General features: G+C 34.6%; 7 protein-coding genes and 3 pseudogenes across 7 annotated transcripts; 8 read left to right on the plus strand and 2 right to left on the minus strand.

The window, feature by feature from the left end:
- The first annotated feature begins 13566 nt into the window (after nucleotides 1-13566).
- LOC120216451 lies at nucleotides 13567-18319 on the plus strand (annotated as a pseudogene).
- A 2263-nt stretch (nucleotides 18320-20582) lies between these two features.
- Nucleotides 20583-22130, plus strand: LOC120216340 (phosphoglycerate mutase-like protein 1). The gene is made up of 9 exons (XM_039213792.1): nucleotides 20583-20715; nucleotides 20826-20933; nucleotides 21039-21118; nucleotides 21216-21318; nucleotides 21402-21476; nucleotides 21571-21659; nucleotides 21739-21856; nucleotides 21923-21967; nucleotides 22044-22130. Exons 1-8 carry the CDS (start codon nucleotides 20656-20658, stop codon nucleotides 21926-21928), a joined length of 639 nt encoding a protein of 212 aa, XP_039069723.1. The 5' UTR covers nucleotides 20583-20655; the 3' UTR covers nucleotides 21929-21967; nucleotides 22044-22130.
- A 368-nt stretch (nucleotides 22131-22498) lies between these two features.
- On the minus strand, nucleotides 22499-24729 carry LOC120216454. The gene is made up of 6 exons (XM_039213877.1): nucleotides 24668-24729; nucleotides 24205-24325; nucleotides 23977-24061; nucleotides 23771-23880; nucleotides 23502-23653; nucleotides 22499-22734 (listed from the first exon to the last, which is right to left on the minus strand). Exons 2-6 carry the CDS (start codon nucleotides 24220-24222, stop codon nucleotides 22728-22730), a joined length of 372 nt encoding a protein of 123 aa, XP_039069808.1. The 5' UTR covers nucleotides 24223-24325; nucleotides 24668-24729; the 3' UTR covers nucleotides 22499-22727.
- A 3603-nt stretch (nucleotides 24730-28332) lies between these two features.
- Nucleotides 28333-30197, minus strand: LOC120216453. Its single transcript, XM_039213876.1, has 5 exons — nucleotides 30012-30197; nucleotides 29700-29918; nucleotides 29518-29613; nucleotides 29292-29396; nucleotides 28333-29183 (listed from the first exon to the last, which is right to left on the minus strand). The coding sequence occupies exons 1-5, from the start codon at nucleotides 30090-30092 to the stop codon at nucleotides 28413-28415; spliced, it is 1272 nt and encodes a 423-aa protein (XP_039069807.1). The 5' UTR covers nucleotides 30093-30197; the 3' UTR covers nucleotides 28333-28412.
- Nucleotides 30198-38834: 8637 nt separating this feature from the next.
- Nucleotides 38835-39248, plus strand: LOC120216315. The gene has a single exon (XM_039213777.1). The coding sequence runs from the start codon at nucleotides 38835-38837 to the stop codon at nucleotides 39246-39248; it is 414 nt and encodes a 137-aa protein (XP_039069708.1).
- Nucleotides 39249-39733: 485 nt separating this feature from the next.
- Nucleotides 39734-40852, plus strand: LOC120216456. Its single transcript, XM_039213879.1, has 2 exons — nucleotides 39734-40525; nucleotides 40560-40852. Exons 1-2 carry the CDS (start codon nucleotides 39887-39889, stop codon nucleotides 40836-40838), a joined length of 918 nt encoding a protein of 305 aa, XP_039069810.1. The 5' UTR covers nucleotides 39734-39886; the 3' UTR covers nucleotides 40839-40852.
- Nucleotides 40852-41291, plus strand: LOC120216455. The gene is made up of 2 exons (XM_039213878.1): nucleotides 40852-41027; nucleotides 41058-41291. Exons 1-2 carry the CDS (start codon nucleotides 40859-40861, stop codon nucleotides 41258-41260), a joined length of 372 nt encoding a protein of 123 aa, XP_039069809.1. The 5' UTR covers nucleotides 40852-40858; the 3' UTR covers nucleotides 41261-41291.
- Nucleotides 41292-43762: 2471 nt separating this feature from the next.
- LOC120216457 (oligopeptide transporter 4-like) lies at nucleotides 43763-46520 on the plus strand. Its single transcript, XM_039213880.1, has 5 exons — nucleotides 43763-44464; nucleotides 44565-45143; nucleotides 45234-45486; nucleotides 45580-45762; nucleotides 45856-46520. Exons 1-5 carry the CDS (start codon nucleotides 43842-43844, stop codon nucleotides 46480-46482), a joined length of 2265 nt encoding a protein of 754 aa, XP_039069811.1. The 5' UTR covers nucleotides 43763-43841; the 3' UTR covers nucleotides 46483-46520.
- Nucleotides 46521-46945: 425 nt separating this feature from the next.
- Nucleotides 46946-54673, plus strand: LOC120216316 (annotated as a pseudogene).
- A 6906-nt stretch (nucleotides 54674-61579) lies between these two features.
- On the plus strand, nucleotides 61580-63433 carry LOC120216323 (annotated as a pseudogene).
- The last annotated feature ends 8256 nt before the right edge of the window (nucleotides 63434-71689 follow it).

The following is a 71689-nucleotide window of genomic DNA, read 5'->3' on the forward strand; positions in this document are numbered from 1 at the left end:
AAAATATATTTTATACATATTTTCTTAAAACTAAAGATGAACAAATAGATATTAAATAATGAAAATAAAATCTAATTATTAAAAAAATATTATATAAATTGAACATGTGAGTTATGTAAATATAAAACAATAGAGTTTATAAAAAAATTATAACATGAAAATTATTTAAATTTATAATAAGAATATAATGTTCTTGTATATTGAAGATCAATTAAACTAAAAATATATATAAAAATTATTCTAAACAAGAGCATACAAAAATGTTGTTAAAATAAAAAAAAATATTTAGTAGTATTTAAAGCCTCAAACCAATGGAATTTGGTTCAAGTGGTAAGCAACTTGATATCTCTTAAACAATGTCTCAGATTCGAGTCCTTGTGTATGTAGAAAATCTCCGCTAGGAGACTCACCCACCAAAATCAGGTGTGTGACATGGGTCGATTCAGATTAGTAAAGGCAAAACCTTGAAACTAGAGGAAAAAAAAAGAAAGAAAATGCCTCAAACTTGGGAGAGGAACTAGTGTACCCCCTGAATTTTTTTACACTAAACGTGACTGTTAATACGAGGAAAAACTAATGTAATCTTTTTACCAACAGAATCAAATATTGATCGTTACAACTCATACATTACAATTTATAAAGCTTACTTGATAATCTAAAATGTTGATGTGGTAGTTCACGATGGACGATGATATAATAGATGAACTTAATTAATTTTTTGGCTAAGTTCGAGGGCCTAATTAATTTTTTTATAAAGTTTGAGGACTTATTTAATTTTTTTATAAAAAATAAGAAATTATTTAAATTTAAAATATAAAATATAAACAATTATTAAGATATTCAATACATTAAATATTAAATTACAATAAAACTAAATTAGTTAAAAAAATAGTTTAAGGATCACATTGAGTATAAAAAAGTTTAGAGAAAATAACTTAAGTGACCGAAAATGCCTTATAATATACGATTTTAACCAACTTTTTTGGATTTGCGAAAAATGACCAACAAATTCGCAACGCGAACTCCAATTTTGCAACGCGAATTTCCCAATTTCGCAACTCAGTCTCTGCAATCGCAACGCGATTTTTAGAATTTGTAACGCGAATATGTAAATCGTAACGCGAATTTGTAATTTGCAACACATAAATCAAATTCGCAAAGCGCGTTTATTTCCGCAACGTGAATTTTATTTTCGAATTTGAAACATAATATTAATTTCGCAACACAAATGTAAACAGTATAATCGCAACTCATAACCTAAAACCCTAAATCACAACTCAATCCCATCTTTATCTCTCACTCTCTATGGCGACATTCGTCCTCATCTCCGGTGACATCCGTCCCCATATCTTGCGACATCCGTCCCTATATCCGACGACCCCCCTTTATCTCCATCTCTTAGAGCCACCCTCTCATAACCATTCATGGCCACAAATGGAAAATCAACCACCGAGGGTTAGTTTTTTTAATTATTTTTATTTTGAAAATTTTATATTATTATTAGATTTTTCATATTTAAATTGATGATAAATTTACTGGTAATTTCAATATATAGATTAACCATTTCACTTAGATTTCTTAGTAAATTCATTTGGTTGCTGCCAATACTACTAAATTGTTTATTCTTTAACCATGTGAAGTTAGTATTTTGGTTGAAGTAATGCAATTCATTCAAGTTTCAATTTGCAGAAGAATAGTTTTTGAAACTTAAATTCGCAACACGAAAATCGCAACGCGAAAATGAAAATCGCAACGCGATTTTAGTTTCGGGTTGCGAATTTAAGTTTCAAAAACTACTCTTCTTCTGCAAATTGAAACTTGAATGGATTGCATTACTTCAACCAAAAAAACAAAGACAAATACTAACTTCACAGTGTTGCGAATTTAAGTTTCAAGAATAAACTACTACTCTTTATGTTATCCTTGAACTTGCACTAAACCTATATGTTGTCCTTTTAAATGTTTATATAAGTGCTTACTTCTGGAATGTTTTCTGATGCATTTTGTGAACTATGATAGAATAATGACTTGGGTGAATACCGTGCTAGTTTGAAACATATTTGGCTATATTTTCCCTGTTTAATATCATGTCTGTTTATAGTGTATTATTTGTAGTTTTTGGTATATCTAACTTGGTATGTTTATTGTTTTTGTTAGGAATTTTTTCGGCTTCATTGACTTTAAGGAATAAATTAAGCCTAGCCACTACAATTGCGTCGACACGTACACCTGTACAAAGAAATTTGTTTGAGAATACTTGTTTCGGGTCATGGCTGAAAGTACAACATCCAGGTGGAGATGCTATGTTGACCCATTTGTTTCTTCAAACCATTACTAACGATCTACCTGAGAGGATACAACGTGGTGATGAAGAGATATGGTTTCATTTTCCACCGGCGTATACTCGTTTTGGGCGGGAGGAGTTTTGCTTAATCACTGGTCTACGTTTCAGATGACACGATGAAGTAGGTCCGTACACTAGTCATATCGCCTGCCCATCATGGTTATTTCAGGTTTTTCCTGAGCTGGCAAAGGCGAAGCCCAGTTTACACGTCGACGATTTGAAAAGATTACTTCTTAAAGATGGTTTTACTCTGATGGATAACCTTGATGTTGTCCGAGTATGCCTTTTATTACTTTTGACCGGTTTTTTAGCCAAAGAGGGTAAACAACCTATTTCTCAGGATTTAATATTATTGGTAGATGACCTAGATGCATGGAACATGTTTCTGTGGGGTTCATATCTATGGAAAGCTACCTAGAAAAAGTTGTCGTATGCCTTTGAGGACCGTCGTAGTTTGTGTGGCCATGGTTTCAAATACACTTTGGTAGGCTTTATTTGGGCCTTTAAGGTAAGAATTTCTATATAATGTTTCCAAAATTATAATTAATTATTTAACAATTACTAAAATTAATGTTTGTGTATTATATTGTTTGTAGATTTGGATATTTGAGGCTTTTCCCAGCATGCAGACATATGCCATCAAAAATTCAAATGATATTCCTAGGGTTATTACCTGGAGGAGGATCTGGCTATTGGATTGGGAAGATTTACTACCATATAAGACAATGAATGATGTAAGTTAACACAAATACTACCATATATAAACAAGTTATTACTAGTAGACGTTTGACTTTGTTTGAGTTTTATATTGTTAGGAGGCAAACTATCTATTACAGAGGCTGAGCTTGCTACTGATTGGTGGCAAGATAGTAGGAGTTTTTTTATGGTACGGATGATGAGCACCCCCCACTTCGAGAGCCATCACCTGATCGAGTCGATTCTACAGCTCGACACCGAGAGCCATCACCTGATCGAGCCGATTATACACCTCCACACCGAGAGCCATCACCTATTTCATCATATCATCGAGCCTCTTCTCCACCATCACCTCATGATAGGCGACCGGCAAAGATGTCACGACATTTATCTCCCCGTCCTTCACCTCCACAGGATGAGTTAGGGAAGTTACATGATGAGGTCAGTACTTTGTGTGATGAGGTCGGTACTTTACGTGACGACAACTGTGCATGGCGTGATGAGGTACGGTCTATACGTGGTGAGGTAGCTATTTTACGTGATGACAATGGTGCTTTATGTGGTGAGGTATCTACTTTACGTGGAGAGGTATCTACTTTACGTTATGAGGTAGCCGCTCTACGTGAGATTGTTAATCGTTGCAGAATGAGGTTCATACTCTACGCAATGAGGTAAGTTTGTTTAATAATATACTAAAAATGCAAATAACCTTTTTCGACATTATTTTTTTATTTATTTACTGATTTATGTATTAATTTATTTTTAGTGGCTCGATAAGGTAGATGCTTTACGTCGGGTTTTTCTTGCACGATGGGGTTCACGCATCAGATATCGTAGACGTGTCATTACGTCTCCTTTCACCCCAATAGTTCTAAGACTACGTAAGAAGAAGCCCGATTCACCTGTCATCGTTCAAGAGGCCCCTTCCATCGTTCAAGAGGCATCTCCCATCGTTCAATAGGCCCCTCCCACCATTCAAGAGCCCGATTCACATGGTATACTATGTCGACATATTGATAAACCCCCTCTCGTGCCCGATATGATGGATCAGAGTTGGCTTTCGTATCAGTTACCGGCCAATACCATTCCTCAGTATGAGATGAGCACACTACCATACACAATTATTGATAATACCCTTTGGGCTAAGACCGTAGTTGATTTTTATCTACATGAGTGGAGCCAGGGGTGCTACACTGACATATGCAAAATCGACAATATACATTTGTTTCTTGAGCGGTCTTGGTGGGGTGTTTTATTAGGGGTTGAAGAGAATGTCTATTTCGAACGGAGGGTAAGTCTTATATTCTTCTTATATTGATTTTGATTATTTTTTTAAAATTTATTAAATTCACTAATATATGTATTTTTTTATAAAACAACATATTGATGCATGGGTGTCACATCTTCTGATTATAAGGAAATTGAAGAAAATAAAAAAGACGTGATGGACTATTATGCCTTCGTCTTTTCACGCAACTCATTTGAAGGATTTTTTAGCTTTAAATTGTGACAATGAGCCGGCAGTTGGGCAAACGATACTTCTGGCGACCCCCTCAACAATTCCAAGACATAACATTTGGCTCTTCAAGCTTGAGAATATGAGATACTAATCTTGAACCGAGAATTCATGTCAGTCATAATTTCATGTCCCCGATATACCATGTCATTCAAAAACATTAACTCAGCCAGAAAACCACCCAACACCTTTTTGTTTGCCTGTCTATAGTGAAGAAAAACTTGGGTTCTTGAACATGTATATTTATCAATAAAAGTCCTAATTTGAAACATTTCGCAATCTTTTATCCTCTTTGCAATCATACGCCACGTATAGTTTTTATCAATCATACACTTTGTTTCGAAATGATCTTTGCTTGATTTGTTAACTTTTAGTTGATAGTCATCTTCTACACATTTCGTATACAAAGCTATCTTCAAGTCTTCCTTTGTATCAAAACAATCATCTTTCTTGATACAAATAACTTTTGTGTAACAATCAACTGCTATCTTTACCAACTCTTCTTCCGGTATCTGAAGTAATTCTGGCATATTCCAGTTATACTACCGTGACATTTTCTTCTTTTTCTTTTCTTTCGGGACTTCTTCTTCTTCTTCTTTTTCTTCTTCAGGGTTATATGAATTACAGAATGAATGATCAACATGTTCATTCATAGTCGTAACTTCCTCCTCATTATCATCAACAACATCTTCCTCGGCAGCGGCTGTTTCATCATCAAAATTTGGGTATTGAACAATATCAAAATCATTAAACGCAGGGTATGTTTCTTCTTCTGAAACATCATCAAAATCTGAGTATTGACCAAGATCAAAGTCCGGGTATTGACCAAGATCAAATTTCGAATACTGAATAGTACTCACAACTTTTTCTGTTGGCTCATCATCGTCTAACTGGTCAATACGAAACCAGAATTTGGTGCTGAAAGTTGATTGGGATTTGGATTAGGGAAAGGTTGTGGGTTTTGAGATTGTGTTTGATATTGTGTTTGGTATAGGAAATATGGTGAAACAAAATTTTCTTGGTGATGAAATTGTGGTTGAACCATTAAATTTTGAGGTTGATAACAAAGTTGTACATTGTGAGCACCATAAACTGGGGTTGAAGCACTTAGTTGATTACTACCCGCTACTGACCCAACTTCACTACTTCTAGGTTCAACAACATACAATGTAACATCATCTTGCGAAACACTAATGTAAGTAATAAATCGTTCAACATCTTCATTGTCGGTTAGCAAATAAACTTTACATTTTCTCTTATAAGATAACTTAAATCCACTTAGAGGCTCTAAATTCAATTTCTTTGCAATACGTAACATTAGAGTTTCATAAGTTAACTTTTTAATGACAATTTTAGTTGAAGATTCATGGGTAAAGGCATATATTGTAAAACACCATTAACATTCTCCAAAACACAAATCTATCCAAACATGATCAACATTAAATGATTTCATTCTACAAATTGTAAATTAATTTACTAAACAAACGAGCTATAAACTAGATATCATCACTAACTTAGAGAAAAACATACATTTATTAAGTTGATAGTTGATAATTGATAATTTAGGAGAGAAATCATTAAAAAATTATATAGAAATAAAATTATGTAAAAATATTAGAGATGGGGAAGGATGTCGTTGGATATAGGAATAGATGTCGCCGGAGAGAGTGAGAGGTGGAGATGGAATGAGTTACGATTTAGGGATTTAGGTTATGAGTTGTTGTTGCTGCGTAGTTTATATACCTAAAACATTTGTGTTGCGAAAATAAAAGCTGTTGTGAAATTAAAATCCGTGTTGCGAATTCGAAAATCGAGTTGCGAAAACAAAATTCATGTTGCGATTTAGAAAATCTTGTTGCGAAAAGGAAACTTGTGTTGCGAAAAAGAAATTCGCTTTGCGAATTCAGAAATTGAGTTGCGAATTTGAAATTCCATGTTGCGAATTTGGAAATAGCGTTGCGAATTTGAAAATCGCGTTGCGAGAAAGAAATTTGCGTTGCGATTGCAGAAACTGAGTTGCGAATTTGGAAACTATGTTGCGAAATTAAAGTTTGCGTTGCGAATTTGTTGGTCATTTTCGCAAATCAAAAAAAGTTGGTTAAAATCGTATATTATAAGGCATTTTCGGTCACTGAAATTATTTTTTCAAAAGTTTAGGGACCGTATTGATTTTTTTAAAAGTTTGAAAGTTTCAAGGACCATTAAGTCGAAAAAAAATATTCTTAAAAAGATATGAGTCCATGTAAATTAAGTTAAAAACGAATATCTCATGTTTTCTCATTTTTTCAAAATTTTAAAATAATTTTAATAAAAATACTAAAAAAATAATTTTTTTATATTTTCACTTATTTTTATTTTCATTTTCTAATTTTACAACCAAACAAAAAAATTCAATATATTTTTTATTTTTTAAGCAAATAAAAATAAAAATAACATATAATTCCTATAACCAAACAGAAACTTAATATATCATAAATTGCTGTACGTAATACTATTTTATTTTTTTTCTTTTATAAAATTTGTACATATTAGAACTTGAAGACAATTTACATGTGATCGAATGGAGGCGGAATTAAATGGGAACATGTGGGGGCCACGCCCTCACCCCAAATATTTTTAAAAATTATAATTTTATCCCCTAACAATTTTTAAAAATTTAATTTGCCCCCACAAAACTTTTATAAATTTAGATTAAACTTTAAATTTGTTTAATTAAACACGTCCCATAATTTTTAAAAAATCTCATTAAGCCTCTTAAATTAAAAAAATTTTTGATTAGACCCAAATTTTTCAAAAAATATAAACTGAACCTTCAAAATTTAAAAAAAAATAATTTAAACATCTAAACTTTTTTAAAGTTTTAAATTAGCCCCCAAATTCTATCACCAAATTTTGCCACTAGATCGAATTATTCTTATAACAACTATTGTCTACCTTAGTTTTTAAAAAATAATTTTATTCTTTTATTATCACAATAGGTAATGATGAAAAAAAAATTATATTTGATAAAAAGAACATTCAAGAAATTAAGAGAACAATTTAAAAAGCGAGAGAAAAAAAGGAATAAACTTTTAAATTATATTTTATTAAGTGATTTTAATATTATTTATTTATTTATATAAGAAAGAATATTTGACTAGTTGGTTAAATTGTTTATTTTCATTTTTATTTTTTTGTCATGAATTTTAAACATACTAGGAGCACTTTACCTTTTTTTTAGAATTATTTCTTTCTACCGCTCTAGATAAAATTAGAATTAGAGTTAAAATTTATTAAAAATATATACCGGATAAAATTAATATTTGTTACTAGCAAAATAACCGTCAGTATGTAAGTAGTTGATAGTTTGAAGTAACAACCAATCCGGCTCAACTGATGTAAATAACCCTTAACATTTCCTTTTCGTTACATTAAATTATTTACATGCATCCAATCAGCCATTAATGAAGTATACCACAACTTTGTTCCTGAAATATGAGGACCCAATAGTCAAAGCTTGGTCATGATATATACTATTTGCTCTCATAAAAAAAAATTAGTTGACCCTATTCCCATATGTAATAGGATAAGGGGAGGTAGGATAGTAGGTTGCCCCTAACGCCAGGTTGAGAGTAGTTTCCGTGAGAGACCTCCAATTATGAATTATCTACCGTGAGACTCGATCCCACGACCACAAAATTAAGAGCCTTGCGCTCTACCAACTGAGTTGGACGAGCAATTATACTATTTGCTCTCATGTGGGCACATAATTAACCTCTAATATATAAGCTCCCATACAAAATGCAGTTGTAGCTCAACATGCTACGACCTAGCATATAATTATAGCATAAAATTATCGCAATTGATGTCAGCGGAGAAACTTAGTGATAGAGTTTTGGGGGAAATTTTTTCTTAAAAAGTTAGAGATTTAAATTAAAAAAATTTCAAAAATTTTGAAGGATTCAATCCACATTTTTTCAATCCCCATTAGCACACTATAATGCTCGTTTGGCCTCCACAGGTCTGGAGCTCTCCAAATATCGGTGACAAAGACTGGTGGGAGTGCAGTTCAAAGGAGACATCAAAAGGCGAGGGGAACAATTGAAGAGATAGATAGTGTTATATGAAGTGATGTTGAAGGAAGCGTTTGGTTCAACCATATGCCCTCACTCACACCCATATCTCAGTCTCGCATTGACCGTGCAACCACGGCGATGGTTGAACCACCATGCGGTAAAACGAAGCCATGATTCGAGTAACAATTTAAGAACTCCTATTCAAGGCATTAAAGTAAAGCTTACGAGACCGAATCACAACGAAAAGAGCAGCTAGGGTCACTACAGCCAGGGTGAGTGCTTAGTCCTTAGAGGATAAGGGACCTCCATTCAACAATAATGGTCCATGGAGCAAAAGAAAACATAGATGAAAATAAAGACTGGGTTTCCATTGAACTCAATGAAGCCTGGGTTTGGGTTTGGGTTTGAGTTTGGGAGTTGAAGCAATGGTTTATAAAGATGAGATTGTCCCGGCGACCAAAAATTTGTAGGTGAGCTGGCGGCCACAAGCGGTGGAGGCAGGGAAAAGCCGGCACAAGTGTGGGATAGAGTTCTTGTAAATATGAAATATTAAGTTTTTTTAATCAGTGACCAATCTTGCAGTTTACCCAATATATTATTATGTCAAAAAAAGATACTGTTTAAAAAACGATTTTATATTGATTAATGCAATAATTAATCACATATAATGATTATGTTCAAAGATGGAATTAGACATTTTATTTGAAGGACATCCTAAAAGCAAGGGGATAATACACTAAGCCCGATAAGGTTAAGTACATCCTATTATTTTAAGAAAATGATTAAATTTAACTTAATATATTAAATAAAAAAGAAAGAATAAAAATTTTGCATACTCATTATTTTTTAAAAAAATTTAAAATTTAAAATTTAAAACTCTATTTTTAAATTTCTAGATCTACCAATACTAAAAACTAAATACACGGATGCTTACGAAGAATCACACGCTTTAATTGTTTAATGCATGCATGTCATAAGAACATTGTACATAGGAATAAAGTGGGAGGCGCGTGTAAAATTGACTATTTGAATCCTGTAAACATTCGTGTGAAATTGCGCATATAGTCCTAGTCAAAGATATGTGTTGTTTAGGCTTTTGGTTGAATATATCCATACAAAATAATAAACAATGAATGAATTAATATAATTCACCGACCACCGAAAAAACTAACATATTGAAAATTATATATACAAAATAAATATATTAAACTAATAATAATAAGTTAGTTATATTTAAGAATGAGAAGTGAAATTCAATTTTAGTTTTATTTTGACCAAGAGAGGTCATAATCAGAGCCTAAACCACCGCCCTCCAAGTCTCCGATGATAGATACTAGGTCATTGATTTATGCTTAAATAATTTTTTAATTATTAAAAATAGTTATTATATTTGTTAAAATAATATATTTTTAAAAAATTTAATATTTATTCATAATTTTTTTTAATAATTCACAATGAACACTCTCTCTACAAACATAATTGTTTAAACTTGAAATATTAAAGAACAACCGTATAACACTCACTTTAACCAACACAATCACACAATAAATTTGATTAAAATAATCAAATAAATATATTTTAATAACCTCTAATATATTTTACTCTTAGTGTTTTTAGTACAATAATTCTCAAATTTAAATTCAAAAATATTTAAATATAATTTAGTAACCTCTAATATAACTTTTTTTCTTTTTTGGGAAATAAAAAACTGGTAACATTTTGATTAAAATATTGAACTTTTAAGGTTTAATACAAAAATGAGTGTCTAAATTATATTTCGAAAAACGTTTTAGTACATAAAAAATTTTCGTTAAAAATATATGTCTAATGTTTCTAACGTTATATTTTTATGTGTCTAGATGTTAACCGCCGTTAAATATATTTGTTAAGTGACACATGTCATCTTCCGTAATTTTAAAATTTTATTTAAAATATTTTAAAAAATAATTTCTTATTCAGAAACAAATATATTGTTTTAAAAAAAATTAAGAAAAATCTCTCCTCCCCGTCCCTCTTCTCCGGCGCCACCATCACCACTATCCCTCTCCTCTCCCTTCTCCTTCCTCTGTTCCCCCTCTTTCTCACCTGTGCAAAATAAACCTGGTCCAAAAATATATGAGATTTTATTCTATAAGAAGCTCCAAAACCAAATGACCAAAATCAAAACCTTGTTTTAATGCAATCTGTATTCAATAAAAACCAATCTCCAAAGTAAACAATAATTTTTTTGATGCGATTTGTATTCAATAAAAAACAAATCCCAAGCTAGAATATTTTAAGTTTATTTTTTTGCGGAAGGGCTTGCGGAGGGGGTGAGAGAGAAGAAGGAGAATATTTTAAGTTTATTTTTTTTGTTTAAAGAAAATATTTTTTAATAAAATAAAAATAACATTTTTATTTTTAATTTAAAAAAAAACTGTAATTACCTAAAAGTATAACCGAGAAAACGTTAATTATTCATCTTTAACAAAAAAAAAATTAAATACTAAAATATTTGATGAGACATAATTTGTACATTTACTTTTATATTAAGCGAACTTTTAAATGTATTAATTGATCAAACGAGGGAGGTTCATGACTTGCCCAATTTGGGTCCCAGGCCTTTCAAAGTTAGCTTATATTATATGATAAGTAATTATGATATGTGATAAGTGAAGACTAATAAGAATGATTCTACTAAATGATTTTTTAAGGTTGGAAAAATGCCTAAAGAATGCATCTAGAAAAAAATTTGTCCATTTAATACAATTAGAATTTTATTTTCTCAAATAAGATGACATTTATATTGTTCAAGGGAAGTCAACCGTGTTGTTAGACAACTTCTTTAAATACGTTCAAATTATGGGCAATTTTCTCATACAGGCGATATAGGAGCAGAGGCGGAACACCCTTAATTAATGAGGCGGAACAACCTTAAGATTAATGGGGCTATGGCCCGTAATATATATATATATATAATATATATATATATATATATTATATATATATATATAATATATATATATATTAAATATTAATTTGGCCCCTAATATATATATAATATATAATAAATTATTAAATTTATTTGCTTTATTGATCTATTAATTGATTGAATGATCAAGAATATTCATATTTTATTATTTTGTATAAGTTTGAATTTCAATATTTATATTATAAATGTAATATCTATCTACTTAATGAAAAAATAGATTGCCCCAAAAATATATATATTACTTTAGAATTTGGAAACCATTTAAATATTATTTATTAAAAATAGCTAACATCCATTTCCTTTGTTATTGTTTATTTGAAAATATAAAAGTTTATGTGTTTTTTTTCGTCTTTGGCTATTCATTTCTTTGAGTTGATAATTTTAATCAAATTATAAAATATTTATCTAAATTGAAGATAATTCATTTTAAAATATTTTCAATTCAATTTATATTATGAGTTTATTATTATATATAATGTGAGTTCATGAATTTTATCTCCAAAAAATTCTAGACACAGTTATATATAATTATATATATATGATTATAAATATAAATATATTTTAAATGCTTGATTAAATTTGCATATATGTGAATTTATTATAAAATTAAATTAATATATTTGTATGGTTATATGTTATAGGGTGTAAATTTATGAGTAAACAAAAAATTATATTTTTTAGGAAAAAGATATTGATAATATAGAATAAGTATGTCATCGAAAATACCAAGGCTTGAGCATAAAAGTTGTAATCAATCTCCTTCCATGTATTCAGTTATTAAGGTTGAAAATGTTAATATTTTGTTTATAGAATACGATCTCTGGTTACATAAGTCAATATAAGACTATCTAATTAATCAACAAGATGAAACTTGACAAATGTATTTAAACAAGTCTGTATCGAATTCGTCTCTCTAGTTATCTAATTTTTTTCTCCCTCCAACGGGATAAACACTAGATTGTAGTGACTGGGGTACAGTTTTGAGTAATGCAATAAGTTAACTGCTAGTTATCGACTGTGCAGAATTTACACTCGATCTTATATAGTATCTTTGTTTCATTATAGCAATTATTTGTTTTCTTACGTAATAATATTTTTATGATTATTTAAATAAATTTTTCTCATTCCATTATTAAAATAAAATTGTCAAAAATATTTTGATACTTATAGATGTAAAAGTTAATATATTAGAAAATTTTATACTTTTATTTTAAATCTTTTAAAACTATTATATTATCATGATTTAAATAATTTCGTATTTCAATACTTATAAATATTATCATTGCCATTTCTTAAACTAAATAAATCTCGATATCTATTTGTGTCTGAATATAGTTTTTCAATACACTAATTTATCATATGCGTGTGTTAGATGTATTGCCGTGAATAAAACCTAATATTTTTATAAATAATATTTGAGACTCAAATTTTTAATTAATAAAATTTAAAACTCAATATTCGAGAAAAATCCTGAAACAATGAACCTACGTGGAATCTGCGAATTTCGACAACTACTGTCCTTTTTCCCGGAAGTACAAAAAGTCAAAAGTACAAAACGAGTTCCTCACGTCTCAGCATCATATCAAAAGTATATACTTCTTTTATTCTATTAATTTTTGTTCATTATTTTAATTTTGACACGTAATTATTTAAAATTTATTATTGAAAAATATATAAAAATATATTTTATAAAATTTAATTATTTAAAATATTTAAAATAATCAACTTTAAAATCTAAAATTTTAATTTTTCAAAAGTCAATAATAATCACAATTACTTGGAAGGAGAGTGAAAAGTAGCAAAATTTAATAAAGAAGCAAAGCGGGAGATGCCAGTTGGCCATGTGGGGGTGGCTAATGTATACTGGAATATCTGGTCCAGATCAACGGCTTATAAAGGCGGGCACTTACGTTTTCGCCATAGATACATCGGCAATAAAAAATTATAAATAAAGTGCCTTAAAAACCAACAAAATTTAACATTTCCCTTGTCAGTTTTTCTCCATTTTATAAAAGCTTTGGTTTACCGTCATCATCATTATTATTCTTATTCCCGCACCGTGCTGCGTGCGTAGCCCCACTTTTTTCTTTTTAAATCCATAAGAAAACCAATTCCCGGGCTTCTGTTTCTCTCTGTCTCGGGTACGTTTTTTGGGTGGCAAATCTGAGATCTTGTTGCATTTGAGTGATATGTAAAACTTGTTTCTTTTTTTTTCTTCTTTTGGGTGATTGCAGATATGGATTCAACAATCACTCCTGGATATATCCTTTGCATCGTTGTAAAACTCTCCACCTGGTTTGTGTTCTTGCTTTCTTATATTTTCTCTATTTTTTATGTTGAGAGGGTTTTGGAAAGAACGTTGATACGCCAATCTGGTTTTAACGAAGGGCTCTTTTTACAGGTGAGACATGCTCAGGGGGTTCATATGTAGCGGGGGAAAAGAATCATGCTTCTTATTCATCCGAAGAATATTTTGATGCCCATCTCACACTCTTGGTGGCAACAGGTTTATAATGGGAATCATTTGTTAAATTATTGTGTGTGTTTTTCCTGCAAAAGGAAAAAAAAGAAATGAAAAATATAACGATTGGGTTTGTTTGGAATCTGTGTTTCTTTTCTCGATTGTTGAAATCTGGTGTATCAAAGTTGGTTTTACCGTTTTAGGGAGTTTATTCTTTAAATATTGCGCGTTAGCATAATTGTATTTGTGACCCTTGTTATAATTTATAACAGGTTGATAATCTGCGCAAGCATGTTTATGAAACTGGGCTTTCTAAGAAAGTGGATTTGGTCATGTTTCTCCTTTGCTCAGGTATTATAACTTTTCAGCTTCTTGTTTGTTTCTCGAGAGTCTGTACTTGAATCTTGGGTTACTTTTTTTTTCATTTTCCTTTCTTTTACTAGTATAGTAGTATTGCTTTTAGAAAAGACGAAAACCTTTTGGCATCATTTTTCAATCCTTATTTTAATCAGTGAACCCTTTTTATTCCTAATGTAGTGTTTCGTTTGTCAAATATGCCTAATTTTGCTAGCTTATCCGTCTCCCAGTTAGCACTTCTCTGGATGTGCCTTAAATTTTTTTTTAATAGAAGTAGGAGGCCTTATTAAAAACCTCTTATAGTAGTCCCATTCCCTAAAGAAAGAACTACTAGCGGAAGGAAGAAAAGAGTACCTCAGTATATTAAAAATAAACAAGTTACATAAGACTTAAAAATACACCAAATACACCTGTTCACAAAAAAACACAAAGAACAACTAAAAAAAACCTTACAATCACTCAATCCCTTCCTTTGCTAACTTATCAGCCTCACAATTACAACCCCTTGGGATCAACCTAACTATAAACGCCTTAGCTGATGCAATAGACAGAATGTCCTTAACTAGGTTACTAAAGAAAATAGGAGCTGAAGAAAGGATATTTAATCCACTCCACTGTAGACTTGCAATCGCTTGAACGAGGCGGGACAAGAGCCAAGATTTTTTAACCATTCCAAGGAATTAGTACAATCACTTTCCAAAATCAATCTCCCCTTAGAACCCCATTCAGATTCCACGAAGAATAGCAAACCGGTTTTAACTGCCTTCAATTCAGACAGGGCAGGAGGACCAGGCCCAACCGATTCTGAAAAGGTCCCTAGCAGGGTGCTGTCAGAGTCCCGGAGTATGCCTCCAAATACCACCATTTTTCCAATCCCTGTCCACCGCACCGTCAATATTAATTTAAAAAAAAAACGGGGGAGGAGGAGTCCAAGAGGGGGCGGACGGAACTGTTTTCTTACACCTCATACAAGAGTCAGCTATGGATGGATCCCCAATAAGACAATCTAACAGGATAGGAAGATTGGGAAACTTTGCCGAGAACCACTCTGCCAGTCTTATATCTTTATATGAAAAAGCTGAGTTGGATTTAATTTCCCCTTCTCAAAAATTAAATGATTTCTGCATTTCCATAACGACCATAAAACTGCCGCAGGGATAAAGTTGCATATTATTGAATGTGGCACCAAGTTCAACCAGACTGCTAGGAATACTGAAGGATTATCGGGAAGGGCAGAAGACACATTCCGAAAAAGCATGAACCGAAACCATAAACCCCACGCAACTCTGCAGGAAACAAATAAATGAGAAACAGTCTCCGGTTCTTGACCAACAAGGGCAAAGATTGTCCTCAACCCCAAGAACACCTTTTACTGCCAGCCTTGGATGAATTACCTGCCATACAAAAGACTCCACTCTAGGGGAGCTATCCCAAGTCAAACGTGTTTAGACCAAAATAGGCTCAGCTTCAGACAGTCCGGCACTAACTCTGATGCGAGATTAACCGAGTAGGAGCCTTCCCCATTACCATTCCACACAGATAAAAAGTTTAGGATGGCAATAAAAGTTTATTCCCCTCTTGCCTAGGTATATTTGCACATATTCATTTCATGAGACAACGGTATGATTCACCTAAAGTCAGTGCAGAATTTATATTAATTTAATAGTGAATATCCATTGCCCGGAAAATGAAACTATTCATGACATTTCTATTACTGTATGCCCAGTCCGAGTTTTTTTACTTAGATTTGTTATACTCTAGCTTTATCTTTTGGTATTATAGGACTATGCAAACTGCAGTGGGAGTCTTTGGCGGTGAAGAAAGGATGGGATAGATGTTCTTCCACTAATGGTGGCAAATGCAGGGAAAGTGACCGCCTGAGATTACGAGCCTGAATTGCCCGCCATTTGTAGCTGTTGAACTTTGTCGAGAACATTGGTACGTCCTTCAACTTGATATGTTTGCTTGACAACAATGCACCCTGGAAAGATTTACTGCAATTTACTGTGTTTTTGCTTACAGTTTGTGTGCTGCTGCATACAACAAATATGGAAGCCAATTTCGTGCATTCATTGCAATAGTAATGGACAGTGTTTTCTCCTCTGAGACTAAAGGATCTAATTTTACTTCAATTCTTTGTTGAACCCCTGTACATATCTGTCACGGGTATTCAATATCCATCAGTATACTTGTATGTTTGATCGGATTCCTATACTTTGCTGTTGGAGTCATCAATATATTTAGCCATCTATTATGGTGTTCTTGCTTTCTGCAATTTGAATTCCCAGTTTTCTGCTTTAAGTACCAGTTCCCGGAATGCATAACATGGTGCTCGAAATGCATTTGAAGATGCTTAGTTATTAGTCAGACTCAACATGGATATAAAGATTGGAAGAATTCTCTAGGTTATGATGGAGCATAATTTTAATGGTTCTGGCATATCATTATAAAAAGCTCGAAATCTAATGTTTTTGACACCTAAAGCTCAATCCCCATCATATGTGGGAAACATGTAACATAACCCCTACTGTTTTCAGTTCATTGGTAAATGTAGGTCATCTCTTTTATTGCTTACTTTAAGAAGCTCTGTGCTTAAAAGAATAATGGATCATACTGATTCTAGTGTAGTTAATCAAAAGCCAACCGTAAGCTGATAAAGATATGTATACTCAAAAAAGTTCATGTTGTGGAATTTGCAATTAGTATCAATTGCCTAAGATTTTCCTCTTTATTTTTGTTTGAACTTTGGGTATTGTGCCTTTGTCATCTCAGTTCCATTGTTTCCTCCTTGAACCATTGAACCACAGGGAGTCCATCCATGTGATAGAAGAAGAAGCATCACGGAGTATCGATCTCTCTTTCCTGCAATTGATTTTTCTCTGGCAAGTGCCTTGTCTCAATTCTCAATTTCTCACTATCAGCAATTTTTACATAGTTTCAAATTCTTGTTTTATTTTTTTCCTTTCAGATCGGAAGGGACGATGATGTTTTATGGGTAGCTGACACCCGAGAAAGGAACGAAGATGTTGCAGCCAGAGGAAGGAAGTTTCTGAATTGGTGAGTGGTCTCTGTCACCCTGATGTGCAGATTTTCCCTTTATGTTGGATCAACATAACAAAGAAATGGAAGTGTATGCCAAAACTAAACTGCCCCACGACTAATTTAACATTTGTTGCAGGCTGTGGACACGGAAGGAGAAGGAAATCGCAATCGTTACGCACAGCGGATTTTTGTACCATACCTTAAGTGAGTTTGGGCGTGATTGTCATCCATCAGTGAAAACCGAAATATGCAAACAGTGAGTTCTGCAAAATTATTGATTGTAATTAACCACCACAAAGAAGGGCGTATAGGCAATTGCATGTTATTAGTATATCTGTGGATTTAACTGATTAATAAGAACTTTCGATCCGTCTTTTGCAGCTTTGCGAACTGTGAGCTCCGGTCTGTAGTTCTTGTTGATAGAAGGTAAGCATGACAGTTTAAAAACTTGAAATTGAACTAAATTTGTCGCTACGTTACTATTGTCGAAAACTTCTCTTTGAATTGCCTTCTTGTTTTCCATTGCAGTATGATGGGATCCGATCCTGCAACAACTAACTATCCCGGAAAAATCCCTAGCGGCCTTGATCTTCCAAGTGATGTTGCTACTGAGAAGCTTTCAGAAGAAGGAAATGGCAATTAGTTTTATTCCTGTTTCGAGGGGCAACCGGGCATCAACATTCAGTTTGATATTCACAACGTGATTCGTTACAAATTTACTGAGATTATTTGTTAAGCTCTCAAGTTACATACGTTAGCAATCTTGAAATCATTTCAATAATGTTAGCTAGATCAAAATGCTTTAAGCAGTTGATGCTGTCAATTCTTCATTCAATTCACACATTACAAGAAGGGAATATTATGCATTATTAAACAATATAATATTATATTATGTATTAATGGAGAAGAATATTATGCATTAATGAAAAAGTATAATATTATATATTAATGGTGGATATTTACTGTTCCGTTATTAAAACTTTTCAATAATATTTCAGTGTAAATGTATTGTTTAAATCGTGTAAGTATATAAAAATGTTTTCTCTACTTTAAGGAGTTTCGGTTATAGAAAAAGTAGAGGTTATTGTTTGTTAATCATTGTAGTTGTAATATTGTTGTGTTCATATCATTGTTGCATGTTGGGAGATAATCTATCAATGTTCTTCTGCACCATAAGAACATACGAATCTATTTTAAAAAAATTGTATAATTAACGTCTCTATCCATCGATTTAATGATTATTAACGAGTAAATAATTGTTTATTATTTTCATTTTTGTTTGGTTTTATTATAATCTATTTTAGTTATTATTACTGTTTTATTTTTCTTGGCATTTTAACTTTTTGTCTAATAAAATCTAAGGGCATGAAATAACTAACCAGGGAATTTCTTGAGAAAAATAGTAACGCAGATATAACGAGTGTGTGTGACAATTTCCCTATATGTATGGCTTTGACGGTGTAAATAGCAATGTTTTTAAAATCGGATTAGATCTTAAATCGGTGAAGATACTGATTTATTGGTTCAACCGTGGTTGAACCGGGTTGAATCGGTTTATATAAAATAATATTTTTTTAAAATTTTACATAATATTAAAAGCAATATTAATATATATATATATATATATATATATATATACACTCTTTTTAAGTTCACAATATTAAAAGGTATAAAAATGTCACAAGTCATAACATATATAAGTTAAATACCATAAAATCAAGTGAAAACAAATGATTCAAATCAAGTAAAATCCGACCCGACCCGATTTAATTTTTTTATTTATTAAAACCCACACTTGGTTGGAGCATTAAAGTTGCAGGAGCACCATTTTTTAATCAAACACATCCCTTGCCCATACCTTTTAATCATAATATATAAGAACAAGAGTAAACACACAGATAATAGAAAAGCCTTGGAATGGTGTCATTTTTTATGATTTGCATAGGAATTGCCATTGGCATATGATATGATATTATTATTATTATTATTATCATATATTATATAATTAAGAATTGAATCGAGTTCAACAAGAAGCTTTGCAGATCCAAATAATGCTAAAGGACATATCACATTACTAATTGTAAATTGCTTGTCATTAGTTTTAATCAAGTCCCATCATGTGCCCATTCCAAGCATGCTCCACTCCTAGGACAAAAACCAAGAAATAAAATAGAATTCTTTCTCTGTAATGGGTTTAAAACCCGAAAGAAAAGCAATGTAAACTGTAAAGGGGGTCTTCTCTTCGGGGTAAAGGAAAATCCAAAGATATTGTACTCCGGTTCAAATCAGAAAACTAAATAAAAATATATATATAATTGATACAAGTTAATAAAAAAGTATATAATTGATACAAGTATCAATAATCATAATCAAAAAATAAATTTAGGGCTGAAAAAACATAACAAACGACGTCGTTTGATTTATTATTTTAAAAAAAAAAACAGAACCATTGAACCGGCCGATTCGTTGCAAAACTGGTTTTGTAAGGTGACCGGACCGGACAGACAACCGGTTCCCGGTTCAACCAGTCAAACCGGCCGATTCGATCCGGTTTTAATAACCATGGTAAATAGTCAATCGCGTTTTCAAGGAAAAACAAGAGGAAAAAGAAAACATAGTTTCTCCATGCACACACATTTTCCTTGAAGAAAAAGGAAACCGAGTAGTCCGTGTTTACGTTGCATGGATCGACTATTGTTCAATTTATAAACCGCCTAAATCAAAAGTAAATTAGTAGAAGCTCATTATACTTTTCCTGGGAGTTGATTAAACCAAGTTTTCAAATTTTCCACAGCTCTTTCCTTCGATTCATTCATTTACCTGGGAATTTTCTGGTAAGCAAGGCCAAGACTTGCAGTTTTGCATATCAACTGTATTATTTCTTCTACGAAATGTTTAAGCATTTCAATGGTATTATAATATAGTATTTCTTTGAATAGGTAGGTTAATATAAACTATATACATCAAGGGAAATCACATTATATGTTATATACATATTTGAAAGTTGCTAGGAGGTCAAATCGACATTTTTCAAAGTCCCTTCACAATTTTCCTTCTCAAGTTCCATCAATTTTCATTCTTTACTACAAAATATGGTCTCGTAATTCTACCACCATTATATACTCGCTTGACATTCTGTTTCTGCTCCAGTAATTATTTCCCAATCACAACCCTTTTGCGTTGCTTAATTCACTTGCCATTTGCAGAGAAGTTATGAATACTGCATCAGCTCAATTTCCATACCCATGGCAGCTTTGCAAAATTATTCACTTGGTATATGTTATTGTTTTATTTTAACAAAGTGATGATTATGTAAACCAATTAAGCTAACCCCTCGTATTAGAAAATGCTGTTTATGAAACCATAGCCGTGATCAATTTCAGGTGAGTCATGGACAAGCTATGCATAATGTAGAAGGGGACAAGGACCGTGAAGCACTCTTGTCTGATCACCTATTTGATGCACAACTCTCCCCTTTGGGATTGCAGCAGGTAATTAATAATAACCAATGGATTCTTATGGGTCGCAAAAACCTCAAGTAATTTTAATGTATATATATATATAATCAAGCTTAATCTTTCCATTTGTTTTTCCAGGTTTGTAAACTTGGCAAGGATGTTCATGCCAGTGGGCTTCTTAAGAAGATTGACTTAGTCATCACCTCCCCTCTGTACTGGTTGAAAGAAAATAATTTTGCTTAATTTCCAAACTCCCTTGTTAAAGATTCATAAGTTGTTGTCAAATTCAATCCCAAGCTAATGATTCACTAACAGGACCGTGCAAACTGCTATGGAAGTTTTCGGTAGTGAAAGCCAGGCAGATGGAGGGAACAGTTGTCCCCAAATTATGGCTGTTGAGCTTTGTCGAGATCGCATGGTAGGGCCCGAAACCTATCAACCAACCATATTTGAAAATGCATATCATTCATGCATTTAATTGACTGCACTGCATGCATGCAGGGTCAGCGACCTTGTGATATGAGGCGGAGGGTCAGCGAGTGTCAAGCACTTTTCCCCTCTATTGATTTTTCAATGGCGAGTTCTTTAATATTATATATATCCAGTGACAATCTGTATTGAAGTAGGTCCGTATGTTTTGATATTTGTTGGTAATGCATCAATGGATCAGATGGATGGAGAAGAAGACAGCATGTGGAATCCGGACGTCCGAGAGTCTGAAGAGGAAATGGCTGCACGTATGGTCCTTTTCATGGAATGGTAACCATTTTCTTCAAAACAATCGTAGACACAGTCAAGGGTTGTGTTGATTAATTCTACTTATAAGATTTGATCACAGGTTGTGGACAAGGCCAGAGCAGCAGATGGTGATAGTGAGCCATGGCATAATCCTTCAGAAGATTTTATATGTACTTGGAAATGACTGCCATCCAACCACGACATCTGCCTTGCAAACGGTAACATTTAATTAATTGTGCAACCTTAACTGATCGTATGTGAATGATCTGATTTCTTTTTTTCAGCCTTAACAATTGTGAGCTTCGTTCGGTGGTCATTGTGGATAAAAGGTAATTAAGCATTTCCGACGTCGTATTGTATGCTTAATTTTGAAAAGCTTAACTCACAGTTGTCAACAAATTGCAGCCTAAGGGAGGCTGATTCACCGCTTTGCTCACCAGCAGATGTCGCAAACCTGAATGTTTCAAGAGGGGAAGTTTCCAACTAATTGGAGACGACAGATTCACCATTAAACTATCCAAGGATTCTTTAATCTGTTCATCAAATTTACATTCTTTAGCATTTTTTTATATTGTTCTTTTTAATTTTAAAAGCAATTTGACCCAAATAAGTATATTTCATATAAAATAATTAGTACGATCAATATTGTTTTAAGAATCATCAAATATACCTTGTTCATGTCATGTTGTAGCATGTTACACTAAATGCAAAATGGAGGTTAAAATAGGCATCAGCTAAACTTGAGTAACAACATTCTATTATATTCTATTCTTAGAGTGCTCCATATTACTAGCAAATGTTCACACAGTGCCCTACGATTTTCTAACAAAAATGTAACCTACTAAGACTGAGAGGAGTATGAGGATAGCAGCAACGAAGTTGACATTGGGTGACTTGATGGTTTTCTGACTAGTTTCTTTACCGGTAATTTCTCTGCCTTTTACATGGGAAGAGTTCGGTGTCGAAGAGTAAGGGAGGACTACATCCCAAAAAGATCTAGTGGTCACTTAAGGGATTCTTCTTCTGGTTCCAAGAATTTTGGGGCATCGTTTGTGGCTTCCATGGATATCAATGCAACAAAATGCTCTTTTAAAACCTACCAGATCAAGAAAACACCAAATTAGAACATTTTCTAAACAAATAAAACAGTACAAAGACCGGTAGAATACTCATTTATCAAAGATTGCACACGTAAAAATGTTATCCCACAATTAAACAAAGAAGAAGAACCTAGAGTGTTTCTGATGGTTGAAGATAATCACAAATAAATGTACCCGCCAACCACGGTACAAAGACCCTCCTAGGTTATGAAAGATTGGAATTTTTCCTGAATATATCAACTTCCGTTATTCCAACTTGCGAATAGTACAAGAATAATGAAAATTTGCTTGGATATGGAAGAAAGAAAACACGTATATAGAAATTGAAAATATTGATTAAGAACGAGTACACTAGTACATGCTATTTTGCTAGTCGCTTGTGTAAGAAGTTGGTAAAAACCTACATTTATGCTTCTGTAATCAATAATGCAACCACAACATAGTCGAACAATAAATTGGAACTTCTAATTTATTTAGCATGAAGCCATCATGATAATAATGTACAATTTCTCTTATGTAATCAATAATGCAGACACAACATAGTCAAATCTCAAATTTTTTGCATGAAGTCATGACAATAATAATGTACAGTAATTCAGTGGAAGAAAGCCTAAAGCAAAGATCTAAGGAACAGAAAGCATCACTCCTCAAATTGATTGATAGAGAAAAGAGAAAATTAGAGATTGAATGACAGTAAATAAGTCTTCCAATTAGAGTTAGTTTCTTTTGATAGAATAAAGACTTATCAACTATGCTAACCCACTTCAAGGAGTGTAAAACAAGTTGGGAAACTGGCTTTTCAGAAGATGAGTCATTTCTTGTTTCCTTAATTACATCGTCATTTGGCCCTACATCTTCACCCGCTTCATCACAAATGATATCCGGCCTGCTTAGCAAACTCCTGATGACATCATCCTGATCACAGCCATGAACAATTTGAATTTCATAAGACAAGAATAACAAGCACATGCCACTCAAGTGAATAAGACCGTTCATTCTTCTAGAAACAGTAAAAGCAACAAAATGGGGTACCTTTATATTTGCAACAGCCTGTGAAATCGGTTCCTTTGAATTCAAGAATGAAAAGGAACATACAGAGCTAGTAAAATTGACAATACCTACAACATCTTTCTGGCTGCATGCTTCGCAAAATTTGAACAAATTATTAAATGTTAGGTTTAACAGTATAACAAACATGAAAAGATAATTAAGTTAAAGAACTGAATAGGCCAGGAAACCTTCAATGTACATATCCTTCATTAGCAGTAGAAACAACTCAACTTCATGCAAACCATCTGTTGTGCAAGTTTCATAATTGACAACCTAAATATAAAAAGAAGACCAGGAATTATCAGTAAAAAGGTAAATTGACTTATTTAAAAAGGAATGAATACTATTCCATAATTATAGAAGATTAATGAATAAGATGCTCTAAGATTCAACTGGTTGATTAGAGTGATTCTCACCATGTTCCCATCGATCATGGCTTTTGCATCTCGCAACTCTTTAACATAATTCAAAATTCCATTACGAAGAACACCACCAACTGTCTCAGATTTTAATGCTTTCTCTTGATATATAGGCAGCCTGGGTAACTTATACCTCTGTTGATAAAAAAATTATTAAAGATATTCTTTTGAATCTAAAACAGTCGGCTGGAAAATGTCAACGTGTGTATATAGAGAACCAACAATGTAGAACGAGAAACTAGGTTGCAAATTAAGACTTTTCATATGATAGCCTAATGCTTTAGCCAAAAGGACCACAGAAGCTATGATGAATCAGGAAAAGAACAGATGCTAAGAAAGTGGACTGGACTCCACTTGTATCCAAGGACAAATTAAACGGGTATTTTCAAACCAATTAATAGAGCTCTGTGATGGGAAAGATTTGATTAAGATAAAAAGAGGAATAGGTAATACAGGTTACCAAAGATCAAAGTTGTAGAAGCACTTAAAAGTTTGAAGGGAAGTTAATGAGAATATTATGAAAAACCACCACACTTGTTAGTGGTGAGAAATTGCATATATATATTCAATTACATAGTGTATAACTTAATTACAATAAAGATATGATTACAAAATAAATAGAAAGAAAAAGCTAAACAAGCTCCTATAATTGAGGGTCAATGGTTATATATGGAATGCCGTAGATTATGGTAGAGGATCCTCAACACCCCCCGCAAGCTAAGCGTCGGATTGGAACAGACGTGTAGCTTAGATCTGAAAAATTGAAAAAGAGGCCTAGATACACTTTTGGTGAAGATATCAGCAATCTGCAAGTGTGAGGGTACGTATTGTGTCCGAAGTTTGCCAGCAAGAACAAGTTCGCGAAGAAAGTGGTAGTCTAATTCAACATGCTTGGCCCGCTTATGAGAAATAGGATTGGAGCTCAAAAAAATGGCACTTTTATTGTCGCATAGTAGGAGAGGCCGTTGTGGAAGAGAAACTTTGAGATCACGAAGGAGATGCGTAAGCCAAAGAAGTTCTGCGGCGGTGAGAGAAAGAGGACGGTATTCAGACTCACAGCTGGAACGAGAAACGATAGGTTGCTTCTTGGCACTCCAGGAAACCAAATTGTCACCAAGGTAAATGGAATAACCAGAGGTAGAGCGACGAGTGTCAGGACATCCTACCCAGTCAGCATCGGAGTAAGCAACTAAAGTATCGGAAGCAGCAGATGGACGAAAAGAGAGGCCAAAATGCAGTGTGCCCTTGACATAGAGAAGAATGCGTTTGACAGCAAGAAAATGGTCATCAGTCGGAGAGTGTAGAAATAGACTGACAGAGTTAACAGCATGAGCAATATCGGGACGCGTGATGGTTAAATACTGAAGAGCACCAACAAGAGATCGATAAAGAGTAGGATCCGAAAACAGAGAACCATCTGAAGACAGGTGCTGGGAAACAACCATCGAAGTGTGAACAGGCTTGCTATCAAGTAATTGAGCACGACTAAGAATGTCGCGTGCATATTTCAGCTGACTGAGAAAAAGGCCATCAGTTGTTGGTGTAGCTTCAAGACCGAGGAAGTAACTGAGAGAACCCAAATCCTTAGTAGCAAACTCAGAGTGAAGCTTACGAGTAAAGCTGTCAAGAAGAGAGGAATTGTTGCCTGTAATAACAATGTCATCAACATAAAGCAACAAATAAATGATGTTGGATTGCCTGTGAAAGACAAAGAGTGATGTGTCCGCATGACTGCAAGAAAAACCAAGGTGAATGAGAAAGGAACTGAATCGCTGAAACCAAGCACGAGGTGTTTGTTTGAGGCCATAAATAGCTTTTTTCAACTGACAAACATGGTAGGGGAAGCGAGGATCAATATACCCTGGAGGTTGTTCTATATAGACTTGTTCAGTAAGATGACCATTGAGGAAGGCATTTTTTACGTCAAGTTGGCGGAGAGGCCATCGGTTAGTCACTGCAAGGGAAAGTACAACACGGACAGTGGTAGCCTTGATGACAGGGCTAAAAGTATCCGTGTAATCAAGACCAGGCACCTGTGTATATCCCTTTGCAACAAGACGGCCTTTGAGACGTTCGATAGATCCATCAGGCAAATATTTGGTCCGAAACACCCATTTGGAGCCCACAATGTTGGTATTGGCAGGACGAGGGACCAAAATCCAGGTACGATTATTTTGCAAAGCTTGAACTTCTTCATCCATGGTGGCAAGCCAAGCAAGATTCTTGGCAGCTGATTTGAACCCTTTAGGCTCAGTGGATGCTAGAAGAGCAGATAGAAGGCCAGAGGATCCCAAGACAGCAAGATTCGTCGGGTGGCGAGGTTTGAAAATATCAGCCTTAGCTCGTGTAAGCATAGGATGAGAACTCATCGGAATGGTAGCAACAGGAGCAGTAAAGGGCAACTCAGTAGACTCAATAGAAGATGAGCCAGAATCGGAGGACTGCAGAGATGGACCTACAAGAGAATCATGGGCTTGCAAAGACTTATCCACGGTATCAGTACAAAGAACACATGAACGGGATCCAGATTCAATAATATGCTGGGAATGGGGCACAAGAGAAGGTGGGGATATGGTGGTGGGAGGAATACTTGGTTCCAGAAAATTTGAAAATTTGAGGGAATATAATGGTTGAGCCTGAGAGGTATCCAAAAAGGGAAAATAAGTCTCATCAAACTGAGTATGGCGGGTGATATATATTCTAGAGGTAGTGGGATCAAGACAACGGAACCCTTTATAAGAAGAGTTGTATCCCATAAAAATGCAAGGTATATTGCGAGGGGAAAAATTATTAGGCATGTAATCACGTAAACAGGGATAAACACGACAACCAAATGGGTGAAAATTTTCATAATTTGGAGGGGAACTGTATAGAAGCTCAAAAGGGGACTTACCTCCGAGAGGTGGCGTGGGCAAGCGATTGATGATGTAAGCCGCAGTGCTAAAGGCGTCAACCCAAAAATGAGGAGAAGTGTGAGAGTGGAAAAGTAGAGCCAAACCAATTTCAGTCACATGACGATGTTTTCGTTCAGCGCGATCGTTTTGGGCGGGAGTATATGGACAAGATAGTTGATGATGAATTCCAGAAGTACGAAGGTGTGTTTTAAAGCAGTTACTAGTAAATTCTGCACCACCATCACTTTGAAAAAATTTAATACGAGTAGAATATTGATTTTCCACAAATTTTTAAAATTGAATAAAAGTAGCATAGAAGTCAGATTTAAATTTCAATGGATAAAGCCAAGTGAAGCGAGAATAATCATCGATAAATAAAACATAGTAAACTAAACCCAAATTGGATTTTACTGGTGAAGGACCCCATATGTCGCAGTGAATAAGATCTAACACATTGAACGACCTATTTTCATTACGAGAATAAAGCAAACGATGACTTTTTGCAAGTTGGCATGTATCGCATAATTTAGTATATGGCAATAAAGAGGTAAGATAAAACTGTCCTTTTTTATTCAATAAAGAAATAACAGAATAATTCACATGACCCAAATGAGCATGCCATAAATCATACGAAGCATGAAGAGATTTATTTTTAAGGACAGAAATAAAAGCGGAATTTCCGTGCTCTAGCACATATAAGCCGCCATCACGTTTATCAGTTGCCACCACCTTTCCCGTTTGGCGATTCTGAATAGTAAAAAAATCATTAGTAAAGATAACGGATAAGGGAAAATCATTAGTTAATTTACTAATGGACAAAATATTTTTTGTGAAATGGGGAACAACCAAAACATTCAACAATTGAATATCCGGGAGGGGAAATTTTATCGGTGTGGTTAATGGGTAGGGACGCACCATTCCCTACAATTACAGAATCCTTACCCGTGTAGGTGGAAGACTGATCCAAAGTGGAGTGGGCTAGAGTCATGTGGGCCGAAGCCTCTGTATCCAAAAAACAATCAGAAGCCTCATTTTCGGATAAAGAGCAGGAAGAGGTAAAAGCCTCTGCAAGGTGTGCCGTGGATTCAGGCCGATCATACCGCTGTCTACACCGATCGACAAAGTGTCTTTCCTTCCGGAAAATCCGACAGCGTGGTGGACGGCGACTATGGGTGGTGTTGGTACGGCTCTGTCCGTGATTGGAGTTGTTGCGTTGGTCATTTCCACGGCCACGGCGTGGGCGAGAACCACCTCCACGATGAGAAGAGTTCCGGGTAGCAGTAAATGCAGCAGCTGAGGATGCCAGAGTCTCTAGAGATTTTTGAAAATTTTCAAAACTCTCTGCTTTAGACACAAGATCAGAAAAACAGGAGAGGGGGTTTGTGCCATCTGGGCAGTGAAGAAGCTAGAGAATTCAGGACCGAGACCACGTAAGAACCAATGGACTTTGTCGGTTCCATCAACCGGACGACCGATTGCATGTAGTTGATCACACAAAGTTTTGAAGGCACGGGCATAGGCAGTAACAAAACGAGTGCCGCGTTTCATCAATTGGAGGTCATCTTTGAGGCGAAGTTCACGAGCTTTGGAGCGGTGGCTGAAGGTATTTTCAAGGGCAGTCCAGACCTCACGGGATATAGAGAGGCCAACGGCTTCAGCCATTGCTTCCTCGGTAAGGGAGGAGAGGAGAAGACTAAGGACGCGTTGGTCGGTTGCTTTCCACGCCATGTATTTATTATTTGGCGTTTGAGAGGTGGGAGGATCAAATAGAGGTGGCGGCATAAGGGTGCCATCGACGTGACCCAGTAAACCTTGGCTTTCAAGGAGGGGAAGGAGTTGGCTCTTCCATAGAAGATATTTTGAGGAGGAAAGCTTGATGGTAACCATGTGGATCATGGTGTTGAAGGGAAGGATGGTGGGAGAAGAATTGGGAGAGGAATCAGCCATTATCTTCCCTCCAATTTTCAAATTTTCTGGAACCAAGTATTCCTCAACAGTTAAGACCCTTCCCATTTTGAAGTCACAAGGCCGTAAGCTGCTTGATGTAATATTTGATGACAGCGTACAATTTCCCATGCCCATCTACCAAAAAAGTTTAATTTTCAGATCAAAATTGAAATTTAACTTTAGTAACCGAGGTGCGTGAAACATCAATAAGAAATACTATTATGGGTCTGTCTTATAAAATACCTCCTTGGGCAAATACCTCCTTGGGCTATAACATATGTGAATAAGCAATCTTTCATCAAGGTCATCCTCCAAAAGGGATGCTGCTTCAGCAACTCCTTTCACAGTCTGCAAAATCCATTACATTTATTTCAGATCATAATGATGAAGCCAAAACTTTAAATAAAAATTCTGTAAACGAAAAACAAGCCAAACTTCAATATAAATGAAGCTAATATAAGTGAAATACCTGACAAAGCAGCAGGATAGAATTCTTGAATGCGGCCTCGCTAGCCCACACATAATTACCCACTACTCCGATTCCACCCACCATCATTCTCGACACCTTGATTCAATAACATTTACATAATTTAAGAGAAAAATCAAAATCATTTCACTAATTTAAAGTTAACAAAGAAAAGTAAAACGCACTTGGCGAGCATGTTCAGCGACCCAATCCTTGTCAATGACCAAAGAAGAGGAAGAATCGGAGGACTGAGATTTGGGTTTCGATCCCTTTTTCCTATTCTCTGTCGCTGGCTCCAGAACCAAACAAACTGGTTGTCCGGCATCGTTTTGAGGAGTGGGTAGTAGACCGTACACGAAACCGCGGTCCAGACAGGAGCTGAGGTTCCCTATCACCAAACCAACCTGCATTCAAAAGGGAGAAAATGAATTTATCGTGAAATTCTTCAGAATTCATCGATCTCTGTAATTTGATTTCGAAAATAAAAAGTAGTGAACCTGAGCCGAAGCTGAAGATTGGGAGAGACGCAACTCGGCTAGCTGGAGTTTGCTTTCCTCTCCGACCACTGCTTTCACCATGATTTTGACTTCGGTGAAAAACAGAACGAAGCCGAACCACTTGGGATTTCAGAGCTAACAATAAGAACTAGAAATGAAAATTGAAATCATGAGAAAAACGGCGCGGTCCTGCCTACAATGGACTAGAAACGGTTTTTTGCAGTTGCTCATTTGGTTAGGCCTCTGAATTTATTTGAGGACTTGACCACTTGGGTAATGGGCTTCGTTTAACCAGTGGTCTCTCTGTATGAGCTTCTTCATAAGTCTCATAAATAGTTTAGGGTAAATTACACAAATGCATATTAAATTATATTATTAAAATTTGGCTTAAATGCACTATTACCCTTGGAGTGTACCATTTGTATTGAATCGCTCATTAAAATATTTTTCGATACGTTTTGCCTAAAATATTAACTCCATTAAAAAATAACCAATAACTAATTAAAACATGGCACTTCACCATTTAATTTTGACATTTTTATATTTGAATAGATAAAAATCAATTAAAAATAAAATAATTAATGTGTCAAAAATACTCCTCTCTTCTCCACTTCCGTATCCATCGTCTTTCTCCAACCCTAACACCTTTCTTTTCTTCAACCCAATTGTTATTGCTACCATCTTTTCATTTCACCAAATACTCAAAGTTTTCACATTTTCATATCTTCTCCAATATCTTCTGCCATCTTCCACTTCAGGACCCGCTGTTGATGCTTCACCTTAGGATTCATCTCGATATTTGCTTCAAATGTGTTCCTGTTTCTTGGTTTTAGACAGCAAAGAAGCAAAATTCTTGTTAGGCTTCGAGCGAGTTGTTGTCATGAAAAAGAAGTAGAGGGTTTTGAGGAGTGATAAAATTAGAAAGTGGAGATTTTGGTTTACAAATAGAGTCTCCATGTAATTTGAAAAATTAGAAACTGAAGCGGTATTGATATCAATAAAAGAGAGATATTTAGATAAGAAATAGCCTATCCATTTTCTTTGATTTCTTTGATTGGATGGCTTTGATGTCATCCGCAAAAAAGTGGGAAAGGGAAAATCAATCTCAAGATGCCAAAGAAGCATTCAGCTAAGGATGAGAAGAAAACAGTAAAAAAAGCGTTAAAGAAGATGATTGGTCTGCCATGGAAGCAAATGATCGAACAGGTTCTTGACGTCGTTGAGGATTACGAATCTTCTAGTGAACTCTACGGCTTTTTTTTTCGTTGGTTTCCTGTTTATAACAAGCGGTCTGCGGAGCATCAAAAACAGCAGCCGTAAAGTTTAATATTGCGTAGTGTGCATTAGTGAGGTCTCCAAGGGGGAAAATCAGGTGGCTAAGGTGTCTAAATGATAGTTGCATTGATGCATGGCTTAAAGTTGGCCCGTCTTGCCCTATTTGTAGGGTTAACGTTGTCCCTAAACGGAACTTTCTCGGTTCCTCCATGGTTTCTTTGGCTAAATCAGTCTAAAAGAGTCGTGAAATGAATCGAAAACCCGCTTAAGTTGGAGTTTACATTGACAATCTGTGAGTGTTGGCATGTTTAGTGAAGTTAATTATGCTTAGGCGTGGCAGTCTGCAAGTTAAGCATGATTCACTCTTTGATAGGTTATTCAAACTCTAAACTCAACATTTTAATTTTAAGTTTCATTTTTAAAAAATTTCTATTGTTGATGTTTTATGTTTCAGTGAAACAAATTTTGGATTAAACTTTTAAGTCTAATGATCATCAACAAGATGACCAATAATAGTGAAAAAATGACGTTAACAATATAAATTTTGACTGAATACAAAGATTAAATTGATATTTTATATAAATTTTAAAAATTAAATTAATATTTTATATAAATTTTAAAATTAAATTAATATTTTATATGAAATTAAAAATTAATTATTTTTACTAACCTATCACGTACGGGAAAAAAAAGGATAGAGAGTTAACAGCTAAGGGTGCGTTTGGTTCACTGAAAACATTTTACGGAAAATGAAATCTGGAAAATGTTTTACAGAAATGTAAGACATTTTCCAGTGTTTGGATGTTACATTGTAAAATGTTTTACACTGTTTGGGTAATTTTTCTGAAAACTGTTTTCAGAATATGTTGTTAATGAAGAAGTTGTATATATTGAATATGTTTTATTATTTATTATTTTTTAAAGGTTCATTTTTATATATAATTATATTTTATAAAAATATGTATTTTAGATAATATTAATAATTGATTAAAAATATATTATAAAGGTTTATAAATCCTTAGAATGCTTAATTAATAGTACACCAAATTAAAACAACAATAGTACATAACATTGTACTAATAATAATATTGTCAAAATATATAATTAAAGGGTTTATCACATTAAAACAACAATAATATCCAAACTTAATAATACATAGTCTAATTCATAATTAGTGCTACAACACATCAATCCAACAATACAAATACTGAAATCTACACTACATCCCATTAGAACTAAAATATTGTCTAAGCCATAAATAATAATACACCACATTTAAAGCTCACATAAATAATGTGAAGAGTTGCTTGTCTTACGCCAAGTTTCCTCCTTACACCAGAGTTTCTCAGAAGTTCAAACTGCATTCCATCATCAGAAAAGGCATACCATCTTGAGCATTTGTTCACCAGTGTAAGCCTCAGCCGATATACTGATTAAATCTTTCACCTGTGAAGGGTTACAATTAAATGACCAATTGGTTTTGCAAGTTTAGAAAATTGAAAAAGAATTATACAAGATATTTTACAAATATAATACAGAAACAGGTCAAAATTTGGGACCAAAGCAAAACTATAACATGAGAAATGGATAAAAATACCTAAAAAGGGACATCAAAGCAATTGAGTTTCCCTGATCTGTATGGATGGACTTGGACCTGAAGGCAAACTGAACAGGAAACTTTATCCCCAGAAGCATCAACAATGTTATTTTGAGTGTTTATGATCTTTGGGATTTTTTCAACCAAATCTCCTATCAATCCCTTAACATCGTCGGTGTCGAAGATGTTCTGGACCTCCTCAAAAGCTGTTTCAACAGCTCCCATATGATAACAGAAAATGAATATCATAAGCAAAATGCCATTTGATATAGAAACCATCAACCAAATTAAACCAGTGAAATCAGGATAATAAACAAAACTGCTCACCAAATAGAGCAAACATCCGATCTAGGATTCATCAGACTGCCAAAAAACAAGAGAAGATTCAAAAACTTCGATTGAAAAAACCGCTCCAGAAATAGCCCCAACCGCAGCCCCTCGGAGGAATCCGCAACCCATAACAGGGTGCCCACTGCACACATAAAATGTCAATCTCTTCACCAATATTTGACTACATCAAGCTTAATCTCAGTCTCAAGCATTAATTGTAGGAAACTAAACAACATTGTCATTAACTCTACGTGTATTTTGGAGCTAAATGTAATAACAAATTCATCCAAAAATTGCTTTGTCTGCTAGCAAAATTCTTTCATAGTATTGTAATCCAACAAATTAGAACAACAACAAAATTTGGTTTATCTCTAATCCACATAATATCATACTTGGAACAAAACACTAATATGAGAAATCTAATTTAACAAGAAATCAAATTCAATTTATTGTAGTATGGATGCTTTGAAAGAAAACAAAATTATATAAAAATAGATCTGCAACGAGAAATCTAAAAAGCTTTAATAGAAATAATGAAGGAAAACAGAGAAGAAGAGAGAAGAAGAGAAAAAGAAGGCGAAACTGCAAAAATCTTTAAGCTTTTCAATGGAATCTCCAAGCAAAGAAGGCGAGGACCGAGGTAAACGAGATGGGTATTCGTGAATTTTCATCCTTTTTCACTTTCTTTCAATGAAATCCCCAACTAGAGGTTATGATAATGTACACCTCGGGGGATTTGTAAAGTAGAAGAAGATGAAAGCTTATAGAGAAGATGAAAAGAGTGATACCTGAGAAGATGACCGCCTGCCTCACTGGTGAGAAGGAGACCAAATTTTTCGGTGTGGAGCAATAGACGGGAGAACGAAGTTCAGAATTAGTATAGAGTAAGGGATGGGAGAACGATGGAAAATGACTTACGGATTTCCAAACGGTAAGTCATTTTACCGTGTTTTCCTATAAGTTTTCCGTTGACTGGGAAACAAAATGCATTGACCTCATTGTTTTACGGGAACCAAACACAGGAAAAGGGGGAAAACATTTTACCATAAAATGTTTTCCCCCAACCAAACAGACCCTAATTGATAGAAGAAAAACCATGACCATCAGTGTTGTTTACTTTTTACTATTTTTGCAGCTTATTACCAGATGGGCCCGGCAACAACCTCACTGCATTGGAAAATGAGTGGCATACCAAAGCGAATCTTTCCCGCGTCTTCAAAAACTTCCACCTAATAAAACAATGGGAAGATCTGTCGAGAAAAAATAAGATAAAAGTTTTTTATGTTTACCGCATCTACAAAGTTTATTTCATCCGTTTATGGGTTTAATATCGGTCTCTAATTAGTATCGAATCCAATGATATATATTTAATAAAAATAAAACAGATAAAATAAAATTTAATTATAATAACATTTTGAATAGTGGATGGCGAACGTTAAGCCTTCTCTCTCGGTGCATATTAGCAGGACTAACAGCGATTGAAGACGAGCCATCATTTTCTTCTTGATTTCTTGATTGACTCTTTCTTGCTTCTGCTGACGGTTTCTAGGGATTTTGTTAGGCGATGTCTACTAGATCTACTACGGATTGGAGAAAACTGTTCGCGGCGGGTAATGCGCAGGAATTAGAATTTTTTCCTCCGACGGAGATTGAAGGCTCGCTCGTCGTTAAGCCTCTGAAGTACGTATTTGAGGAGGGGATTCTGGAATAGAGGTATGCCCTAGTTGGGTAATTTATTGGCTCAACCCCTAATTTTAGATTATTGCAGAAGACAATCGAACTGATCTGGGGTAAAGTTGCGCCGGTGAAGGTGAGCATGGTTGGATCAAACTTATTTGTTTTTTCTTTTACTAGTTCTTCTGCCAGGGGCTGGGTTATAGAGAATGGTCCCTGGCATATCTAGCATAAGCCTCTCTTCCTCGGGAAATATGAGCCAAATTTAAAGGAGCTGCACTTCGACCTGGATCGTATGCCAATTTGGATCCAACTTTTCAATGTTCCTCTGGAGTTATTTTCAAAGAGAGAACTCAGTTACATCGCAAGCGCAATTGGTAAGCCTTTACACATGGACTCTATTACAACTTCTAGGGAGAGACTTGAGTTTGCTAGAGTTTGTATAGAAGTAACTGTAAATACTAAGATTCCAGATTATATAGATGTGTTATTGTGTGATGAGTCTATAGCCCAAATTCAGGCCATTGTGCCTTGGAGACCTGCATCATGTGTTGAGTGTAGGAGATTTGGACACTTTGTGAAATTCTATCATCTGGGGAAGAAACAAGAATAGAGGGTAAAAGCTATTGTACAGGTGACAAAACAAGATGATACAATAAATAATAGTGTCGTTGAGATTGAGGGGAAAAATGTTGGAATAGATATTGAGGGTAATAGTCATACTGAGCATATTGCTCTTTGTAATTCTGAAGCGGTAGAAGAAATATGTCCTGATAAAGCTCGAAGTGTTTATGGGGAAGTAACTATAAGTGATGCTAAGCAGAATATTCAAGAGGGGTGTTCTGGAAGTAACCCTCATATTAAGCATGGGAGAGGTAGACCAGGTAAAACTGCTATGGGGGGTTCTAAGAACAAATTTGAGGTTCTCAGTTCCATTGATCCTAAAAATTTACTGTATGTCGAGGACTCTGGTAAGAAGCAATGAGCACCTTCATTTGGTGTGGCAAAATTGGTTCAGGACTTCAAGTCAAAAAAGAAAGAGCAGGTCGATAAAGTAAAGAAAGCGGAGGATAGAGGTGGTATCTCTTCCTCCTTCATTTCCTCATGATAATCTGCTTTTGGAATGTTCGAGGATTCAATAATCCTCACAAGCAAAGGAAAGCGATGAGATGGGCTACTAATTACCAAATTGACATTCTCTATCTACTGGAAACTAGAGTTAAGGTGGGAAACTCTGTGAATATTTTAAACCATAGTTTTAGTGACTGAGATACTTGTTGTAACTATAATCACGTAGCTAACGGTTGAATTTGGGTGCTTTGGCATAGGAGTATGAACTGCACTGTTGTTTCTGTTTTTGATCAAAGTGTTTCTGTTAGAGGTTTATTTGAGGGGGAACAATTTCTACTTTACTGTTGTTTATGGCTTGAATGATGGTAATGGTAGAAGACAATTATGGAATCAGCTTAATTCTTTGGGATGCACTGTGGGGAATCTGTCATGGCTGATAGGTGGTGACTTTAACGTCATCCTGAATACTGAGGAGAGCTCGGTTAGTGTCAGTTCTTTGACCTTAGCTGACATTTTTTATTTTCAAAATTGTGTGGAAAACCTGGGGGTTTTCGATTGGTCCCCTATTCACATGGTCGAATAAGCAGCATGATACTTATTTGGCCCGCAAGCTTGACCGTGTACTGGTAAATCCGATATGGATTGATGTAGTTCCTGACTCAACTGTGAAATTTCAGGCCCCTGGTGACTCGGATCACTGCCCTGCATTAATGTGGCTTCACAAGACAGCCCTTGTTGCTAGGCCTAAGCCTTTCAAGTTTTTTAACTTTTGGGTATTACACCCTGAGTTTTTGACCATTGTTAGGGAATCTTGGCATCAACCAATTGATGAAAACCCAACTCAGGTTTTGTTCCATAAACTGAAGCGATTGAAATATTCTCTCAAGGCTTTTAATAGAGCCCATTTCAATGATATTTCGAATAAGGTGAAGTAGAAAAAAGATGAGCCATTGAGTATTCATCTTGCAAATTTAAACTTGGGTTCTGCTGGCAGTAATGTTAGCAGTGAACTCCAAGCTGAAAAGGAGCTGAAAAACCTTGAAGATACTGAGTTATTTTTTTACAAGCAAAAAGCCAAAGCTAGTTGGATCAAGGAGGGGGATCAAGTGACTAAATTCTTCCATTCATTGGTGGCAAGCAGAAGGAAGAGTAGTATAATTAGGGTCCTCTATGACCAATCTGGTGCTAGATTCGATACTTTTGATGGCATATCCAACGAGGTGATCCAGTTTTTTCAAAACCAGTTGGGAATGACAAATGAAAATGTTCAGGGCAGTAATATGTCAACTATTAAGGACCTCTTCAACTATTCTCTCCCTGTGGGAGCTGATCCTGATTTATGCAGAGATGTGTCTAATATTGAAATTAAAGAAGCTATTTGGGGGAAAGGAAATGACAAGTCTCCTGGGCTGGATGGCTATAACCCTTACTTCTATAAGAAAGCTTGGTCCATTGTTGGTGATGACTTTGTTGTTGCTATCAGGTATTACTTTGACAGATCATTTATCATCCCTACTTTTAATGCCACAGTTATTGTCCTTGTCCCAAAAATGCCTAACCCCGGCTTAGTTAAGGACTTTAGGCCTATATCCTGTTGCACAGTGATATACAAAACCATTGCCAGGATTTTAGTTAGGCGTTTGTCTACTGTGTTTCCTAGCATGATTTCTAAGAACCAAATTGCTTTTGTTAAAGGGAGGAGCATTGTGGATAACACTCTCCTTGCTCAGGATCTTGTTAGGGGCTATAGTAGAAAGAACATATCCCCTAGGTGTGCTATGAAGTTGGATTTACAAAAGGCTTTTGATTCACTTAACTGGGACGTCATAGCTGTTGTGCTCACTGTTTTAGGCCTTCCTGGAAAATTTATTGGCTAGATCTGTGCTTGTTTTACTAAGCCTAGTTATTCGATTGTAATAAATGATAGCCTAGTTGGCTATTATAGGGGTGCTCGAGGTGTTAGGCAAGGTGATCCTCTTTCACCCTATCTTTTTGTCTTTGCCATGAATGTGTTATCTAGTCTTTTGAACTTGGTTGCTCTCAAGAGGATCTTCAATTTTCATCCCAAGTGTAAAAAGATTGGTTTAATCCATCTCTGTTTCGCAGATGATCTTCTCATCTTTTACAAACCCTCAATTAATTCTATTAACGGTGTCCAAGTTGTGCTGGACATTTTTTATTCTATATCGGGGTTGAAGTTTAACGTGAGCAAATGTGAGATTTTTGTATCTGGGTTATTTGATGCTCACTGTAAGAATATTAGTGAGATCACATGATTCAAATTAGGTAATCTCTCTGTTCGATACTTAGGAATTCCTTTGGTGACCAAGAAACTCATAAAGAGGGACTATCTTAGTCTCATCGATAAAATCATAGCGAGGCTGAATCTGTGGGTTAAGAAACACTTGAGTTTTGCTGGTAGGTTGCAGTTGGTGTGTGTTGTCTTGTTTAGCTTAACTAATTACTAGTGCAAACAAGTTATACTACCTCTTGGGGTAATCAAGAAAGTCGAGCAATTGTGCTCTCGGTTCTTCTGGAAATGAGTTGATATGCCTGCCAAGGGAGCTCAGGTGAGCTGGAGGCAGATCTGTTTACTGAAGTCTGAAGGGGGCCTTGGTGTTATTGATATCCTTGGCTGGAACAGGGCTTGCTCTGTGAAATTGATTAGGAACTTATAGGTAGAGGAGGGCTCCTTATGGGTGGCTTGGACTCGATCCTATGTAATAAAAAATTTAGACTTTTGGCATATGAGCCCACCTACGAATGCAAGGTGGTGTTTTAAAAAGTTATTGAAAATGAGGCCTACTGTCTGTCACTTCTTTGTTGATTGAGGCAGTGAACTCAGCACGAGACAGATTTGGGAGGACATACGCACTATGGCCCCTAAGGTTGTTTGGCATCACCTGGTTTGGTTTCCCGGGCGTATTCCTAAGCACAATATAATCTTGTGGATGACTATCTTGGATAGACTCCCTACCTGGGTGAGGCTGCTGCGGATGGGAATAATCATGGAAAATGTTAAGTGCCTCTTTTGTGATATGGTGCCGGAGACTAGGAGCCATAGTTTCTTCGAATGTGATTATGCTAAAAATATTTGGAAGGCTATTCTTTTACTTTGTGGTGTTAACCGCAGAGTAAGTCACTGGGATGGTGAGCTAGCATGGGCTACGCACTGCTTTAAGGGCAAATCCCTCATTGCAAGAGTGTTTAAGCTTGCGTTGACGAGTTACTTGTATGTCATCTGGAGAGAAAGAAACACAGGTTGTTTGGAGGAATGGCTAGACCGATGAATGCTATATTGGAGGACATTAGAGGTGATATTTGGATCCGGTTGGGTGGCTGGCCTATTAACAGAATTGACTCAATAAATGTTACCCTCTGTGATAATTGGGGTATATCGTGAGTTGTGGGCTTCTTACTTCACTGTTTCCATGTTGTCTTTTGCTTGGTTCGGGGGTAGATTATTTTGCTGTTAACAGGGGGTTGTGGTTCTAATGTGTTTATTTTACTGTGATAAAGGTTGTTGTTGTTTTTGTAAGGACTTGGTATTCTTGTAACAGATTTCTGCTTTCTTAGATAATGAAATTAGATTATCCAAAACTTTAATTTAAAAATATTAAATATTGAATTTCATAAAAAATAAATATCTGATTACATTAAAAAAATCAAAATCACAAATCAAATCACAAATAAATATTAAAATTAAGTACTAAAAATTATAATTACCCTCTCATTAAAACTTTATGATAGGAGAAAAACATTTGTTGTCACGTTTCTTAATTATTTATTTCCAATCCAACCAGTTCCAGCTGGGCCCACTGCGTCCACATTGTTCTTTAAGTCATAATCAAACTTCAATTCTCCGCCGTTTTTCATCTTTTAAAGGAACCATAAGAATAAACCCCTCAAACCTCACAAAATTAATCCCATGGAAATCTTTCCCTACTCTTCTTATCCAGAATCCGACGATTCTTCGCCTCACTATCGAGAAATGGAATGCGAAAACCAGTCATGGGACGACCCGCCGTTGATGAACGCTACGAGTAATTCTAATAAAAAGGTTATGTGCAGTTATGGGGGCAAAATCCAGCCGCGTTCACACGATAACCAGCTCGCTTACGTTGGTGGAGATACGAAGATCCTGGCCGTTGATCACAACATAAAGTTTTCTGCTATAATGGCCAAGTTATCTTCTCTCCACGGTGGGGATTGTGAGGTATATTTCAAGTATCGGCTTCCCGGTGAAAATCTCGACGCTTTGATTTCCGTTACAAATGATGAAGATCTGGAGCATATGATGGTGGAATATGGTCGGACGCATCGTGTCTCCGCCAAACCGGCCCGGTTGAGGCTGTTTTTATTCCCGTTGAACCCACCGTTAGTGGCGCCAGGATTTGAAGGGAGTGAACTGAAGTCTGAGCGGCAATGGTTTGTTGACGCCTTGAATTCGGGTCAGATTCAAAATCTTGATGCCACTTTGCCTCCAGCTGCTGCGGTGCCGGTGACGAATCTTGATTTCCTCTTCGGTTTGGATAAGGTGAAGGTGCCGGATTTTTTACCTCCTCCGGTTGCGGCGGCTCCACAGGAGGTTGTTGTGACAGTGGGATCGGACTGCGGATTCGGAGGACCGACATGTAATTGCGGACCCGATGATGTTTCCAGCGGAGATCCAGAGACAGATCCAGGAGTTACAGAGGATGCATATTGCTGCAACTCAAGAACAAGGCATTTTGCAGAGAAAAGTTGATGAATCAAACGCTAAAGCTTTCAGCACTCAAGATTATTCTAAAACGTCAGATAAAATCACCACTTCACCGGCACCGATATCAGCTCCGTTGCAAATTTTGATTCAAACGGCATATTTAACCAACGCTGCTTAACGGCAACTGCAGCCGCTGCCATGGGAAACCAACAGGTTTACCTAATTCCAGCTTCCGCAGCCGGTGTTTATCAGCAGCCTCCAAAGATACGACAGGTGATCATACCAGCCGGTCAACCTTACTACGGCGTACCACATGTTGTTCAAGATGTTTACCGAGAGCAACCGGTTTACAATGCGGTGCCAGCCTCAAAGGTTGGTGCTTACGCTGAGGGAATCCCAGTTACGCAATCGAAGGGCGGGGTTCCTGATTCAGGGTATGTACAGGTGGCTTATGATGGGGCTGGAAGACAGGTGTATTACACGGCGCCGCCATATCAGGTGGTGCCGTTGATGACACTAGTGGGTGGTGTTCCGGCGTTAAATCAAGATGGTAAGGTTGCGTTGAAATCTAAGGTTCTTCCCCCAACTTCTTCTTTGTGAAATGAATAGCAAATTGATAGTATTGTTTTGTTTGTCGAGTAATAACTATAATATAGTATTTTGCATAGTACATTTTTATAGGTTTTGGTCAATTGTTCGATTTCTTATGGAACTTTTCAACAATTTAATTTAATCTTTTGAATGGTGTTAACTTTGACAGTGTTCGATGTGTGTAAGAAAAAATAGATTTTTTCGAAATGGCTGTAAATCAAGTTGTTGATTTCTTTCACGTAAGCCTTTTTCAGGTTATATTGAATTCTTAAACCTTGCTGAAAGTAGACGAAGAAAATAATTTTCTGTAGAATGATAGTGACGCCGCCGCTGTCCTTCTCCCTATTATTCGTTGTTCTGTTTGCGAAAATTATAGGTTATGTGATTGTAGCGGGAAATCATATGGTTGAGAATTGAAGATTGGTTCAGTCCAAGGTATTAATCTACCTCATTAATACCCGGCTTATAGAGTAATGCAAGGCTACAGCTTTCCCATGCAGATCTTCCATGGAGGGCTCCACAGCTGTCATGAAATACTCGAATATATGTTAAAGGAGAAAGAAATACTTTTTCGTTTTTATTAAAGTTTCATATAATAATAATAATAATGATAATAACTTTATCATATTTTCATTTACCCAAATCCACACATTATATGGTTTTTACTATAAAACTCGAATATATCTTTACTATCATGTTGATCAAAACATAATTAACATATTTTTTTTATATAAAATCTGAAAATTGTATATACTAAAACTCACATAATTTTATATAGTAACAAATGATATTATTTTTTCGTCTATCTTAAATTCACATTATATTTTTGTATAATAAAATTTGAATCAACCATTATTATTTTAGGTTAAATTCTGACATTAATTTATGTATAATGCATAAGTTATATATTTATTAATTACACTAATTTATCGATTTTAGTTTTTAAAATTTTAAAACTTTAGTATGTTTTTTACAGAAACTGCTAAATTTATTAAAAATATAAAATATCTAAATTACAAATGAAAGTTTACAACTATAATAATAAATTAAACAAATAATAAAGATATTTTCCTAAACACGAAAAACTAGCCACTTAAGATCACAGGACTATATAAGGAAAATGTTTAAAAACCTAACTAAATAAATTCGGATAAAAGGTAGATACAAATAGATCTGATTGTATCGACAACGAACCACAAAAAGGGGGCGAAGCTACTGAAATGCCAACGAAAAATCGCAAATCACAATTGAGCGATGCGAAAATACTATCCACGAACTCAAATTATGTATCTAAATCCAATTAGAGGGTCCAAAGCAAGGAAGATCAGCACGATGACAAATAAAACATCGTTTTGATAAGTCATGGTTATGCCAAATATAACCCTGAAAAAAGAATAAACGAAAATAACAATCAAACGACAAAAAACGTACCATAAAGATAGAGAAAAATATGCAATTAGGGTAAAAAAACGTGCCATAAAGACATAATTATTAAAATAAAAAATAAAGATACACTATGATAAAGTAAAGGAAAAACAATTAAATATTAGCAGTCGACGATCAGCACCAAGACTAATGTCGCTACCAATCACAAAGATGAAGAAAAGAAAAATCAACGACGACCAAGAAAAAAAAGAGAAAAATAGGACAAACCCTAAGTTTAACATATAAATAATTAAATTAAATTACAATGGCTTAAAACGATGAAATTGAATAGTATAAAATCAATTAATAACTTATACATAATATAAGACAAACAATAAAAATTAACTTAATAGATCTAACAATTAAGATTCGATAATAACTAAAATTTTAAAAATACAAAGACTGAATTTATCAAATTTAGATATGTGGATTAAATTTATAATTTACCCCATTATAAGTATAAACAAAACAAAAAAAATTGTTACAATTATTCAGAAAAATACATTAAAAAACTCATATATTATATTTTCCTTGAGATAAACGCAGGCTGAAACAATTTAATTTTTTTTAATTTTTAATTAGTCCATGCCCGAAGCAATTGGAATCTACGGAGTTTCAGAATCTAGCCGTTTTTCCCATTATATGAACCCTAGCTGGCTGTATTACAACTTACAACGTAATGAACAATTAAGTGATGGCTCCCATAATTATAATTAATACTAAATACTAGGTAACAATAACAATTAGTCAGACACTTTGGGCAACCATGACCTCTCCTTTTGTTTCGTTTATTTCCAAATTGATGTTACTGTCCTATTTTCAACCCATTAATTTGTAATTTTTCCAATCAATCTTATCGAATTAAACAACTTCAACAACCACATAGAAATCATCGATCGAAAGAGTTGACCTTACAATTATGTATTTTTCTTTTCGTCATTTTTAATAAACGATTTGTGTTTTTTTCCACAAACGAGTTTTGATTTGAAAAATATAATTATAATTAAAATAAACACAATGAAAGTGAACATTTGCCGGGGACAACTAAAGGCGTAGTGGACAATAAAAGGTGACATTGATGTGCTAAACAAGAAGCAAGTCATATTGCAGCTTAACACTCTTTCATCTGTTTCCCTTCTCTCTTTGGTTTTGATCACTGCTCACAATGGGAGCCATGGAAATTGAAGCAAAACAGAAAATAGATGAGAAAGCGATCAAAGAGGAGGATTTAGTTGATGAAAGCGAGCTGTCCCCGATAGAAGAAGTTCGTTTAACAGTACCCAACACCGATGATCCTTCACTCCCAGTATGGACTTTCCGCATGTGGTTCTTGGGTCTCTTCTCTTGCACCCTTCTTTCCTTCCTGAACCAGTTTTTCGGCTACCGAACCGAGCCGCTCGTCATCACCCAAATCACCGTCCAGGTGGCGACTCTCCCCATCGGACAGTTTATGGCTTCGGCTCTTCCTACGACCAAGTTTCGTATACCCGGGTTTAGTTCGAGGGAGTTCTCGCTTAACCCCGGACCGTTTAACATGAAGGAGCACGTTTTGATCACGATATTTGCTAATGCTGGGAGTGCTTTCGGGAACGGCACTGTTTATGCTGTTGGTATTGTTACCATTATCAAGGCGTTTTATGGAAGGAGCATCTCTTTCTTCGCTAGTTGGCTTCTTATCATCACTACACAGGTTATGGGATATGGATGGGCGGGGCTACTGAGGAAGTTTGTTGTCGAGCCGGCGCATATGTGGTGGCCCTCTACCCTCGTTCAAGTTTCTCTCTTCAGGTAATTGCTGTGGTCTTCAGTAAAATACTTTTGTTTAGCGAAAACATTCACCAATGTTGTACACTTGTGATGAATTTTACTGCTGATCATGATATTCCAGGACTTTGCACGAAAAAGAAGAAAATAGCGATGGCAAGCGCCGCATATCACGAGTGAAATTCTTTGTGATTGCATTAGTGTGTAGCTTCTGCTGGTATATTTTCCCAGGTTACTTCTTCCTAACGTTGCAAAGCATCTCTTGGGTGTGCTTGGCCTTCCCCCATTCAGTGACCGCTCACCAAATAGGCTCCGGCATGAACGGTCTGGGCATAGGGGCCTTCACGCTTGACTGGACGACGGTTTCCTCTTTCTTGTTTAGCCCACTTGTTTCCCCTTTCTTCGCCATTGTAAACGTCTTCATAGGCTATGCCTTGATAATATACTTTGTGATGCCAGTTTCTTACTGGGGGCTTAACCTATTCAACGCGAAAACTTTTCCCATATATTCATCGGACTTGTTCACCGCTCAAGGTCAGTCTTATAACATTTCAAAGATCGTTAACGACAAGTTCGAGCTTGACGTGCAAGAGTATGATAAGATAGGGAGGGTCCATTTGAGTACTTTCTTCGCTATCACCTATGGATTTGGGTTCGCTACTATTGCTTCCACGGTAACACATGTGGCCTTGTTCTACGGAAGGTAAGAATTGTTTTGTTATTTCAAAAGGAAACTTCATTGTTACTTTTGATATCCATCCTTAATGGGGGGGGGAAACCACGTTGATTACAGGGAGATCTATAGTCGATATCGAGCTTCTTCTAGGGAAAAGGCTGATGTTCACACAAAGTTAATGAGAACCTATAAGGACATACCTTCATGGTGGTTTTATTTGCTTCTTGCTGTCTCCATTCTTGTCGGTTTTGCACTCTTCATCTTCCTTAAAAAGGACGTCCAAATGCCTTGGTGGGGGCTGATATTTGCTGCTGCACTTGCTTTCTTTTTCACTTTGCCTATCAGCATAATAACTGCCACGACAAATCAAGTAAATTTAAGATCACTGTTTTTCTCATCAACAAGGATAATGTTCTTAAACATTTTCACTCAATTGATGATTGTTTATGCTATTTACCTGCAGACACCAGGGCTTAATATCATTACAGAATATATAATGGGAGTAATATTGCCTGGACAACCAATAACCAATGTGTGTTTCAAGACCTATGGGTACATGAGCATGGCTCAGGCAGTGTCTTTTCTTAGTGATTTCAAGCTTGGTCATTACATGAAAATCCCTCCGAGATCAATGTTCCTGGTTCAGGTATTTTAGTTTACTTCTATAGATTAATTTCTCTGCATTTACTTCCATAATTCTCTTACATTATTTCATTTCATTGTTGTACTTGCATATCAGTTCATCGGAACTATGCTAGCTGGAACAGTAAACCTTGGAGTGGCCTGGTGGCTTCTAACATCTATCGAGAACATATGCCATCGAAATCTTCTCCCAGCAAATAGTCCTTGGACATGCCCCAACGACAGGGTCTTCTTCGACGCATCTGTTATCTGGGGTTTGGTTGGACCGAAAAAGATTTTCGGATCGCAAGGGTTGTATTCATCACTTAACTGGTTCTTCCTAGGAGGGCTTTTGGGACCCGTTGTAGTATGGCTCTTGCACAAGGCATTCCCAAATCAGACATGGATCCCCCTTATCAATCTACCAGTGCTTTTAGGCGCAACCGGCTACATGCCACCGGCAACGACGGTGAACTATTCTTCCTGGATTATTGTTGGAACTATCTTCAACTTCTTCGTATTCAGGTATCGAAAGCAATGGTGGCAGAGATATAACTATATCCTATCAGCAGCTTTGGATGCAGGGGTAGCGTTCATGACAGTGCTGCTTTACTTTGCACTGGGGATTGAGAATAAGAGTTTGAACTGGTGGGGTGCCAGTCCTGATATTTTCCCCGAGCATTGTGATCTAGCATATTGCCCCACCGCAAAGGGGATCTCGGTTGATGGGTGCCCAACATTTTAAGCTTCACGTTTAATATTGTAATATGTTGAAGTCTGCTACCTTTTTCTGAAGTCTCAGCAAGTAAATGAATAAAAAACAGACATTTAATGTATTTTAAAAAAGTATGTTATTATTGATGTTTAAAAATTTTATCTTTTAATATCATTATGTTTTACAAATCTTATTATTTTTTTAAACTAAAAGCTGAATGAATATTAATACAAACCAGTTTGTTGGAAGTATAAATCCAAGAATCAAGAAAACTTCCACATGCAATTCTTAAGGATTTTCTCTATAGCTTGTTTATCGCTCGTTAATGCATTATTCAAGGGATGGGAGTTCAAGTAAAAGAATCCCATAGAATCTGTGAAACAAATTTATACGTGAGAATCACCTTCAGAGATCCCCCACGGTTAAGAAAATCACCCGTTTTTAATCTTATCCCTCTAGCGAACACCCCCCAAAAAAGCCACCCACACTCTCGATGTCGACTCTCGAGATAGAATCAGCCAGCGTCGACGACGGCGATGTCTTTCAGGCTGCCGACCAAGATGATGTTTCCCCCATCGAAGAAGTTCGTCTAACTGTTTCTAGCGACGATGACACTACGCTCCCTGTTTGGACATTCCGAATGTGGTTCATCGGAGTCCTCTCGTGTGTTCTCCTTTCGTTCCTCAACACCTTCTTCAGTTACCGGTCGGAGCCACTCCAGGTTACCATGATATCCATATAGGTTGCGTCACTCACCGTTGGAAAATTCATGGCTAAAGTGCTACCGACCACCAAGTTTAAGATCCCCGTTGGGAACCTGGAGTTTACGCTTAACCCTGGCCCGTTTAACGTCAAAGAACACGTGTTGATCTCTATCTTTGCCGATGCTGGGGCGGGGTTTGGTGGCGGCACGGCTTATGCTATCAGCATCGTGAATATTATTCGGGCTTTTTATCATAGAAAGATCAGTTTCTTGGCTAGTTGGATTCTAGTCATCACCACGCAGTTTACAATTCCCACTAGATCGAAATTAATTGGTTATTGAAACTCTTTTGTTAAAAATAGTAACACTATGGGCAGGAGTTGGGGTATGGATGGGCGGGGATTATGAGGAAGTTCGTGGTGTAACCTGCGGCAATGTGGTGGCCAAATAACCTGGTTCAAGTTTCTCTTTTCAGGTGAAGCGAACAGTCGAACGGTGTCGTTTTATGCTTGTTGTATGCCTCTTGATCAGAGTGAACTACTATTAAGTTTTGGAGTTTTAACCTTTCAGGCTGTTCAATTTAATAGCGTTCTAGTGTTCATCCTGTCATGCAGGCTATCCATTTCTGGCTGTTTGTCATCGAATGGCACCACTTTCGATCTTTCATTGCATCAATAGAAATTATAGATTTTTTTATTGAAGTTTTTTAAAACTTCTGAATATTGCTTATATGTTGCTCTTTAATGCTCGAAGGAAATGAAAAAGTCACAATCTACCAAATAATCTTGATACATAAATTGTACAGGGAAATGTATGAGAATGACGGCAGTCGCATGTCTCGAGGGAAATTCTTCTTGATCGCACTTGCTTGCAGTTTCTTCTGGTATGTATTTCCAGGCTACTTGTTCCAGACACTGTCAACCATTTCTTGGGTCTGCTGGGCATTTCCCAAGTCAGTAACAGCCCATCAAATCGGATCGGGAATGCTCGGGGTCGGCATTGGATCCTTTGCACTCGACTGGTCTGTCATCGCATCCTACCTCGGCAGCCCTCTGGTCTCCCCATTCTTCGCACTTATCAATATCTTTGTAGGCTTTGCGTTATCCAATGTACCTAAGGCTGTAAAAAGTTGATCCGATTCGTAAAACTGATTGAAACCGACCTGAGTTAAAACTGTTTTTGACCTATATTGTGGCGATTCGAAACCGACTCGAGTCGGAACTGGTGTTGACCTGAACCCGATTTGAACCTGTAAATTATGGATCCGAACCCGACCTGAACCCGAATTGAACCGAAAATATGATACCTGAACCCGAACTGCATCTGACTAATATGAACCTGAACCCGAGATTGACCTGGTAAATAACTGGTATTACCCGACCTGTTTCAACCTGACCTGTTTTTAACCTGACATGTAAATAATCCGACTTGTTAATGATCTGATCTGATATTTACCTGACTTATATATTACCATAGATAAAATTATAAGATTTTAATAAAATTATAAGTTTTTTAACTTATGATTTAATTAAAATATTAATATGATTACTTTTTAAATGTTATAATAAAATATTTATTATGATAATTATATTAATAAATAGACCTATTATATTGGCCCCTTCATTAATTGGACCATACATGTGGCATCCATGTGCAAGAAATCCCTTTTACTACCTTATTTGATTATTTTGGCTTTGCATTAATTGATTATGTGTCCACAGCTATAACTAATTAATTATTCAAGTTTTATAAAGTTTTTCTTTCCCTAAAAATTGTTCAAAGATATAGTATTAATATAAATACAAAAAATATAAGATCAAATATAATTAACATTTAATGATATAAAATTATCGTAAACTTTTAAAATCAAAGTTGCATATATTTTTAAAAAAAATTAAAGAAATGCTTTGAGCCCATATGCTGGGACAATGTAATTTTAATTTTTTAAATTTATTTATCTTTATATTTGGACTTTATTAATTAATTATGAAAATCAGACTTGTAATCAACAAGGTATGTAGCACAGGCAATGAGGAGTGGAAGATGGGAAATTTCATACTTAGAAAAAGAAAATTCCATTTCCAGAGTGGTGTCTTAGCCCATGATTTTTGTGCTGTTTTTGCTGATTCCATAACTTTGTTCATCTCTTCTTGTGTACAAGCTGTTTCACCACCACAGTTAAGTAAAACAAAACAGAAGCATGCATATATATATATATATATATAGCAAAATACAGTTGTTTTACAAGTTTAGCTGGTTCAACCTTGAACCTTGTACTGGGTTTTCCTGGTCATTGGGTTGATAATTGCAACACTTTTTCCAGAAGAAGACTTCTTCCATTCTCCATCAGCATAATATTTGTAAACATCTCCCTCCAATACGTCTGCAAACACTCCAGTCCCTGCCATCGTGAAAAAAAGCTCACTTGCCCAACAAAGAAAACACTCCAGAGATGCAATTCCGGAATCAGTGATAGCACACCCGGAGACATCAAGGTCATTGAGCAATTGACAGTTATCTGCAATCGCACCCAAACTAGCATCGCTGATCTTACAACCATAAAGATTAAGCATTTCTAAAGTTCAACCATGCAAATCAGCCATGATACAGACAACTTTGTCACTCAAATTTTCAAAATGATGCAAAAACCCATAAAGGAAATAGAAACAAAAGCCTAGGTTGAGGGTGAATGAGATTACCATTTGACAAAAACACTTCCATCTTTGGCACAGACAAGAGAGGCTGTAGGAGCGTCGGTTGAAGCAGCGTCGACTCTCTTCCTAGGCTTTGGTGGATTAAATTTAGATCCGCCTATCATCTTCTTTGTTCTTCACTATAACACTGAGAAAACAATGAAAAAGAGAAGGTTCCTTCTTGGGAGAGGAAATGAATCGTTGGAGCGATGGGTTGTTTGGAGAGAGGGAAACAATTAATAGCAGAAGAAAAAGAAAAATAGGAGGGAAATGATAATTCTGGTTTGGTTATCTGGCGTCACCGCCTTATATAGGTTGTTTGGAGAGAGGGAAACAATTAAGATCAAAAGAAAAATAAAAATAGGAGGGAAATGACAATTCTGGTTTGGTTATTTGGCGCTACCGTCTTATATAATTTATATTAATAAAGTATTTATAATTAATATTAAAATAATTATATATTATAATTAATATAAAAATAATTATATATTATAATTAATATTAATTTAATTAATATTAACTTATATTAATATAATATAGTTTATAATTTGTAATTAATATTAATATAAAATATAGTCTATAAAATTAATATTAATATAAACTATATGTTATAAATTATATAGTATAGTTTATAAACTATAATTCATATAATTAATATTAATATAGTATAGTTTATAAACTATATACTATATTAATATAAATTATAGTTAAGATAATTAACATTAATATAAATTATATAGTACATTAATATAAACTATAGTTTATAAATTATATACTATAGGTTATAAAGTATAAACTATATAGTACACTAATATAAACTATTGTTTATAAACTATAAGTTACATATATAGTTTATATAAAATATAAATAGATTGTATGTATACATATACTATAGGTTATATATATATAGTTTATATATAGTATACATAGTTTATACATACATGTACTATAAGTTACATATATAGTTTACATGTATACATATACTATATGTTACATATATTAACTATTGTTTATGCATAATGTTTAGGGTTTAGAGTTTATGGGTTAGGGTTTAGGGTTTATATTTTAATATTTAGGATTTAGGATTTAGGGTTTATATATACTATTTAGGGTTTAGGGATTTAAGATTTCTATAAACTATATATTTTATTACTTTATATAATTTATGCATAGTGTTTCTATAAACTATATAAATAATTTACTTTATACCTATAGTTTATATACACTATACATAGTTTATACATACATGTACTATAAGTTACATGTATAGTTTACATGTATACATATACTATAGGTTACATATATTAACTATTGTTTATATACTATAGGTTAATGTTACATATATAATTTATATAAACTATTGTTTATATAAAGTTATAAACTATATATATGAATTATCAACTATCTATACATATATAGTGTATAAAGTTTAGGGTTTAGCGTTTAGCGTTTCTATAAATTATATACTTTATTACTTTATATAGTTTATGCATAGTGTTTATATATATATATATATATATATATATATATATATATATATATATATATATATATATAACATATATGATATATATTAATAATTTATATTATATTTATAATATAAATATATATTATATATATATATATATATATATATATATATAATTAAAAGTAATTAGAATGTATACATGATTAAATTGCATCGAATTGAAAATTGAAGAAGATATTTACAATTAAACCATGACTAAAATGAAAGAAATAAAAAAAATCAAATACAAGTGCAAAATGATGATTGTTTGGAGGAGCATGAGCCTAATTAACCCAAATATTTTGTTTGACACTATCATTAGCGGCAACTTCCCAAAATTTTCTATCTCTAAATTTTCCAATTTCCCTCTTAATTCCCAATTTCTCTATATTCTCAAAATTTCTCAATTTCCCTCTAAATTCCTAAATAAAATCAAAAAATTTCACACAAAAAATATTTCTTTTAAAAAGTTTTCTCCCACCACTCACTTTGAATAATATATATATATATATATATATATATAAATTAATATAAATTATAATTTATAAACTATATACTTTTTATAGTTTATACATATATAGTTCACATAAACATAATTATATATATAGCTTATAATAATTATATAGTTTATAATATAAATATAGTTTATATATAAATTTATATTATATATATATTATTTTTTTCAATTTTTTAAATGAATGCAATTTATTATATTTTTCATTATTTTTTCACATTTTGCATTTATTTCGATTTATTTTTTTTTGTGTTTTTTAATTTATTTCAATTTTACGTATTTTACTTTTATATGTATTCAATTTAGTCCTTAAATTTATATTTGCATATTCCATTGTTAGTTGTTATTTATTTATATTTTTAACTGACCCATAATTTTTAAATGTGTTTAATTTAGTCTTTTTTATATTAATTTAAACTTCACATTTTAAATTTATTTCGATTTAGTCCCTTACCTATGTGTTGTTTAATTTATATTTTAAGATTTTATTTGTAATTTACATTTCTTCAATTTTGTCATTAATTTTATTTCTTTACAAAATTGATCAATGAATATTTATTTTTCTCTTATTTTACTTGAAATCATATACAATTACAACTTCCAATTCAACAATCACGAAATATGACAAAATAATTAATCTAAAAAAATAAAACGACCGACTGAACTCAATTCGTATCCGATAAACATCTGACCTGAATTTTATCTGTCATGATGTGACCCGATCTGAATGAGATCCGACTGAAGTCAACCCGAACCTGAATTAACCTGGGTCTTATCTGCTTCAGACCTGAATTGTTTTACCTGAACTGACATCGATCGAACTGAAAATGACCCGATCTGAACCCGATCTGGATTGTCAAATCAACCTGAAAATAACCTGAACTGATTTGACCTGACCTGAACTCGATCTGGATCTAGTGTCAAATCAACCTGAATTGACATGTACCCGATTTGACCCGACCGGCCAAGATCCGACTGAAACCTGACCGATTACCTGATTTACAGCCTAAATGTACGTGGTGCTTCCAATTTCCTACTGGGGATTAAATCTTTACAATGCTCGCACCTTCCCAATTTTCTCCTCGCATTTCTAAAATAACAAAGGAGAACTATACAATGTATCGGGCATCGTGAATCCAAATTTTGAAATCGAAATGCCAGCTTATGAGAAGCAGGGACGTGTAAACCTGAGCATTCTTAATCTCACTTATGGTATTGCTTTGCCGCCGTTATAGCCACTCTTTCACATGTGGCTGTTTTCAACGGAAAGTGAGTAATCCAAGAGCTTCTCATTTATTGTTTATACCTAGTTTTGGGTGTCTTTTGGTCTCAAGTTTGTGATCTTTGACCCAAAATTTGTGTTGAATGTTTCGAACAGGGAGATATATGCTCAACTAAGAGCTTCTTTCAAGGGAAAAGAAGATCCATACAAGGTTAATGAAGTATAAGAACATACCAAACTGGGGTTTTTACCTATTGCTTGTCGACATTGGTGATCTCTCTCGCATTATCAATCCAAATGCCTTGGTGGGGACTCCTCTTTGCAGCTGCTCTTGCTTTAGCTTTCAATCTTCCTGTCAGCATCATAAATGCCACTACAAATCAGGTAGAAAGCTTGCACTTTTTTTATATATGTACCCTGCTCTTATCGTTGGCTTCTTTTTTTAGTACGTGTCCGGTATCCATGTCCGACACTATTCCATCATGAGTACACTGATATAATCTGATATAATCCCTTCAAAGCTTTCAAATACATGGAAAAAAATCTTTAGAGCTAACGAATGATTTGCCCGAATACCATTTATTTTGGTAGTCGTTTGCTGATTTTGCCTCTTTTTGTTGCTAGTCACCAGGACTTAATGAGTACATCATGGGTTACGTGTTACCAGGAAACCAATAGCCAATATTTGCTTTAAAACTACGGATATAAGCATGACACAGGCAGTTTCCTTTCTAAATGATTTCAAGCTCCGCCATTATATAAAGATTCCCCCAAGATCGATGTTGTAGTCCAGGTATGTCCAAAGTAGAAAGTGAATGCTCAAGTAAATAAAAAGACAGAGATTGAAAAATAATCGAGTATAGCAGTAATAAATGCTGATGACAATTTAAACGATATAAGAATATAACATGATAATAAAGGACTACTCTATATGCTGATTCCTTCTCCAATTTGTGTTCTGCTGAAAGGGTATAGGAACTGTGATAGCTGGACAGTGAATCTTGCAGTGGAATGCTGGCTGCTGACTACAGTTAGAACATATGCCAGGATTACCTACTTCCTCCCGACAGTCCATGGACATGTCCCTCTGACAGAGTATTCGATGCATTGGTTATATGGGGTCTGGTTGACCGAAAACGATCTTGGTCCTTTGGGGAACTACTCTGCTCAACTGGTTCTTCCTTGGAGGGGCCTTGGGATCTATCGTGGTATGGCTATTCCACACAGCTTTCCCTGACCAGAAATGGATCCCACTTATCAATCTTCCGGTGCTCTTGGGCGCGACAGCTGTAATGCCACCAACTACATCATTGAACTTCAACTGCTATCTTATAATTGGATTCATCTTCAATTACTATGTTTTTTAAATACCGAAAAGGGTGGTGGCAGAGATACAACTAGTTCTGTCTGCAACTCTTGATGCTGATTGGCTTTCATGGGAGTGCTCATATATTTCACTTTGACATTGCAAGAAATTAGTATATCTTGGTGAGGAAGTGAGGGTGAGCACTGCGATCTCGCTTCGTGTCCGACTTCCAAAGGCATAGTCGTCGATGGTTGTCCAGTCTATTATCATATTTAGCTTCCACATCAGACATCTTAGGCTTCAAGAACTCTACCTTTGATGATAAGGCGAATATGTTATTGTTTCAATACATTATATTTATATATTGATTTTTTCTCTGGCTTATAGAAGAGCTTACAAATTATTTCCTTCAGCTGTGTACCAATAATGCAACACATGAAACAAACATCGCTCTTCGTTCTTAGAATAAAATTAAAACAAAAAAGGTAAAAAAAACATATATTATCAATATACGTGTTAGAAAAATGAAGTATTCTAAACTAAAAGATATTTATCATCCCTTACATTTGAATATTAATACGATAATTATATCTTATTAGATTGGCATAGATATTACTGGAACATGTGTTCGTCTTCTCAGTTTGGCTCGATGACAAATTTTGGAAGTATTCAGTTCAACTCAGATCTAGATCGTATTCAGTACTAGGATTTGGACTTTGTTCGACAAATCAACCACGAAGACCAAATTGAATGGAATGGAAGTACAACATGTATCTGAAATTCAGGAACGTTTAAATTCGTCTGGAAAATCCCGAAGTAACTGGATTGGACTTGAATGTTAAATGAGCTAAGTAACCTCAATGACTGAGGATTAAGTAAGAGATTGGAATAAGTTTTGAAAACTCGGATGAACTTATATGATGTATTATCCCTATGGATTATGAACCACAAATCAAGTACGTCAGCATTTCATGGTATAGTTGAAACATGGAAATAAAATAAAGACCATTAGAATATTTGCTTGTCCTTAAGATCTATTCAGTGATGACTCAGATGATTTTTGTGGATAAGAATATTTGGTATTAAAGAGTAAATACCCTGAAAGGTTAATGAATTGACAAGTTGGTAAGTATTGGTTCCAAAAGCTATTCATCTGGAGTTGTTCGATAATCGGATTATCGTCATAGATTGTAAAGATTCAGAATACCTTCAAATTTCGTAGAGCTTCAGAAAAGTGTACGAATAAGATGATCCGATGAATCATATCCTGAATAACGATGATTTTGTCAGTTAACAAACTCTTCTAATAGTGATTCTAATTTTCGGCATTCTATTGGTAAACTGAAGATTTGCGTTTCTCTGCCGATAAGATTATCCTGTATCTCTAATAATATCTGGAAACTCTAGTGTGTTCCCTACTTATATGAATATTTTATCTGATTTCTGATTTGAATTCTGTTTAAACATCTGATCTGAAATCTTCTGATTCCTAACCTGGATTCTGTTATGATATCTGATCTGAATTATGTTTTGATTTTTGATATCTTCGTTACCGACGGAGAAATGTTTTAAATGGGGGGTATTGTTGAAGAAGTTCCGCAGGTTCCTCGGCTTTGTGCTCAGGGCCTTATATGTTGTGTTGGGTTGGGTGTATGGTTCTGGGGAACCTACACATTTGTTGTGTTGGGATGGGGGGTATATATTATATGTTTTAAAAGATGAAAAGTTACATGGTTTTGGGGAACACACTAGAAAACCTATTCTGATCTCCTGAACTTAGTAATCCGAAATATTTCTCTGAACTGAAAGCTCATTGTCCGTTACTATCTGAAATATCAGTAGGATCTCTGTTCAGCATAAAAATCTGTAAATGTTCGGAAATAATAAGGATAATAATTTATCTGTATCTGCACGTTCATCAGCATTATCTGGTAGTTCGTATTACTGAGCTTTTCGAAGCTCACTCTATTACTCACCTTTTCAGGTTAAAAGAATTATACCAGTGCATCTATCGACTTCAGTAGGGAGTTCTTCCGGCGTTGTTGAGAGTATGGTACATGTGATTAGGGGGCATGTAATTGTATTTTGTTTTAAATACGAGTCTGAAATCTATTTTATTTCTGAATACTGATAATGATTTTATGAGTTTACATGTTCTGATAAAAAGTTTTAAATTTTCCGCTATTTTTATAGAGGGTCGCTCCGGTGGCCCTAATGTGACACCCCAGATCGGATCGGATCGAGTTACCCGCATCGGTCTGGGGGGTTACATTTAGTGGTATCAGAGCTATGGTTTGAGTCAAAATTTTTCAAGATAGACCGGCCGGTCAAATGTCAAAATGTCTGATCAGTACATGCCCCTAGAGTGCAATCGTACCTCTCTGAGCCGGAACTCCAGGGCTGAGTCCCTATCTGTATTGAGTAAACCAAAGTTTCTATCTGCTAAGGCTATACTTGTACAAAAGAATACCAGTAACATCTGTCTAAAACGCTGTAAAGTATCTCATGAGCCATGTGAGAGTTATTCATCTGAGAATTTCTGACTCGACTCCGGAAATGAAATTGAGATATGTTGCTGCTCTACGAGCCTATTCACGTATCCAATGCTGAATTGATTTCACAAGAATAAAGTTGTTCTGGTTATTTACGTGGACTGAGGGAGAATTCTGAAGAGATTGATTACTCGAGAAAATTTTAAATTCTTTTATTGAAATAAGGAAATTTATGATAAAGATGCTCAGTTGTTAAGGATAAGTGGAGGAATCGTACTTTTATAAAAGCTATTGATAGATTTGAAAGAACTGATGGAAGTTTCATTTATGCAATTATGTGACATGAATGAATTTCGAGGACGAAATTTTTTTAAGGAGGGGAGAATTGTAACACCCCAATTTAGGGGCTAAATTTAAGAAAATATAAATTGGTGGATTTAATTTGGTATTTTGAAAGAAATAAGGGATTAAATTGTAAGATTTCAAAGTTAGAAGACCATTTTAAGAAGTGTAGGAAATTCAGTGGCTAAACTCTTGGTTTACCCATTGTTTATATATGTTGAATTATAAATCTCTTCTCCCCGTGCGCAGATGCATATTTTCCAGTTTTCCCCTCTCTAACAACCCAACTTCCAACTCCGATCTACTCGTCGTCCGACCTCCAAACGACGAGCCGAAACCACCATCGTGTTCGTTCAACCGAGGAACAAAACCCCTCAACCTTTCGTCGTGAATCATCGCCGTTCGTCGTGAATTTCAGTCGGAAGTATCGTCGGTAATAACTCGGTTTAGTTGGTTTTCATCGATTCACGACGATCGGGTCATCCGTTTACGACACCTCTGCACCATCGTGTTCCTTGTGCCGTTTCCGAGTCCACCGTGTTCTTTTTTTTCTCCGGCGGCGGCGCGCGTTGGGAGGTGAACCGGTCAAACTTCCCGATTAGTTGAAATCGAGCTCTCCGCCGTTCAAAATTGTGAACCGAGCTTTGTAAGTATCTCGAAATCGCTCAAAATAATTTTTAGAAATTTTTCGGGATTTTATCACTGTTCACGCGCCCCCACGCGCCGCCACTGCGCGTGGGGAAGGGAAAGTGACCGGTTTGACCGGTTTTGGAACTGTTTTGACCGGTTTGACCGGTCACAACCCGACCCGACCCGTTTACCCGACCCGTTGACCTGACCCGTTGACCCGACCCGACCCGTTGACCCGACCCGTTGACCGTTGACCCGTTGACCGTTGACCGGAATTGACCACTGTTGACCAAAACTTTGACCGGCTTTGATCGGGCATAAACGACCTTTGACTTCGCCGAGTATACCTATCCTGACATTTTTCGACGTTCCAAATCCGATTCCGCTGTCCGTTTTTCGAAATTCGAACCCAAAGGCCTCGAAATTACCGGTCAAACCCGTTGACTTTGATTTTGACCGAAAATTCCAAATTTCCGAAAGTCATATTTTATGCTTTCGACGTCTGAATCCGAATCCGAAGTCCGTTTCGCCAAATTCGAACCCGGTAAGCCGTCTTTCACTGATTTATCACCCGATTCGATTCGTTTATCGCAATTAAGCTCCGTTTCTGATATAATTTATGTTGATATGTATCTGAGGAATTATTGGAAGTTGAATTGAAGATCAAAGGCGTTCGAATGGAATTTTTATGGTCGATCAGTATTGCACGGAAATCGAGGTAATACTTTACTACCTCTTTATGCTTTATGGAACATGTTGATATTGGTAAATGCATGAATAAGATAATGTTGGTCACTTTTGTGGAGTTGAATAATTTATTCACTCGATATGAATGTGGTAGAAATTCTGTAACTGAATACGGATCGAATGACTAATATATGAGATTGAAAGATTGTTAGAATTAAATTACAATTTTGTGAGATAAAGAAATCAGACATGGATTTGTAAATTATATTTTATATCATCAAAGGATTAATGTTAAAGGTACTTGGATGGGAAATTATGAGAATACTTCGGTATGGTAAAAATACGAAATTACCCTTATATGGAAAATGATAAGAATTGTCCCTAGAAGTGGACTAATAAATCTGAAAAAGACATATTGATACGATAATATATTGATGTGCATAAGAAATGATAGTTATACTTAGAAATTATGGATAACCGGTTTTTAACCCCAAGAGGGTTTATACAAGATACTAGAAGTGTGTTAAGGGAATTATTTCAAGATCAGAGAGTGTTCAAGAAAGCAATTAATCATAGATCTCTAATTATATTTCGTTAAGAGCTAATATCGAACTTATCTGGTTAAGAATTATAGAAATGCCCTTAAGAGATAGAATAGTCTGAGTTAACCCTGAATGAGAAAATACTTAGAGGATTCGTACTAACTCGATTAAGTACAGATTTGATTGTTAAGATCCTGACTTAGTGCAGGAAAATTCATGATATTCTGTTTGTAAAATCTGAGAAGGCACTTGACCCGAAAATATCCGAGAAATGAGTAAATACCTGAAGAATAATTTATCGGGGGTATTCTGCTGTCAGAATTATTCGAAGGACTAAAACAAATGATGAGATTGAATTAAATAATAAGATCAGATGGAAAAAATATAAATTGGAATTAAATAATAAGACTGGATGGAGGAAAAAGATTGAAATACCGTGGATCTGTAAAATGACCAACATACCCCTGTAATGGAAATGACCCAAGAATATCACCAAGCTCAGGTGATTGAATATCCTCGAGCTCTGAAATGAATGGAATAAAACTGAACATCAAAATTACCAAAATACCCTTATGGCCTAAATTAAGTAATCTTGGATTAATTAAGGAATCCAAGTAAGCATGGGTATTGGACTACCTTTAAAGGTGGAAAATAATTAAGTGAGTAGATCACCCTAAAGCTATGTCAATACCTGATTGGCATAGATATTACTGGAACATGTGTTCGTCTTCTCAAGTTTGGCTCGATGACAAATTTTGGAAGTATTCAGTTCAACTCAGATCTAGATCGTATTCAGTACTAGGAATTGGACGTTTGTTCGACAAATCAACCACGAAGACCAAATTGAATGGAATGGAAGTACAACATGTATCTGAAATTCAGGAACGTTAAATTCGTCTGGAAAATCCGAAGTAACTGGATTGGACTTGAATGTTAAATGAGCTAAGTAACCTCAATGACTGAGGATTAAGTAAGAGATTGGAAAAGTTTGAAAACTCGGATGAACTTATATGATGTATTATCCCTATGGATTTGAACCACAAATCAAGTACGTCAGCATTTCATGGTATAGTTGAAACATGGAAATAAAATAAAGACCATTAGAATATTTGCTTGTCTCCTTAAGATCTATTCAGTGATGACTCAGATGATTTGTGGATAAGAAATTTGGTATTAAAGAGTAAATACCCTGAAAGGTTAATGAATTGACAAGTTGGTAAGTATTGGTTCCAAAAGCTATTCATCTGGAGTTGTTCGATAATCGGATTAATCGTCATAGATTGTAAAGATTCAGAATACCTTCAAATTTCGTAGAGCTTCAGAAAGTGTACGAATAAGATGATCCCGATGAATCATATCCTGAATAACCGATGATTTTGTCAGTTAACAAACTCTTCTAATAGTGATTCTAATTTTCGGCATTCTATTGGTAAACTGAAGATTTGCGTTTCTCTGCCGATAAGATTATCCTGTATCTCTAAATAATATCTGGAAACTCTAGTGTGTTCCCTACTTATATGAATATTTTATCTGATTTCTGATTTGAATTCTGTTTAAACATCTGATCTGAAATCTGTTCTGATTCCTAACCTGGATTCTGTTATGATATCTGATCTGAATTATGTTTTGATTTTTGATATCTTCGTTTACCGACGGAGAAATGTTTTAAATGGGGGGTATTGTTGAAGGAAGAAGTTCCGCAGGTTCCTCGGCTTTGTGCTCAGGGCCTTATATGTTGTGTTGGGTTGGGTGTATGGTTCTGGGGAACCTACATTATGTTGTGTGGGATGGGGGTATATATATATGTTTTAAAAAGATCTGAAAAGTTACATGGTTTTTGGGGAACACACTAGAAAACCTATTCTGATCTCCTGAACTTAGTAATCCGAAATATTTCTCTGAACTGAAAGCTCATTGTCCGTTACTATCTGAAATATCAGTAGGATCTCTGTTCAGCATAAAAATCTGTAAATGTTCGGAAATAATAAGGATATAAATATTTATCTGTATCTGCACGTTCATCAGCATTATCTGGTAGTTCTGTATTACTGAGCTTTTCGAAGCTCACTCTATTACTCACCTTTTCAGGTTAAAAGAATTATACCAGTGCATCTATCGACTTCAGTAAGGGAGTTCTTCCGGCGTTGTTGCAGAGTATGGTACATGTGATTAGGGGGCATGTAATTGTATTTTGTTTTAAATACGAGTCTGAAATCTATTTTATTTCTGAATACTGATAAATGATTTTATGAGTTTACATGTTCTGATAAAAAGTTTTAAATTTTCCGCTATTTTTATAGAGGGTCGCTCCGGTGGCCCTAATGTGACACCCCAGATCGGATCGGATCGAGTTACCCGAACTGATTTGACCTGACCTGAACTCGATCTGATCTAGTGTCAAATCAACCTGAATTGACATGTACCCGATTTGACCCGACCGGCCAAGATCCGACTGAAACCTGACCGATTACCTGATTTTACAGCCCTAAATGTACGTGGTGCTTCCAATTTCCTACTGGGGATTAAATCTTTACAATGCTCGCACCTTCCCAATTTCTCCTCGCATTTCTAAATAACAAAGGAGAACTATACAATGTATCGGGCATCGTGAATCCAATTTTGAAATCGAAATGCCAGCTTATGAGAAGCAGGACGTGTAAACCTGAGCATCTTCTTTAATCTCACTTATGGTATTGGCTTTGCCGCCGTTATAGCCACTCTTTCACATGTGGCTGTTTTCAACGGAAAGTGAGTAATCCAGAGCTTCTCATTTATTGTTTCATACCTAGTTTGGGTGTCTTTGGTCTCAAGTTTGTGATCTTTGACCCAAAATTTGTGTTGAATGTTTCGAACAGGGAGATATATGCTCAACTAAGAGCTTCTTCAAGGGAAAAGAAGATATCCATACAAGGTTAATGAAGTATAAGAACATACCAAACTGGTGGTTTTACCTATTGCTTGTGTCGACATTGGTGATCTCTCGCATTATCAAATCCAAATGCCTTGGTGGGGACTCCTCTTTGCAGCTGCTCTTGCTTTAGCTTTCAATCTTCCTGTCAGCATCATAAATGCCACTACAAATCAGGTAGAAAGCTTGCACTTTTTTTATATATATGTACCCTGCTCTTATCGTTGGCTTCTTTTTTTAGTACGTCCGGTATCCATGTCCGACACATATTCCATCATGAGTACACTGATATAATCTGATATAATCCTTCAAAAGCTTTCAAATACATGGAAAAAAAATCTTTAGAGCTAACGAATGATTTGCCCGAATACCATTTGTTATCCTTTTGGTAGTCGTTTGCTGATTTTGCCTTTTTGTTGCTAGTCAGGACTTAATGAGTACATCATGGGTTACGTTACCAGGAAAACCAATAGCCAATATTTGCTTTAAAACCTACGGATATATAAGCATGACACAGGCAGTTTCCTTTCTAAATGATTTCAAGCTCCGCCATTATATAAGATTCCCCCAAGATCGATGTTTGTAGTCCAGGTATGTCCAAAGTAGAAAGTGAATGCTCAAGTAATAAAAAACAGAGATTGAAAAATAATCGAGTATAGCAGGTAATAAATGCTGATGACAATTTAAACGATATAAGAATATAACATGATAATAAAGGACTACTCTATATGCTGATTCCTTCTCCAATTTGTGTTCTGCTGAAAGGGTATAGGAACTGTGATAGCTGGAACAGTGAATCTTGCAGTGGCATGCTGGCTGCTGACTACAGTTTAGAACATATGCCAGGATTACCTACTTCCTCCCGACAGTCCATGGACATGTCCCTCTGACAGAGTATTCTTCGATGCATTGGTTATATGGGGTCTGGTTGGACCGAAAACGATCTTTGGTCCTTTGGGGAACTACTCTGCTCTCAACTGGTTCTTCCTTGGAGGGGCCTTGGGATCTATCGTGGTGGCTATTCCACACAGCTTTCCCTGACCAGAAATGGATCCCACTTATCAATCTTCCGGTGCTCTTGGGCGCGACAGCTGTAATGCCACCAACTACATCATTGAACTTCAACTGCTATCTTATAATTGGATTCATCTTCAATTACTATGTTTTTAAATACCGAAAAGGGTGGTGGCAGAGATACAACTATGTTCTGTCTGCAACTCTTGATGCTGGATTGGCTTTCATGGGAGTGCTCATATATTTCACTTTGACATTGCAAGAAATTAGTATCTTGGGTGAGGAAGTGAGGGTGAGCACTGCGATCTCGCTTCGTGTCCGACTTCCAAAGGCATAGTCGTCGATGGTTGTCCAGTCTATTAGATTCATTTAGCTTCCACATCAGACATCTTAGGCTTCAAGAACTCTACACTTTGATGATAAGGCGAATATGTTATTGTTTCAAATACATTATATTTATATATTGATTTTTTTCTCTGCTTATAGAAGAGCTTACAAATTATTTCCTTCAGCTGTGTACCAATAATGCAACACATGAAACAACATCGCTCTTCGTTCTTAGAATAAAATTAAACAAAAAAGGTAAAAAAAACATATTATATCAAATACGTGTTAGAAAAATGAAGTATTCTAAACTAAAGATATTTATCATCCCTTTACATTTGAATATTAATACGATAATTATATCTTATTAAATATTTCAAAGTAAAAGATATTTTTTTTTTATAAAAATTTGAATATTAAAAGATATTAAAAGGATATCAATATCTTTTCGAATATTTTAAATTAAAAGATATTTATTATTTTTTTAAATTTAAATATTAAAACGATAACAATATCTTTTTAAATAATTCAAATTAAAAGATAATTAAAATTTTTTCTTTTAGAGTTTGAATATAAATGAATAACACTATTTTTAGTAAATTCTCCTTTGAGAATCTCATATAAATAGAGTGATACCGTTCTATGTTAAACACATCTAAGAATTCAAAAACTTCTAATTTCTTGAAAAATGTTCTCTCCTTCTGTAGTTTTCGGGTGATAGGCAAAGACAAGAAATATTCATAATATCGAAAGTTTGCTACTGTTCGTTGATCATCGAGTTGTATCCTGCAAGATAGACAACCAAAAGACTTTGAGAATTTAAGGGTGACAGAAAATTTTTCTTAAGGAAACTGTATCTTACCAGGCCCCAACTGTTTCCGATCAAAAGATCAAAATAAAAAAAAATGGAGACAAGAAACTTCATCGGTTTATCCAACTTGGATGCTAAAATGGAGGTACCAGTTTAGAATTCAAATTTGAATACAAGTCAAACGATAGTGACAATGCGAAGAGAATTTCAAGATGTGGCAACAGAAGATTTGTAACACCCCGAAAATTGAGTTAGTAGTTTCAGGTTTTATCATTGGGCTTAGAGTGTTTAAATAAGTTCAATTTAATCATTTGGGTCAAGAATGAGAGGATTTTGGCTTGTAGGAAAACCCATAAAGTGACGAAGATGGTATTTTGAATTGAGAATAAAATAGGATGGACCAAGGGAGTAATTAGATCCTTATTTGAAAAAGGCTGATTGGCATAAAAACTGATAATGTAAACGGGGAAATGTTGAACAAATTCTTCTCTTTTTCTTCTCCCTTGTAATTTCCTCATCTCTTCTCTCTCTTGCAAGCTTCAAAGGTGGAAGCTTTAGTGCCTTTCAAAGCTAGCCTGGAAATTTGAAGGTAAGAAAGGTAATATCCTCCTCTAGAGCTCCATTCTAGCTAAAAATCTAAAGCTTTAGTGCCTTACAAAGCTCTTTATCTATGGCAAGATGAATCACCCTTGCCAAGTCCATGTTACTGGCTATTTCTGTAACACCCCAAATTTTGTCTAGTGACTAAAATATAAGTTAAAAGTTTAGTGGCTAAAGTAAAACTTTGAAAGTTTAGGGAATAAAATTGTAATTTCTAAAAGTTATATATTTAATGTAAATAAACAGTTTGGATTAAAACAGATTTCAGTGGGAATCAGATTTTCAGTATGTGATTTGTGTTAAAAACTATAAAGCAGTAAAATTCGGTGTTGAAATCAAATATTCGGATCAAACCGAATTTTACGAAAATTTGAAGGATGTTAGAAAATGGTTGAAAATATTATTTTCATATTTTAGATCAGAGAAATTTGGCTCAGAATGGTGCAATTTTTCATATTTGACCGAAACATTGGAATTTTAGTGACTAAAATGCAATTTTTCAAAAATTGCATGGCCAAAGTGAAATTCAAAGCCAATTTGATTCATCTTTGACCAAGGAATATTTTAATGGAAGATATACAATGACATTTGGTAATTTTCAAGATTTATTTAGGATATTTTGAGATTTTTCATTAATTGAATATTAAATTCAATTAATTGAAAAATGTCATGTGTTTTTATATTTTATACTAGAAATCATGAAAAAAGCCATTTTCAGCTTCTTTCTTCGCCAAGGCCGAACCTCCCAAGAAAAAATAGGTAATGTTTTCATTTTGATTTTTCAAGTTATATGATTAGTTTTTGGATTAAGCTATTAGTTAGAGAACTAATATACATGAAATTCTCTATCAATTGGTATAAATATTTCATGGTGAAGATGATTATGTGATGAGATTTTATGATTAGGGTTTTGAAGAGTTTAGTAGTTTAAAGAGTTGTTGAAGGATTTTTATGTTTTTGATGTTAATGATTATTTCTAAATCATGTATAATGATTATAGTTAATTGTGCATGTATATAAGATTTGGTCATGTTAGGGTTATGGAGAATCATGGGATTTTGATTCGATTTGATGTTGTGATGATTGGAAATACTTGAATTTAATCATAGGAGGTTGAATTCATGCTTGAAATTAAATAAAAAGTTCCCCCTAGGTGAGATAAAGTATTCGACCATAGGGAAGAAAATTGGGGGAAATGTTGAAAATTTTCCTATGGATTATAAATGATATTAGAAGTATTCCATATGATTTGGAGATTGTTTGGGATCAGTTTGAAACCTTGGATGTGTAAACGGGCTAGTTTACAAGTTCTTGGAATTGGGAGATATTATTGTAAGAATGTAATATTTTAGGGATTCAATGTTAATTTTTTATATTTGTAATGCTGGAAATTAAGTTGGAAAGTTGTTTGGAACCAAATTGCAAATTTGGAAAAATTGGAGGTGGAATTCGAAAAGTCTCAAAACCTTGGGACTTGTTTGCAAATTATTAAAGATAGAGGTATTATTTGGGTAAATTATTGAATGGTGAAAAATTTATTAGTATGATGAATTTTGAATTAAATTGAGTTGAGGTTGAATTACAAATTATAAGTTAGGTGATTGAAAATCGAAAGTTAGGAAAATTTGAGTTGAAATTATAAATGTTTAGAATGTTGAAGTATTGATTTGATAATTATTAAAGTGCTGGTTTTTGTAATTAATGTGTAATGATCTTAATGGTGAATGAGCATTATGAACTAAATGGAAATGTTGTGATGAATTCTAAAAAGAATTCACAATTTATGGCTTATTGTGTAAATTAGCAAAAGACAAAGGGTTAAGGATGAAAATAAATATTCATGAATTGTATGAGTATTTTTTAGAAGTTAGATTATAATGGAGATATGTTTTAGTTTAATATCATTTTAATCCCGATTTTTTAAATAAATTTTTGAATGTTCAAATCAACTTATGTTAGTACAATATTAATATGTAGTTTGAACACTTGTGTTATTATTTGGTATTGTCAGACCACGACAAATCTAGCAAACTGAACGATTCGAAAGGAAAAGAAAAGAAAAAACACGTGATTAGGAATATCGTGTAAAGGGTATTATAGTGAGGCAAATGTGAGTGCAATTATTTATTTAATTATTTGATCGATGACGACTTGTGATAAGTCAACCTCATTTCAATTTACAGCATGATTTATAAAGTTATAAAGAATATTTTTATAAATTTTATATCAATTTTATGAATGATTTAGGGTATGAACTGCCCAAGCATGATATTTTTGATGATGGCTTTATTATGATACATGAGCTCATTGTGTTATATTGAGAATTGTTGGTACACTTGGCATGCCATTAGTTGAGTATTTTCAGTTATCAGCTTTGGTACAATTGTGTACCAATGTTATCAGTTATCATATCAGTTTTGGTACATTCATGTACAAATGTTCAGCACCGTTGGTGTTCAGGTTATGATTGCACTGAAGTGAGTCATATCTCAGTATCAGTTATGATTTGAACCATGTTGTGCATAGTTGACACCTTACTCATGTATCTTATTCTCATAAATATGCATTGGACTATGAAAATGAATATGAAAATTGTGAATGATTCCAGTTGACAGAAAACATGATATGATTATGTTATCATATATTGTTTATTAGAATTTCATGAGTTCATGATTTAAAGGAAATTCATGTCTTAGTGAAGTAATCGACTTGAATAAGTTGGTTTGCCAGTTTAATATTTTAATTAGAATTATTTATTTATGTTTATGATATTTTCAGATTTTTCTCACCTTAGATTACATTGTCCACTAAGTATACTTAGCACGTGATGATTTTCATGCGTAGGTTTTAATAAGGTAAGTTCGAGCAGTAAGGAGCCATCAGAGCATCTTTTTGGAAAGACATATCTATCATCAAATCAGTAAGACATCTATGATGTTACTTTTGACTTTTAGTGACATGTATAATTATGTCAGTACTTCTATATATCGTTTTTATTAAATAGTCTGTAATAACAAACTAGAACTACTTTAGCTTATTTTACTTAGTTTAGTTTTATTAGTATTTATGCATGAAAAGAACATATTATATTATTACGTTTTAAAAAGATTTCACGAAAAGATATTGTTTGGTAAAATCACTGGTTAACAAATGGAGTTATTTCCTACGACAAGAATATATTTATAAGTTGAGATATTCATAAAATAGTTTTTAAATTAAAATAGAAACGTTTTAAAATGAAATAAATTTTTGGGCAAATCTCAGTTTAGTAAATATTTTTAAGTTGATGTAACATCTTTGACTTATATATCGAGTCATATACGGGTTAAGGGTATTACAATTCTGATCTATTTTATGCAGTTAACCATGCTCCCCAAAAATGTTCGTCTTGAAATCGAAAAGTTGTTGGAAAATTTATTTGGGGATCCAATGATTCGAAGGCAAAAATGTCCCTCATTAATTGGGAAACTCTTTGTCAACCTCTAGAGAATGGAGGCATTGGTATTCGGAGAATTCATGATTCGATGTTGCGTTCATTCTCAAAATTGGTTTCTTTGATCGCGGATACTAACGCCTTATGGATTCGAATCTTGTGCAAAAAATACTAATTGGTTGATGTTTGCCCGGAGTCAATCGCTCGCCCCAATTGCACTTCCTTGGCGGGCTCTCGCTAGGTATTGAGTTGAATTAAAAGCCAACTTTGCTTGATCTGTAGGAAATGGCAATTGTATTCGGCCTTTGGAAGATATTTGGGTGCATCCCTTGGACCTTAAATGAACATATGGTCAACCCTGCTCCTATCCCCTACTTGTTATTTATCAGATTTCTTGAATAACAATGGTCGATGTGACTATAGCAAGCTTTCGGATATCTTCACTCACGAGGCGGTTATGCACATTTTAAGCATTCAATGCCCCGATCCCCTGACCACTCGTGATCGCATTATATGGAGATGGAATTCCAGGCATCAGTTCGACATAAAATGGGCTTACACCGTTTAGCCAATTCCACCTAGGACTCGAAAAATATTTTCTGGAATTCTTGCTGGAAAACTACATGTTACCCAACGACTTCGGGTATTTTTATGGGTTGCTTTCCTTAACTTACTTATGACTAATATGGAGAGATGCGACGCTCTATTGGTCACTCCCTCTATTTCTCTTATTGCTCTATTTATGATGAATCAATCCAACATATTTTACGAGATTGCAGGGAAGCTCGGGTTGTTTGGCACAACTTACAGCCACCGAATCTTAGCCATACGTTTTACCAATTGAATTTGCAGGATTGGCTTCAAACCAACATTTCGTGCAATGCCACTGTAATGAAATGGAACTTACCGTGGTCCATCCTCTTTGTTTCGATTTTACCCGTTCTCCAAGCCGAACTATAAACGATTCTCATTGGACTTCAATTGGCTCGTTATCAAGGTTATGAATTTGTTAAGATTAACTCTGATTGTGCTGAAGCAGTTCAACTCTTGAATGAATCCAATACTAGTTCTAGCTCTCTCTTGTTCGATCCATTACCACCTCAGACAAGGTGCATGGGCAACGGATATCGTTTGGATTCCTCGTGATTGCAACCTCCCAGCTGACATGCTTGCTAAAAATGTTGCCACAAACACCCTGGAGACCATACATCAGCATGAACCCCGTTTGAGATTCTGCCGATTTTGGAAAGAGATGTTGCGCATCCCCATATATAATTGTTCTTAGATTGCTTTTCCACTTTACAATTCAAAAAAAAAAAAAAAAATAATTGGACACATATTCTCAAATTTTTGAATCTGCCACCGTTTAGAACATAACTGTGACCACTCTTATTGACACACGCGACCCTATTTTAGAAGAGGTTGTTGGTTTATTGGGTAAACTAAGCATTTAGTATCAAACTATTATTTTTTATCCGTTTTTAGTACCTAAATTTTTATTTTTTCAAAAATCATGTTTAACATTTAGTTTTTATTTCATTCTAGTACCAGCCTAAAAACTTTAGTTTTATTTTCTTTTAGTATCATCGTTCAAAATTTAACATTAAGTTTAAAAGATATAAAGTTTAGTACGTTTAGTACCTAAACTATTAATTCTGGCCTGTTTCAGTATCTAAATTTTAATGTTAAATTTTGAAAGATATTACTAAAATGAAACAAAAACTAAAATTTTTAACATTGTGATACTAAAATGAAACAAATGCATAGATAAAAATATTTTAAAATGTTTTTTAAAACTTGGTATTTATCAAAATAGTGCATCATCATACTTTATGTATTAAAGAAAATTAAATGAACAAAATTATTTAAAATGATATTTTTATGTAAGAACTTAAATTTAAACAATTATATTATAGAGTTATTATCTCTGGTTAGATGATATGAACTACTAGGAGTATAAGTCAGCTCAGTCTATTTTCACGGTCCACCTTTCCTTCAAAATATCTTGGCTCCTCTCTAATATCTTCGTCCTTTTTTCAATAAACTAATCCTCCCAAATTGGAATCTAATTTGGAAAAGTTGACACGTGTCAATGGGGGTAAGAAAGTTGTAAAGCATTTTTTTTGTCGTTAACTTTTTATTTGAATGAAGTTCTTTAGTTGATAGGATACTTATGTTGTGCTACGCTTAAAAAACGATTAAAAAATAGTGTGATCGGTTAAAGAAGTATCAGTTAAAATTTAGATCGGTTATTTAATGTTATTTAATCGAAAATATTATTAAACATAATAACATATTAGGTAGCGCTTATATAATGTAATAGGTAATGATTATATAATAAAATAGCATTAACTGTAAATATCAAGTATAATAACATATTAGGTAGCGCTTATATAATGTAATAGGTAGCGATATTGACCTATTTTCTCATAAAACCGGTAAATTTCAAACGGTTACATTGTAAATTGACCTATTACATTATAATTATCGGTTTCGATGTTTTTCGGCTCGATACAATTTAAAATGTATCAACACTTTATGTGTGCACTTGTTTGTGCTTTCATTTTGGGGGAAAAATCGACACATATTTAAAGAGTGTCGATACATAATGTTGACATAGTTTCTAATTAACCGATATATTTTTACCGGCTACATTGTAACCTGTTACATATTAATTATCGGTTTCGATGTTTTGGGATCGATACTTTTTTATAAATTTATCGATATTTTATGCGTACACCTCGTCTGGACATTAACATATTCTCTCATTAACCCGATATATTTCTACCGTTTACATTGTAAATATACCTATTACATTATAATTATCGGTATCGATGTTTTAGTATCGACACTTGTTATAAATGTATCGACACTTTGTCGTGCACTTAGTTTGGAAAATACATTCTGGAAAATAATGAAGGGTAATTTTAAAAAGTGTCGACACGAATTTAAAAAGTGTCGATACGTTATGTTGACTGGTTTTCTCATAAAATCGGTAAATTTAAATCGGTTACATTGTAAAGTGATCTATTACATTATAATTTTCGGTCTCGATGTATTTGGGGTCGACACTTTTTATAAATGTGTCGACATTTTATGCGTGCACATAGTATGGGAATTCATTATGGATAAAAAGTATCGACACAAATAAATAAAGTGTCGATACATTATTTAGACCTATTTTCTCATAAAACCGGTAAATTTAAACCAGTTATATTGTAAAGTGACCTATTACATTATAATTTTCGGTCTCGATGTATTTGGGGTCGACACTTTTTATAAATGTATTGACACTTTATGCGTGCACATAGTTTGGGAATTCATTATGGATAAAAAGTATCGACACAAATAAATAAAGTGTCGATACATTATTTAGACTTATTTTCTCATAAAACCGGTAAATTTAAACGATTACATTGTAAAGTGACCTATTATATTATAATTTTCGGTCAATGTATTGGGGTCGACACTTTTATAAATGTATCGACACTTTATGTGTGCACATAGTT

This window comes from Hibiscus syriacus, unplaced genomic scaffold, assembly GCF_006381635.1.
Source record: "Hibiscus syriacus cultivar Baekdansim isolate YM2019G1 unplaced genomic scaffold, ASM638163v2 tig00110160_pilon, whole genome shotgun sequence".
Taxonomy (NCBI): Eukaryota; Viridiplantae; Streptophyta; class Magnoliopsida; order Malvales; family Malvaceae; genus Hibiscus; species Hibiscus syriacus.

Excerpts from the sequence above, each read along its gene's own strand:
- LOC120216455 (XM_039213878.1), top strand. The coding sequence starts at position 40,859 with ATGGGAAACCAACAGGTTTACCTAATTCCAGCTTCCGCAGCCGGTGTT. Across the intron at positions 41,028-41,057 it reads TTACAATGCGGTGCCAGCCT|CAGTTACGCAATCGAAGGGC; the intron begins CAAAGGTTGGTG and ends CTGAGGGAATCC.
- LOC120216457 (XM_039213880.1), top strand. The coding sequence starts at position 43,842 with ATGGGAGCCATGGAAATTGAAGCAAAACAGAAAATAGATGAGAAAGCG. Across the intron at positions 45,144-45,233 it reads GTGGCCTTGTTCTACGGAAG|GGAGATCTATAGTCGATATC; the intron begins GTAAGAATTGTT and ends CGTTGATTACAG. Across the intron at positions 45,763-45,855 it reads GATCAATGTTCCTGGTTCAG|TTCATCGGAACTATGCTAGC; the intron begins GTATTTTAGTTT and ends CTTGCATATCAG.
- LOC120216453 (XM_039213876.1), bottom strand. The coding sequence starts at position 30,092 with ATGGTGAAAGCAGTGGTCGGAGAGGAAAGCAAACTCCAGCTAGCCGAG. Across the intron at positions 29,397-29,517 it reads CTATCCTGCTGCTTTGTCAG|ACTGTGAAAGGAGTTGCTGA; the intron begins GTATTTCACTTA and ends TGGATTTTGCAG. Across the intron at positions 29,184-29,291 it reads GGAGGTATTTGCCCAAGGAG|ATGGGCATGGGAAATTGTAC; the intron begins GTATTTTATAAG and ends CTTTTTTGGTAG.
- LOC120216456 (XM_039213879.1), top strand. The coding sequence starts at position 39,887 with ATGGAAATCTTTCCCTACTCTTCTTATCCAGAATCCGACGATTCTTCG. Across the intron at positions 40,526-40,559 it reads CGGATTTTTTACCTCCTCCG|TGGGATCGGACTGCGGATTC; the intron begins GTTGCGGCGGCT and ends TTGTTGTGACAG.
- LOC120216454 (XM_039213877.1), bottom strand. Across the intron at positions 23,881-23,976 it reads GAAGGATATGTACATTGAAG|CATGCAGCCAGAAAGATGTT; the intron begins GTTTCCTGGCCT and ends AATTTTGCGAAG. Across the intron at positions 23,654-23,770 it reads AGGCTGTTGCAAATATAAAG|GATGATGTCATCAGGAGTTT; the intron begins GTACCCCATTTT and ends GGCTGTGATCAG.
- LOC120216340 (XM_039213792.1), top strand. The coding sequence starts at position 20,656 with ATGAATACTGCATCAGCTCAATTTCCATACCCATGGCAGCTTTGCAAA. Across the intron at positions 21,477-21,570 it reads CCTCTATTGATTTTTCAATG|ATGGATGGAGAAGAAGACAG; the intron begins GCGAGTTCTTTA and ends TCAATGGATCAG. Across the intron at positions 21,660-21,738 it reads ATGGTCCTTTTCATGGAATG|GTTGTGGACAAGGCCAGAGC; the intron begins GTAACCATTTTC and ends ATTTGATCACAG.
- LOC120216315 (XM_039213777.1), top strand. The coding sequence starts at position 38,835 with ATGGCCCCTAAGGTTGTTTGGCATCACCTGGTTTGGTTTCCCGGGCGT.